The sequence below is a fragment of the Melanaphis sacchari genome, unplaced genomic scaffold (genome assembly GCF_002803265.2).
Source record: "Melanaphis sacchari strain LSU unplaced genomic scaffold, SCAv2.0 Contig51_pilon_pilon, whole genome shotgun sequence".
In the NCBI taxonomy this organism is placed as follows: Eukaryota; Metazoa; Arthropoda; class Insecta; order Hemiptera; family Aphididae; genus Melanaphis; species Melanaphis sacchari.
In genome coordinates this window covers 446,152-518,240 of record NW_020271353.1, presented here as the reverse complement: position 1 = coordinate 518,240, position 72,089 = coordinate 446,152, and the positions used below count along the sequence as shown (strand labels likewise).

The 72,089-nt window shown below is 27.2% G+C and overlaps 4 protein-coding genes and 3 pseudogenes across 5 annotated transcripts in view; 3 read left to right on the top strand and 4 right to left on the bottom strand.

Annotated features, from left to right (window-relative positions):
• Positions 1 to 9,541, bottom strand: part of LOC112599477 (putative uncharacterized protein DDB_G0282133) — a 14,858-nt gene extending 5,317 nt beyond the window's left edge. Inside the window, exons 1-8 of the mRNA XM_025346394.1 lie at positions 9,464 to 9,541; positions 9,216 to 9,353; positions 9,015 to 9,134; positions 4,387 to 4,482; positions 4,252 to 4,327; positions 4,069 to 4,192; positions 3,670 to 3,972; positions 621 to 817 (exon numbers count right to left, since the gene is read on the bottom strand). Coding sequence (XP_025202179.1) covers positions 621 to 817; positions 3,670 to 3,972; positions 4,069 to 4,192; positions 4,252 to 4,292 — 665 coding nt within the window. The 5' untranslated portion in view covers positions 4,293 to 4,327; positions 4,387 to 4,482; positions 9,015 to 9,134; positions 9,216 to 9,353; positions 9,464 to 9,541. The remainder of the gene's footprint in view (positions 1 to 620; positions 818 to 3,669; positions 3,973 to 4,068; positions 4,193 to 4,251; positions 4,328 to 4,386; positions 4,483 to 9,014; positions 9,135 to 9,215; positions 9,354 to 9,463) is intronic.
• Positions 9,542 to 19,249: 9,708 nt separating this feature from the next.
• Positions 19,250 to 31,919, top strand: LOC112599451 (annotated as a pseudogene).
• Positions 28,671 to 34,420, top strand: LOC112599478. 2 transcript variants are annotated; one of them, XM_025346396.1, is made up of 4 exons: positions 28,671 to 28,905; positions 29,363 to 29,736; positions 33,153 to 33,931; positions 34,337 to 34,420. In XM_025346396.1, the coding sequence occupies exon 3, from the start codon at positions 33,170 to 33,172 to the stop codon at positions 33,887 to 33,889; it is 720 nt and encodes a 239-aa protein (XP_025202181.1). In that variant the 5' UTR covers positions 28,671 to 28,905; positions 29,363 to 29,736; positions 33,153 to 33,169; the 3' UTR covers positions 33,890 to 33,931; positions 34,337 to 34,420. The 2 variants fall into 2 exon arrangements, with proteins under 2 accessions (XP_025202181.1, XP_025202180.1); XM_025346395.1 differs by lacking the exon at positions 28,671 to 28,905 and having other exon boundaries at positions 29,118 to 29,736.
• Positions 34,421 to 41,730: 7,310 nt separating this feature from the next.
• Positions 41,731 to 43,028, bottom strand: LOC112599488 (annotated as a pseudogene).
• A 6,777-nt stretch (positions 43,029 to 49,805) lies between these two features.
• Positions 49,806 to 50,915, bottom strand: LOC112599450. The gene has a single exon (XM_025346367.1). The coding sequence runs from the start codon at positions 50,913 to 50,915 to the stop codon at positions 49,806 to 49,808; it is 1,110 nt and encodes a 369-aa protein (XP_025202152.1).
• A 3,461-nt stretch (positions 50,916 to 54,376) lies between these two features.
• LOC112599449 lies at positions 54,377 to 55,228 on the bottom strand (annotated as a pseudogene).
• A 6,715-nt stretch (positions 55,229 to 61,943) lies between these two features.
• Positions 61,944 to 63,069, top strand: LOC112599448 (F-box only protein 6-like). The gene is made up of 4 exons (XM_025346365.1): positions 61,944 to 62,268; positions 62,368 to 62,629; positions 62,695 to 62,827; positions 62,911 to 63,069. Exons 1-4 carry the CDS (start codon positions 61,944 to 61,946, stop codon positions 63,067 to 63,069), a joined length of 879 nt encoding a protein of 292 aa, XP_025202150.1.
• Positions 63,070 to 72,089: the final 9,020 nt, after the last annotated feature.

Genomic DNA, 72,089 nt, shown 5'->3' with positions numbered 1-72,089 from the left:
ACTAAATATAAATACATAGCATTTCTATTAAACTAATAATATATTTAAGTATTATTTGTAGTCTATTAATTATCATTTAATGAATAAAAATAAGTTTAGGCAGTTTAATGCCAAATCTAACTTAACCACATTGACCAGTATGTGGAATTAAACACAATATTAGAACAAAAAATTGGCAACTTTTTAATTTGTATAGAGATTTCTGACAATTATAATTTTTTTTTTTTTTTTGCACCTTTCATTGCTTATACTGATATTAATTAGATTTATTCATAAACACATCACATTACCATTATAGCATCGTACATTTTTGAAAACATTGAATACAAATTGAATGTCATAGAATTTTATAATTTAATTTGTTGTAATACTTAATTTATTTTTAGCAAATACTGTTAAAATAAAATTAATAACGATATTGGTGGATATATCGAGGATCAATAATAAAAATAGTGATATAGAAGAACCTGACAGAAAAACAACTAATGAAGACAAGTTCTCACATGATACATGTGAAAACTTACAGATAAGTTAAGCAGGAAATGAAAAACAGATATAGAATATTTAGCAAAACATTTTCAGAGAAATCTTGATAAGTATTTTGTTACAATTTCACTTACTTTTTTTCATCAGATATTGATAGATATTGACAATGAACATTATCCAGATCTGTTGATAAATAGTTTTTACGTTTTTGCTTATTGAAGGTTTCAGAAAATTTTTGTTCACAGTCAAATGATGCATAATCACCAAAACAATTTAAACCATTTAAATAGCCATTCTTCATTTTATTTATAGCTATCTCAGCATCTGAAATCTAAAATAAAATATATAAAAAAAGGTTTTTTTTTAATTCTTAAAAATAATATTTATAAAATTATATTTACTCTAAACAGATTTGAGAAAATAAATAAATAAGTAGTTAAGATGTTTTTTATGATAAGAAATAATTAAGTGAATGAATAGGTTGTTAAAAATCTAAACATCATTAACTAAAATAAGTGATAAAAAAGAACAAACTGATATATTTTTTTTTGTTTTTTAAATATCTGTCAAATCACTACAATAATATATTATACCTACTACACTAGTATATTATTAAAGCCTAATCGTTATTTTCAAAATATATTTTTAAATCAATTAATACTTTGGAAATAATAACCTAGTTTAGTAGGTACTTTTTAAATAGCATAATGTGGATGAATGAGTGCATAAAAGAACACTATAAAATGTGAAATAAAAGCTATACTACTGAGTAAAATAAACTGTGTAACAAGTGGCCATAGCTTTATATGTTATATAAGGATATATTTTCAATTTATTTTTTCATTCGCCAGGAGCAATTGGTCGCTAAATATATGGGTGAAAATTGATTTAATGTTTCAAATATATGCATTAAAATTATAAACTTTATTCGATCTAGTGCAATAAATACGAGTATTTTTAAAGTCATATGTGATGAAATGGGTTAAGATTACACTAGTTTGCTATTACATACACATTTCAGATGGTTATCATGAGGAAAAGTCTTAACTCCTTTATTTGACCTTAAAACCAAAGTGAAAATATTTTTGAAAGATAAAAAATTACCCTGATTATTTTGAAAATAATTTATGGTTAGCAAATCTTGCTGATCTTTCAGATATATTTTCTATTCTCAACGCCTAAATTTGAGTTTACTGAGGCCATATACTAATATTTTTACATCAAATAAAATAGAAGCATTTCTTAACAAAATCGAACTTTGGGAAAAGAGTACAAAACCTTAAGTTTGATGTTTCCATTTTTTTTCGATATATGGAAGAAAATATAATAAATGAAAATTAAATAAATAGAATGCAAAATATCATTGTAACTCATTTATTAAAATTAAAAGAAAAATTTCCTAAATATTTTGATCTAATACATTTGTTCAAACAATTTATGGGTTATTAATCCATTTATTAAATCTGAAAAAAATAAATTATCATCAATCATCATTTAATGAAGAAAAATGAATTGAATTGTACTTAGACAAAGGGTTGGAACACATTTTTAATAGCAATAAAAACATAAGTAAATTATAGATCAAAATTCAAAATGAATATTCTGCATCAGCAAAAGAAGCTTTAAAAAAGTTAATTCCTTTTTCAACGACATACTTATGTAAAGTAGGATTTTCTAAAATGACTACAATTAAAACTAAATTGAAAAATCGGCTGGATATATAGCCAACAATAAGAATAAGTCTAACTAAATCTGTTTATTCAAGGATTGACAAAATTATTTCAAATCAACAACAGCAAAAGAATAATTAAATTAAAAAAATATTCAAATGTACATAATATACCTTTTTTTGTAAAAATTTTTAATGCTTACATTATAAAAGGGTCATTAGACATCTTGGTGATATTATATAGGGGGTTGTGAAATCAAAAAGATTGAGAACCGCTGTTCTAAAATACTTTAAAGTTTAAATTTATTACATTAAAATGTACAATAAAACTACCGAAAAAATATTTTAAAATGCTCATTTATACTATATAATATGCTACATATACAAACACAAGAAATTAAAACTATATCAATTTATGATTATTAACCATTAACCTGTTATCATGGATATAATTTTATCATATAAAATTCTACTTTTGCTTATACTTCTAAGAAGTTAATTATGATTAATAACAACTGAAAGTTATTTATAGTACTTGAAATTCTATTAACTAAATACTATATCAAAAGTTCACTTTTCCAAACAAAAACTTAGTATATCTAATTCTTTGTTTAATTTTGTATTGATAACATTTCAATAAAACAGATTAAAGTATAGTGATTTAAGACTTTTATGAAACAGCAATAGAAATTGCTAGGAAATAAGTTATACAACAACCATTTCAAGAAAAACAATTGCAAAAAGTAAAAAAGCCATGTGACAAAAATTCTCTAAGTAGGGTTTCTTTTTTTATTTCAATAAAATGTTTTAAAATCAAGGTATTTTGTATATTTAACAACATAAATCTTAAATATATTTAAATATTAATTAAAAGTGGTTCGATGCTTAGAATCATTTTTAATTGTTTGGTTATTACAAAATTATGAAGACAAATGGTTTTTTATGAAAAATAAGGTATAAATTAAGTGTACAATTATAGTTAAAATACCATATTTTATACAAGATATAAAATATATTAATTTGTTATCATTTTTTTTCTTTTTATTTAACATTTATTTATATATATGTTTACACATGTATAAACGTATGCTTTGATTATTGAATCCATTATTTTGATTTTTTTACAATTTAGTCTGGACATCAACCAAACAATAACAAAGATGAAATAAATGTTGTGACATTTTAATTTTGCATTGCAGTATCTAGGTTGCCTCTATTAACTAATTATTAATATAGTTATATTACTAAAAAAAGCTCATTGATATATATTTTTTTTGAATCATAATTTTAAAAATATATGATTAAACCTTTTTAATGTAGTAAAGAAAATAATAAGTAGCACACTATGCTTGTATATGTTTTTTCATTCAAAAATATAAATACTATAATAGAGAAAATATTGTCTTGTATTAGGTTTTTAAACTATGATTATATTTTAAGTGTTTTTTTTTTTTTTTTTTTTTTAGTCAAATATATACAAAAAATAATAAATAATTAATGGAATCAAATCTTACCTCTTTAAAATATATTAAAGCCCGTTCATTTATATGATCAATTGAACATGATATAATTGGACCGCAATCAGCTAAATAAGACAGTATAAAATTATTTTGTATTAAACCTTTAAGACCAGTGACCAAAACACATTTTGATGGATGGGATTTTCCAAAACCCAAACTTATATGACAATCTTCCATAATTACAGCATTCATTTTAAGCATAGCAAGGACTACACTGCTGGGATCAAAATATTGAATGGATGCATATATTCTTAGTGAGAAATCACTAATATAATTTTTCTGTTTAATACTAATGCTCTGAAATCAAAAATCAATATTTTAGTATAAATAAGCAATGCTCTAAATGTAAAATAGTATAATATACAAGTAATAACATGCTTGAAAATTACGTACAATAATATCTCCAAATTCTTCAAAATATTTATGTAGTGTAGTATAACTTATATTTTCATTTAAGTTACCGATGTAAAGAGTTCTTGATAATTTAGTAAAAATATCAGTTTTGTCTTTATTTAATCTATAATAAATTTTTTTTTTGTTTAAATACATTTATATTTCTAAAAAATTATTTCTTACCTATCCATCTCCATTTTGACTGCTGTATCTTTTTCCTTCATTCAAATGATCATCAAACAATCATTAAGCCCAGTATCTAAAGTTTATGTTTCATATTAACACAAAAACTGTTTTAAGCTTATAAAAATAACTTACCACAAATACAATTTGAATCGAAGTTGGCTGTTTTTCCTTTAACACATAGTAAATATACACCCAGTAGCAAGTAATCAAGTGCTTCTTCTACTCAGGCTACTATGTTTAAAAAAATTAATAAAAGAAAAACAAATTAGAGATATTGCATAATTTATTAATAGTTAGTAATTATAGTTATTCTATACATTTACACAAAAATAATGTCTTTGTTGATGTTTAAATTTTAAATTCCTTCAATGACTCTTAATTGTTCAATAATATATGTAAACAGAGTAATTCTTTAATCAAACAACTCTTATTATTTCAAAATCTATAAATGTTTTTAAAAATAATTTTTTTAAGTACTTTTTATTACTATAATTTTTAAAATATTTTTATTCTTTTATATGACAACATAATCTGAAGCCAGGGCTGGGAAAGTTATTCAATAAACAATAACCAGATACAAGTTATAAGTTACTCAAAAATATTGTATCTAAATACAAGTAATTATTTACTTTAAAAAATTGTTCCCAAATACAAAATACAAGTTATGTATTTAGGTTACATAAAAGATACAAATTACATTGTTGTGGGCTACAAAACTTGATTATATATGTTATAACACATTGCGATAGTGCATTGTGCGTGTAGAGGTCGAGTGAAATGTATCATTGAGGTCACCCGTTTGCAATAAAATTTGCGCTGAGACATGTTGGCAATTATGAGTAAATTGCATCCTAGAGATTGTTCTTCAAAAATTACAAGTATCAAAAACGATTCCAAGGATATTTACGAAATGCAAGGCCGTGAGCTAGAATAACAAGGAACTTATTTTATATATAAGGGAGCCCAGAGAGCAACAATGTCAGATGTACCATAGCCATTAAGACCTGAGCAACTTCAGTCACTTAGCCGCTATATTACGATTTCACATATTATACTTTAGTTTATACTAAATAAATATAATTATTATTTTAAATGATTACAATTATTCACTCAAAACACCTAAAAACTTGATTGCTGGAAGTGCGCATACAACATCAAAAATAACAAAAATAAAATATATCATTTCAATTTTAAATCATTATTTTTATTATTTTAATGACTAAATTATTTAAGAATAAAAATAGTATAAAAAATAATAAGTATCTTGAAATAAATTATAAAATGTTAATTGCTCAGGTACACAATGTTAAAAAACAACATAATTGAACTATAAAATTTATGTTATGTAAAATGTTTACATTAAATATTATGGTTATAATTTCTTTTTAAAAACACAAATTTTTCAAAATTATTAGATAAACAAAACCTTGTAGAGGATATTATAAAACTAGAAAATGAAAATAAATCTTTCGTCTGGCACAGAAAAATACCCATCTGTAGTGTACTTAACAAATAGCTTTGATTATAGAATATTTATTTAAAGAAACCAAAGATTTATTTTTATCATTTAAATATTGCAATAATTCTAAGTATACTTTATTTTTATAACTATCTATTGATGGCCCTTTTCCTGTTCCTGAAGATGGGAACATAAGAAAGTTATCCTTCTTCTGATATATTAAAACAATTTAATTTATCTAATTTTTCATACTGCTCAATAAGCAGTTAGCTCACTTAACTATCAATACATAGATTTTGAATATGAATTTTAATAGACTCATCCAAATTATTAGGGATCCATCTAAATTTAAATATAGGATAAAAAAATGTGGCTAAAATAGCATAAATTACATCACATTAAAGATTAAAAAATGAGCTAAATCTGTTTTCTAATTTAGAAATCATTGGATCAATACAGTTTGAAAGATATTGAAAATGTTTTTTTTTCAATAATTTCAGTCAAGATTTTAATGAAAACAAGATGAGAAAAAGTTGACTGTAATAACAATTATTTTCAGACAGTAAATAATCTGATGATTGAGAAATAGGTTTCAATAAGTTTAAAACTTCTAATAACTTATTTTATCTTAATGTGTAAGGTATCCCTTAATTTTATTTATGAAATGTTTGAATTGTGTACATTCTCCCTAATTATCATATTGTACAAAATGTAAAAATAATCTAAAGTTAAAATAAGAAAAAAATTACAGTATTAAAAGTAACTTGTATCTTTTAATCACAAGTTACCATCAAAAATGTATTTAAATACAAAATACAAGTTACAAACGTAATTCAGTTACGCATCTCAGTTGCTGCCAGCCCTATTTGAAGCAGAAAATGAAATAAATAATGTATATTGAGTTAATATTTTCATATTTAAATGCTTGAATTGCATAAAATAATAACATAAAACAAATTTAACTTCATATATTTGATTAGAAACATACAAATCTAACAAATTAAGTTGAATTAATTCAAATAATCAAATATTTTACTATTCCATCCATTAGTCAATTTCTGAAATTTAATGAAAACCATGCCTATCTATTATGAATAGACTTATTATTATTATTTTTTTTAGAAATATAAAAATGTTAAAAATTGTTCACGATTTTATAATTTTACGATTGATATCAAGTTATTTATTTAATTTTAATATAAAACATGAAGTTTAATTCAGAGCTTTTAAACATTTACTATAACATAAGATAGAAAAATATTAAAAAATTAAACAAAATCAATAAACAAAAAAATGAAAATATCATTAAATAAAATTAAAAATAATATTTGTCCTATTTTTTTAAAATTTAAACAACTTATCTAACTTATCTATTACATATTTAAAATTTATGAAGTTAATGTTTATTAACAATACTTAATATTTCCAAAATATTTTATCGTTGTATTTTTCTTTTTATTAAATATACTTAAAAGTAAATTTCTGAATTTCAACTAATTCTAATGTTTAAGTTCAATTTGATTGTTGATTATAATTTTATTAACTTAAACAAAAATTAACATAATATTAAACTGATAAATAAAATAAAATTGAAAAGTATAATAACATTAATCATTAGTATTTTATAATGTATGTCTAGGTTTAATTATTAATTTCATATTAAATAAAATACGAAAAGTATTCAGTAATTTTTATTTATTTAAATACTTGATAGATTTTAAAATCAAACATAATCATTTAGACCAATTGGATAAGTAAATAAAAAAGATTAGTGTTTAAATATTAATAATACGAAAGTAATAATAAGTTAAATTATATGAGATCTCTATTGAACCTTGATTAGTTTGAAAAAATAGTAAAGCTTATACATTTCTTCTCTATTTATTATATCATCAAAAATGTAAATAAATATTATGTAAAGTGTACATAAATAGATAGTGAATTTTTTTGGTTTTGTTTATCTAACGTCTTTGTACAGAACATTTTTAGTGGATAGGAAGTATTATCGTAACAAATTTACTATTTACAAATATAAAAATTGTTTAAAAAAAAAATTAGAATTATGCGTACTGTATACAAAAATATAAATAAAATTAGTATTCATTCAAAATTATTAGCTTTACAGTTAATTTACTTTATAGTAAATAAACTCTATAAACTTTCACAATTTTTATAAGTTAAATTTATCAAGTATATCATATTTAAAATTGAAAACTAAAATTAAGAACTAATTAGTAATAGAAAACCTTAATATTTTAAAGATTTTCAAGATATATTCAATTAGATTATAGGTGTAAGAAAAAAAACATAATGCAATAAAATTAGACCTTCATTAATAAAATTATCAAGATTATCTCAATGTTCCAACTTACCAGGAAAAATACATTGTTTTTAAACAATTCTAGGTAACCAAAAAATTGTAAAAAAAATATTGTGCAGAAAAGTAATATTATTACTTAGTTAATGGAAAAAAATGTAAATAGCTAATTTACTTGGACTGGATTTGAAATGGGTTAAAATGAATCGTTTTTCATACAAGAATTAAAGGCTAGTTTCTTACGAAGTACAAATATAAGGTATAGCCAAAACATCAAATCTTCGTACAATTAAATTATTTAAATACAATGCAATATAAAAGAACTGTTTGATAACTGCAAAATCAAATGCAAATCTACATAAAAACTTAAAAATTTAAACAGTCATTGTACTTGCTCGATTGACTTCACTATGGTAGATTCTACGTCCAAATAATTGCTAACTGATATCCACTAATCTCATGCCAAATTATGTCAAAAACATTTCAATTAAACCAAAAATTAAATATTTTCATAATGCAATATATACTGGTAACTAATTTTTAAATGGTCTATTATTTTTTTATAAACTAATACAAATGTGCATTATATAAGCTAAACTAGTAATAATATTCTGTATTATACAAAATAAATAGAAAAATTGAGTCAAGTGGTACTAAAATAACAGCATGGCATTGAACTGTTGGTCATTGCATTAGATAGTAGTCAATATAACGGAAAAGTATTAACAATTTGAAATAATTTTGATAAAAAGCTTCTTTGCCAAGTAAAAAAAAATATTAAGATGTTACCATATTATACCATGATATATTTTATCATTGTAACTGAATATTGCAAAATTATTTTAGATTTAAAAAAAATAAAGGTCATCAATATACAAAAACAATAACATATTTATGTAATAATTAAAGGATTCTGATCATTACCTAGATAAGAATAAAGTATACTACACTGATAATATTGGATTTATAGTTAAAATGTAGTACCTGTTGTAAACCTTGGCGTTGGTAAAAATGACTAATTTTATTCAATTTGATCTTATTATGCCAGTTGAATTCCAGTTAATTAAACTTTAATCATTAAAGTTTGGTCCAAGGTGGTATTCACTAGAACACAAATAAACAGTACAGAAATAAGATTTCTATTACAAAAATAAAATAGTAATATATCAAAATCAGTTATTTTACCAGAGAGTCGCTAGACGTTGTTTAGTTCGTGTTTCAGATGCTAAGATAAAATAGATAGTCTGCTTAGTAAGACGCTTTTAAATCATGAAACAATGACAAATAACAATGGCCGTAGGGGTTCTGCTAGAAGAGGCATTACTGTAAAACAAACACAAATGTTAATAAAACCGATAAAGGCAGCGCTTGAAAAGCTGTGATATGAAATATCACCTGTTGCTTTTTTATCAAAACAAAAACATACTACTCACACGATAAATGTCTAAACTATTTACTGTAACGAGCTTATGAAAAAGGTCGTAGAAAGTTGAGTAAATAAAATGTTTAAATGGTAAAAAACTATTTGATAACAAATAGATAGGTACTTAACATATGCACCGACGCAATAATGAACGCAAGTAACGCTAGTCGCTACAAATTAAAAACTGTAGCCTAGCGGTGACATCGGGGAGATTTAACTGCGCAGCTGGTGCCACCCGCCCGGTGATCGGTTAAAAACGAATGTACCCGAACGTACCCGAGAGGCAATAACGTAAAGAATCAATAGTAAATGCCCTTGTATAATACGTTGCTGTTGTTATACTGTTTTCAGTCGCTCGGTAATCTTTAAACGAAGGGTCAAAAATCACTCGCACTGAAAATACATAGTAAATATATTTGTTTTCCTATAGACAGCGGAAAAAAGATCCCATATTTAGATACCATAGAATAATAACATATATTTTGTCGTTCCAAAATAATTTTTAAAAGTACATATTTGTATACAATATGTATAATGAGTAATGACATTGTTCGTCTTGGTGAAAGGGACTTCGATAGATTATATCATCGAAAATCTCATAAATTATTTATCAAATTATACTATGTAATATATAGATTATAGAATGGGTCTGTTTAATGTCGAAACATTTATCATTCTAATGAAATCGTTCATGTTTTGTACAATGCTCATGAACATATCAAAGTTATATTAGGTATGTCGACAAAAATCAGTGTATAACTAAAATGTAACGACAGACAAGTCACTTATACAAATTCACATTAAATTGCTATACATTTTTAGTACATTTCAACAAGAAATTTACCAGATATATGTAATAACAATCTTGTAGCGAACGGCTGTAAGACCGCACTCACAAGATCATACTGATAGGTGGGGGGGGGGGGGTCAAACCACTCCCTTTCCACACCTCACCAACCGTTCCCATCCCGAAATTTTATCGCACTATGCTAACTTAACATCCGTATTATTAATTATTATTAATATAATAGCATTAAAACTCAAACAATTTCAATATAGGGCTATTAGGAAATTGTGTGGCGTAGTGTTAAACGCAGCCATTGAATAGTGCTAATGATCATAGTTGCCAAAGCATAATTAAAACAAAAAAAATTGCGATATAAATAATATAATATTAATACAGTGTAGATTAAATTTCCAAATCAATATTTATCTTCCAACAAAATGGAGGTAGGGATCTATATTAAAAAGCCTTTAACAATAGTAGTCTTGATAATTTTTATTACCTACATTCTAAAGTATCTAATCTAATTGTATTTAAGACATAGGTTATAATAAGGACATTTTTTTCTCTAAAAAGAACTATTTATAAAACGCTATCGTTGAAGTTAGACTAGGTAACCGGTTAAGCATTATTTAGTGTACATGGAAATATTCATGTCGATCCTAAGAAAGAAGAAAAAAAATAGATTTTTGTGCCGTAAAATTGAATTTTGTTTTGTACTATGCCTTTTTTTAATAATTATTAATAAATCTTATTAATTTATGTGTGGGTGCTTAAAATATTTATGTTAAATTGTTTTGAAACATTAATAAATTGTTCGTTATTTTATAAATCACTTACTATGATTTGTATACCCCCACCCCCCCGAAGTTTTTTGGTACGACCTTGCGTTCTTGTAATACAAATTGTTTTGATGTAACTATATTTATCTGCAGATACCATACTAGCAGACTGTTTGGACTGTAGTGTAAAAAGGAGGATTCTAAAGACACCACCACCACCCACTACCCTCCTCTCGTATGCCATCACTTCACCACACCACTACTATCCATTACCTCACAGCCCATCACCACCCACTACCTCGCAGCCTACCACCATTCACTACCCCTCAGCCCACAGCCTGATCCTGTCGCCGCCGCCACTACCGGGGCATGCATGGGAGAGGTGAATAGTTGGTTGTGTGCGTAGTGGGTGGTGGTGGTGGTTTCAGAATCTCCCTTTTTACACTATTGACGTGTACACGAGAATTATGCGACAAGTCGAACGTCTATTGTATTATTGCAGGGGCTTCTCAAAGTAGCGTTCTAAGTGTATAGAACGGTAACCTTGGTTTTGACCGATTATAAAATATAATCAAATTGTAATAATTATTAGCTTATAGACAAAGCGTACTCACTTTTATATTTAAAAACATTGCAATTATTATAGTTAAAGGTGACTGCTCCCTTCGTCATCCCCTCATTTTAAGGGGCCTGATTCTTAGCGATGATATAGCACTGCGATTAGCAGGTTACAAGACAATTAACACTTAACAAGTGCACAGCACAAACTATTAAATATGTGAAATATTACAATTTAAAAATGCTCACAACTCACTGTTATATTAAAATTAACTAAATTAAACGCGAATTGCTCTACGTAAATATATTATTCGTGTTATTCGTTGTAGACGGAGTCTTCCGTAGAGTTTAATATATAATATTATTAATATAATACCCAGTAACATTCACACTCCGTTAGGTTTTTAGACTTATTAGTTATTTATAAGATATTTTGTAGTCTGTATCTACGCATGTGGTAATTGAAATCGAAATTGGGCGTTTACTTTCGGACGGGTAAGTGTAGGGTGTAACTGTCGAGGGTCGAACGATCGATAGGGCGTTTATACAGCAGGTGCGGAGTTGGGTAGCATTTGCGTCAATCAATAACATCTGCCCGGGCTACACAATATTTTTATATAAAATAATATGGTATAAAATATTATGTTTATTATTTTGGTTGCTGCGCAAGTACCAGAGAGTTGTATATTTTCGCGACACGTCGATCGGCAACATATATTCTCGGAAGACGAGTTAGAAGAGAAATATGTCATTTCATAAAATATGACTTGCTAATAAATCTATAATAGTCACATTTTAGTGAAAATGTTAGTTCTGAACTTGTAATATGAATCTGAGTCAGTGACATTGAGCATGAATGGATAGTAACACACACCTCCCTTCGTCCAAACGAAACTGCCATTTTTAAATCATCATCTCCCTTTTTAAAAATACTACACACTAATACACTCAAGCGATATTAAAACATGTGTTTCATCAGGCAAAAATTATCAGCGTTTCGTATAATAATTTTTAAGACTACTTTTATCGGCTAAATTATAGCGAAGTTACCATATTTTTTTGAACTATATTAAAAATAATATTTTAGATTCTAAGTAAAGTAATGAATATATTGATTTCACACTAATACGTGCTTTTTTATTAATTTTTTTTTTATCTGTAACACATTCAACACAGTGATCAATTCGATACCCACTGTTCAGAAAAGTAGTACATATGTATTTGCCTACATTTTTTTTTTTTTTTTACAACCATTATTAAATTGGTTTCATTATATCAGTATACTTTTCTAGAAATAAAATTGTATTGTTATAGAAAAATTAGGTAAGCAATATAAGTGCAATGTATTCCGTTGTCTTCTACAACAGCGGTTCTCAAACTTTTTCAGTCTCGGAGCCTTTTTTTAAGGAGAAGTTTCTCGTGGAGCCCTAAGAAATATTTAACGTTAATTTGCATTTGCCTGTGTTCTATGAATCATAATTTACACGAACTGTATACATACGGACAATAATGAACGGAGCCTCTGGGAAACCATTGAGGAGCCTCAAGGGCTCCGCGGAGCACAGTTTGAGAACCGCTGTTCTACAATATTATATTGGTAATAATTCCAGTATACTTAATAGGGGATCGTGCTCGACAACAATACTACTTTACCGCATCACCACCCACCCCTCTCGTCTACACCATCATCCTTTAATATGATTATTGTATTATTATGCAAAAATAAATGTTGTTCTCACTCATACATATTTTGATGCAACGTTGTGGTGTATTCAATGCAGTCTACCCGCGTCGGTGGCTATTGTGACAGCAGGTACCAATGACTCGAAATAAGATGAAACATCTGACTTAACCAAATATATTTTATTTTTATTTTTGAGATAAAAGTATAGAAAACAAATAACGGTATTAAATTTAAACATTTAATTTTATTAACATATTATTAAGTATTACAAAATTAATATAGGTGCCTAGATACTTATTAGTTATTTTACCTTACCTAACCCATGGTATTTATTACATAATGACATTTAAAATTAGGTAAAATTAAAAAGTAGTTTATTACTTTCAGTTTTTTGTTAACGCATTACATGTAATACTTAAGTTCATAACTATATACTAAATTTATAATTTATAAGAAGGTTTCTGCAATATTCTAAAATTACTTAAGTTTATAACATTAACAAAACAAAATTATGAAACATCTTTGTCAATACTTGACTACATTACAAATGATCAGTCCCTCTCCTCTTCCCCCACCTAAAAAATCTAAATACATACCAAACTATTAACACAAGAGCTGGTTTTATCACACCATTTGATTAAACAAACAATTTTATTTTCTATTTTTTATAGATTCCTGTATATTAACTTGTACGATAGATAATCATAATATTACTTAACATTCAATTTTCATTAAACGAGCGCTACACCCGCATTTGTTATTTCCGTATTACAAACGTACATCATAGTAAATAAATTATCCATTAGTACTCCGTTTTTAATGATATTAAAGCGAATTTACCTAATATAAAATATAAAGAAAAGATAATATTATCTAAGGAATATCAATAAAAGTTTCCGAGCTGCCCTTCATAATAATTTTACCTATATGTCTTATAAAAAGTTACTCTTATAACTAATTGCATAACTAATTACGGAGTAAAATGGATTAACGTGAACGTAAAAATTGCTATGCTGTACTTTGTAATATGGGGTCAACATATAAAGAAGTGACGACGTCCTCTTAAAAAATAATTATTTACAATAATTGTCGAACGTTATAAACACTTTAATACTTTAAGTTTTCATAAAAATTGTATAAAGTAGTATTAGATTAAGTAATCTTTTTATTTCTAAATTACATTATAGCTTAAAACTTATGAAGAATTTTGTATTACAATTCCTTATGGAATGTAAATATAATACAAAATTCCTTTTTTATTGTATATAAATTAAATTATAATTAAAAATGCCTAGAAAACCCTCACTGAATTACTTACATATATCTAAAATGTTCCTCAACCTCTTTACATTAATAATAATCTATTTAAGTAATATACAAAAATTCAACGATTTCATCAAAAAATAGTTCATATTTAACCTATCGTATTAACGTATTACTAATAACTAATAAGTAATAAGTAATAACACTAATAACTAAGGTTCGAAAGTTATTGCATTTACATATTTATTTATTTATTTTTTTTTTTAAGCTATAGATTAATTGCTAAGTAAGTTTGAAATTAATTTTATGACACAAAAAAAAATTTAAAAGTTTATTGTGCATACTTTTGCTTATTTAGTGATTTTGTAATTTTAAAAGTATATTTTTCAATTTTATCAATTTTCAGATAATATTTGTTGATTAATGATATTATTTGTAATACAATTTGAAAATTTACAATAAAAAAAATTACTTTATAATGTAGATAGGTATATTTTATTTTGAGAGTTTTCACTAGGGATTATTGTATCGTGTTTTTCGAATCCTTATTTGACATAAAATTTTTTGTTTTTATTAATAAATATTTAGTATAAATTATAAAATTAATTAAATTTTAACAAAATATTTGTTTTATAAAAATTGTAAGTAAAAAAAATAATAAGTTCATATATTTTGTATTAGTATGCGCGTATAAATGCATACATATTTATTACTTTTCAAGTTCCGAACCTTACTTATAACTTATAACTAGGGCTCGGAAGTTGATGCATTTTACATTTTTTTTTGAAACTTTTTAGACGATGCTCTCCTGGCAACAAATATGTTTCATAAGCATGTGAATCTAAATAACTAATTTTTATTTTGCATTTTTTTGCATTTTTTGGTGTTTATTACTTTTTAGGTCATTTTTCCATATTTTTAGTTATTTTTACTGATTTCACACTAGTTAATTTCTTATCGTTTCTTGTTTACCATTATACCGATAACTTAAACCACAGACATTTATAAAACAAATATTTTTTAATTTTTAATTTTTGTATTTTAAGGACATTTTTGTCATTTTTATGTCATATTTTGAATTTTATAGTAAAATAGAGTAAAATATTTAAAAAAAATATATTTTTATTAATATAAAACTAATATTTGTAATTTTTTTAGGACATATTTTGCTATTTTTATGGTCATTTTTTATTGTTTTTAAGGTCATCAACTTCCGAGCCCTACTTATAACTTATAGCCTATAATAGGTAGTAATATAAATATGCCATAAAATATCATCCTTTAAAATAAAGAATGAGACAGTTTCTGTATAGATTCCTTTTTATGCAATTATTTATTATTAATTTCATATTTAACATATTATTCATTACGATGAATTACTTAATGATAAGATATACATAAGAACTCGTTGTATAAAGCAATCTACTTCACTAATTTAAAATTTTTATTGAAAATCTATACTTTTAATTTATTTAAAATTGTTTTTTATTAACAAAATATTTATACATTAGTATGTTTACAAATAATTGTGTAGGTGTATATTTAAATATTTAAAGTATTTGATATAAGATATTATTGTAAATTTAATTTTCTATAATTACTGATTATATCTAACCAAACTTTTTTTATTAAATTATATTAAAATAATTCGACATGATTGTGTTTTTTTACTAAAATAGATATTATACTGTTAGTAATCGGATAAAATTTCTGAAAATAAATTAGAATTTGTCACAAAGTTAACATGTAAATAACTTTTCCACTTTTAGATTTTGAGTGGAGCGATGAATGTATAGATTTTCAATGATATTGAAAGTGTCTAATTTTTAAAGAATGTAGACAACATTTATAAAAGATAGAAATAATGTTCGGTTATCAACTTCAAAACCTTTTATGGAAGGAAATTAATTTAATTTTAGAAGTATTACCAAATAATTAAAAGTTAAACAATTAAATGTATAGTATTTATTTTACTATTATGACACATTTATGTAATAGATTGCATTTATTACACTAATATTTTAAAATATTATAAATTATAATACTGCTTATTACCTATACATGTAAATCAAAAATTATTGTTACTTAGCATTTAAATCAATGCTAACTTATGTTTACGTAAAACAGTACCTAATATCAAAATTTATAAAAGACATCTTCATAAACTCCTAATAAATTTATTAACAATATGTTTACCATATTACTGATAGTTTTAGATTTAATTGTAGGAAAATAGGAAATATTAATGTTAAATGATACATAACATATTTATAGGTACTAATATCATTTTAATGTTAGTACTATAGAAAATAATAGTCAAATATCAAGTATTAACTATCACTCAATACTGCTGTAGAATTAATGTTAGCTTGCAACTATACAATATAAGTTGTTTTTCTGTTTTAGGAATTTCAAATGATAAAAAACGAATAGTCAGTCTGAAAAATAATACTGCATCTGTAAAAAGTACCGAAGAAGTATCAAAATATTAAAAGAATTACAACAAATTAGAAAATGGAAATATCAAGATACTAAAAAATGAAAAATTATTTTTATGTCATAGTTGAAACTTGTTAAAATTGCAACAGCTTAAAAAATATAAAATAAGAATAATTGATAAACAAACATTTTAAACAATCTATCTGTATAATCTAACAAACAGTATAAAATGCTAATTTTTATTTTATTTTATTTTATTTTTTTATGCAGATTTAAATAATTAATATTATACAATTCAAAATGTAATATGCTTTTAAAAAAAGATCATTTAGATTTTTTATAGTGTAATGTGCTTTTATATGTTTTTTTTGTAATTGCTAAGTTTATAATTTATTTATTTATTTATTTACTTTAGTCTTGTAGAAAAAATATTACAAATTGAAAAAATTATTAAAAAAAGTTGAAAATTTAATCTTCACTCTTACACATTCATCCATAAAGTAATCACTAAGCAGTAAGTAATTGTAAAATATTTTCATTATCTGTGTAAAAATGAGAATCTATTAATTTTTCAAATTTACCTATTTATCAATTTTTGGTATATAATATGTTAATCTTATAAGATTTGTATCTGTAATAAAAAAAGTAGAATCTGATATTTATTATGATTCATTTATTGAATTAGTTGTATTTTATGCTAAATACAGTCACATGTCCAAGTAACGATAATGATTTGTTCGTAATGTCATATTTAAGCTGAGTTGCATTCTCAAGTATTTATATTTTTGGGGAGGTACATAAATTATTTTATAGGTGAAAGCGCAACCCCTCACCTCCATAATAATAGTAAAATATACATTAAATTAATATGCTTCATATTTAACAAAAGAAATTTATTTTTATTGATATATTTATAAATAATATTATTTACAAAGTGAAATCTATTTTTTTAAATTTTTGTTTAATAACATCAAAGACTTAATCAGTACCAATATTTACATCTTTATAAAATACTAATAATGTTCATTGGATAAGACAATTCTATGAATTTAATAAAATTAAGTCAGATAATGACATAATGTTTATCATATTTCGAAAGTTAATGATAAATATTGAGAAAAATAGACTGAGTATACTGTATACAATCGTAAAGCACCTATGACTGCTTAGTATATTATGTATTATTTACTTTCAATTTTAACAGCTATATTCTCTGTTCAGTAGTAACAATTTTAACATCAAGGTAATGATAACATTTAACAAATTTTTTTCAAACGATTCATAATTATTATCACGGGAAAATAAATATTGAAAATCTGAACAACACATATAATGAAAAATTAAACTTCCATAGAAATGTATGTTAAATAATTATTTATTAATTACTACTAAATATAAGTTATTTATAATATCACTAAAGAAAAAAATAATATAACAAAACAAACCTATAATCTATTTGGCTATATAAAAAAGAAAAGATTATAATGGATCTATCCCACCCACTCGTGAATAAGCTAGTGTCTATACTTCAGTATCTCTATTAAACATATTTTCTCTACGTAATTGTTAGTTAATGTAATTTTTTTCAGAAACTTCTTATTGCTTAAAATCTAATTAATATTAGTACATAATTATGTAGCATATAGTACTTTTCTGATTTGAGTCAAATCGATTCAAAAAAATCGGTAAATACAAATAGTGTAGTAAAAATAAGTGTTATGATTAAAAAAATCATGTTGTGCGCATGCATGCAAAAAAAGTATTAAAATTTGAAAATCTTACAAAATATGTATTTCAACAGATACTTACTAGGTTCTTTCGAAATACTCATTTCAACATAGCCGAGCCAAAATATTATTTGAAATCGTTATCACCGTAGAAGTAGGTGTCCACTAAGGTCGAACACAAAGAGAGTCCAACCACATAATCCAATATTTTTCCAATGTTCATTCCTGTAAAGGATTTCCACTTAACTATATTTTATTATGATAAATTATAATTAATTGAAATCTTAACTTTAACGTTGGTAGCTCTGATATACAAATAATACTTCGTTGCAGCTTTAGCTTACTGAAACGAAAAAAAAATGTATTACATTTATTATTATTAAGTTGGCTGTGGTGCTTTTCCAGGGTTCATCCGGGATAATCAATAACTAGGGCGGCGCTCGCCTTAATACTAGCTGTAACGTTCTGGACGTTATTTTACGTGTCACAGATCAACAGGCAACACCTACGTGAATACGTTTTTGATTGCACACCTAATATACTATAATTTTATATAATATCTACGATTTTATTAAGCAAAAAGTGCAACACAACAAAAGTATCTACACCGTTTTAACTGTTTCTCGTCTTGTACAGCTTGTGGCTATTAAATATTTCAATCAATTCGATACTGTCTTGCAATATTTTAAGGTAAGTGATGAGCCAGACGTTTATATAAAATACATTTTGTTACCTACCAATAAAATTATGATTTAACAATTTACAATCACATATGAGCGAAAAAATTTTTCGAGATGATTGGACTATGAAGGGATACATTTGTGTTACTCCATTTATAATATTTTTTTTGGAAAATAGGATTTATAAATTCTAAAATTAGTTTTACAATTTTTGCAAATTATTTTCAAAATATTAATAATAAGCACCTTTTATATTGGTATAAGTTTATTATTATTATTATATTCAAGTATTTCAAGTTTTTTTTTTTTCTTTATAATAATTGTCCACTAATCAATTATTTATAATATACATTGAAATACAATAATACAATTGGAAAGAACACTCATATTTGAACTATAATTATTTATTATTCATATTGTGTTATATTAGGTTCAGAAACAATGGCTGAAAAATGCAGTGAAGAATATCCATATGACAACGCTGACGATTCTTCTGAAACCGAAACACCTTCCAACAATACAGCTACTGAAAATGGCGATGATGCTTCAGGTACCATTTGTACCACTTCATCTAGTTCTGAAATTATGCCAGAATTGTTTTTATCATTCGATGAAGAGTTTTTTGAACTTGATACGCTTCAACCACCATTTTCAATACGTCGTGATTTATGTATGAAAAATATTGTTAGTAAATTTTTTGATGAAATTATTCGTGATGACAAAAGCCCTGATAATGAAAATGTAGTTGAAAATGTAGTTGAAAATGTAGTTGAAAATGATCATGATAATCTCGTCGATATTAATATCGATGTAAATAATGAACCCAATCTTGATAATGCTTTAGACTACGGTAACTGTCAACACAATGCGCCAGAAATGCAATTGAATACAATAAACGCATCTATAATTCAACCTAGATATTCTGGTTTCATCTTGTTTGAAAATATTTTCGAATTTCCAAATGTATTTTATTCAAGCAATTCGTTTAATGATACGTCATTATTAGATTCACATATTTATCCATCGAACCTTGATGTTAGTGTGATTAAGCAAGGTCAAGAATATATTGATTTTATGTCTATTTTCACAAATTTGGAATTTTGTAGACCATTTCTCGAAAAAGTATTCTCACATTTAACTTATAGAGATATTGCATCAATGGTCAAAGTGTCTAAAACTTGGCGTAAAGCGGTTTCAACATCTGTAACTGCTCAAAAAAAGTTGGAAAAAGTTTTTATACACGCGATATTATATTTTTGTCATAGGAATGCAAATGTAACAGACGAATACAAACAATTATACAATAATATTTTAATACATTTTAAAAATCAAATTCAGTTTAAAAAATAAGATTTTTATAACATAAAAAATTGTACAACACCCAGTTAAAATAAAAGTAGATTGCTAATAGAAAATGTATTATAAATGCACTATTATATATTTATCATTGACCGTAGTGATTATAAATAATTATTACAAAATTATTTAAATTAATACTACTATGTAGATAATTCAGAGAACAGAACATGTGGTTTTCATTTTTTCTTTAAGTTGTACTTTAATTCTTCAAATATAAATTAGATAAGTATTTTAAAAATATTTGTAGGTATAATAAGTACCTAGGTACAAAATAAATTAATACTCTTATCACTAGCCGCTACTAAATCTTAAGTACCTACATAAACTAAAATAACAAACATTAATTTTATATGTATATACATAATTTATTACATCTAAATTATATTAATTACAATGAGTATTAAGGACCTTTTTAGTGTGTGTTTTTTAATGTAATATTTACTTAGTCATTAATAAAAGTAGAATTATTATATCTATTACAAACGTCGACTGCCGACTTATATTTATTAAAATGTAGACGTGCTTTTGATGTAAATAAACTTAATTCTTAATTCATATGCGATAAACTTCCACTATAGTTAATGAAAATCTATTGCTGTATTTAATTGGTCAAAGCCAAATTAAATTATTAATAACACTGAATTACCAAGTATATACACGAGCAGCTGAGCTAAATATGTTTAATATAAAAATAAACCATTAAATACAATTTTTTATTAAACACATATTACCTATACACTTATAATTATATGAAATTATCATTTTATAATTGTCTAATTATATTTTTTAAATTCAAATACATTTATATTCGTCCATTTAATAATTTAAATGACTCAATTAATAATAATTAATAAAGCCTTTTACATAACAGACAACTATATTTAATTTTATCGCCTAAACTAGGTAATTAAACAGAACGCAAATGTTATTAATTTTAATACGATCAATATGGCTTGGAAATTGTATATTGTTCTGTATGCACATTGTAAAATGCGTATTACATATTTTTTCTTTTTTAACCTGTATATTTCAATTAATATTAAATATAAAACTCAAAATTATCAACGAGGGTATTTATCGTAATTTCAAAAATACTAAAAAAATATTTTTAGCTCAAGATGTCAAAATACTAACCAGTTAAAATTGTTTTTTCAGTTATAAACAGTTTTTATGTATATTTTTATTTTATTAATTTACTAACAACATCTGATATAATTTTATTATGAAATTTAGAATAATTTTTCGCATATGTTGCAATTTTTTCGTGCATATTTTGCTTTTATTAGCTTCTACAACTTCCGAGCCTTAATAATCAATATTAAAATTAGCATTTATCATTGTTCATAATACCTAAATAACATTAATAAAATAAATTGATTTCTCAATTAAGTAATCATTGTTATATTTCAAATATTGAACTTTTATGAAATTATTATCCAACTTTCGTGTTCAATCAGAATAAATGGTATTATAATAAATTTAACATAAATTCCTATCTTAATAATAATTAGACAATTTTAGAATTATAATCCTATACCTACAATAATCACTTGATTTATTGATTATCTTACTTGTACCTAATTATACAATCGATGTTGATACAAATTTACCCGAGCATTTATCTTTGTTAATTAATCGTAAGTCATAAATTATTTACTACCTAGGTATTAAGTGACATATTTATTTACGTGTTACAATAAAATATATATAATATATACAATTATAAAATTAATGTAGAACATTGGTTGTAGTGAAGTAGTATTGACTAGTTATTGTAAGACACTTATACTTGTGGTTTGAAAATTTAGTTTATAGGTACTCTCTATATAATATGTTTTATGATGTGTACTTATCTATAATAAATTTATATCTGTATTTATTCAACTAATCTTTGAGCGTTGTGTTTTATTATTTAAAATTATGTATTCATGTAAATAGGTACTGTAGTACACTTACGATAATTATTTCTGAAGTATTTACTAATAATTAATAAACCAAAACACATACAAGTATAATGCAATCACTTAATTTATATGTTTATTCTATAACTAGCGGTCAAAAGCGTAATTTGGAGTTACTCCCAATCCCAATACATACAAAGACTTCTTTAGTTCACTTCTGTAGTGGCACTATATATTTGTAACAAAAATATAATAATTATTCATTTCATAAAAGTAAATAATTATTTAAAATAAAACGCATTTTAGATGAGTATTTTTTTTCAGCTCATCAGTGAAATTTAAACCTACTTCAGCAGCCACGGTCCGTAGTAGTAGATGCTTCTGTAAGCTAAATATTATAATACGGCGCAGTTTATTAGCTATATACATTATGTAATATTTTTGATAATTATTTGTTATCGGATAAATCGGTCTGTATTCAAATATAATATACTCCATTTTACAAGAGAGACATTGCCTATTTCCGACAGTGATCAGTCCACGGTCGAACAAGATGCTGTGTAAACGCTCGTTCTCCGTAATGCGAATCGAATTAAAACGTAACTTAATCGACCAAGTTTAAGGACGTTAACCCGCTGGCAGTGCTTTTAATTTGTCACGGGCAACGCTGCACGGCGCTCTATTATCTATAGCAGGTGTCGGCAATTAAATTCTATGGAGGTCCAGAAAATCAAAAAAAAAAAAAAAATTGAGGGCCAGTAAAAACTAAAAACTCAGATATTATAGTTAATAATTGTTGTGTTATCGCAACTATTATTGTAAATAGTAATAAACTATAAGCACCATCGTAATCTCTAAATACATCATAAAATAGATAAAATACATATTATGTGTGGAAAATCAGCATTATTAAAAAAATAAATATTTTTTGTGGTCCAATTATTTTTCCTTCGCGGGCCGCCTATTGCCGACCACTGATCTATAGCTTACATTATTATCATGTTATAAACGCGTAAAGATTGTCTTCGCCTTCAAAGTTCAAAGCGCTCTACGCGTTCTCGTGACCGTCTGGCGTCTATAGAGAACGTGCATTACTTGGTAGCTGTCATAAGTTTTTTCTAAAACGATCATTATTTATCATAATCGTAGCGCCGGTCACGGCTATAGATGACACCAGGTCGGACTACGCCCATCGGTCCGCCACGGGACGTGTAGACGATGAATTTCAAACTTTCATCATCCACACACGACGTGATGTCGATCGGAACGGATCGCCGCCAAAACGGCTAGAAACTCCAGCACTAGCGCTTGGGCGTGACGGGGCGACTACTTTTTTTAACGTTATAACGCATAGAAATGTTGCGCCGCGATAATTGCGTACAATTAAATATTATCAAAGTCGTTGACGCGTCAACCGAGCGCTGGTGTCGGCTGAAATTTCCAACACATCGATTACGTTCGCCATCATGAATAATTTATTATGTTTTCTGTATTATCGATTACGGCGGTCGTCGAGACTCGTCGGGCGGTGTTCAACCTGTATTAGCCACTATTACTATAACGTCTATAACCATGGTAACGTGGCGCTGATCGACGGCGCGCGCGCGTGCGAGCGACGGGCTGTGTGGTGTGTTGTAATATTGGTAAATGTTGTAATCGTACGGTCAACCGAGTTTTCGGTCATCGATTATAGGGGGCGCCACCAGTCGGTTACCGGCGTGCAGGCGGCCCGTCGGCGTGCGCGAGATCCAGGGCGCGCAAGGGCGGCGACTCGCGAGAACGGCCCACGGGCTAAACACAAAACCACACTTGCCGACGCCTTCTCCACATTGATCGTTTTCGGTGGCAGGCCCGGAGCCCACCACGCCCCACCCCACAGACGGCGACATCGGGCGGCGAACAACCGTACATCATCGTGTTATCCGTGTTCGCGCTGTTCGTTCTCCCGTCGCCACCGCCGACGCCGACGCCGTCATCACCACCATCACCTTCACTCCCACCACCACTACACTACCGGTCTCCCCGAGCCTTACCATTTTTAACCTGCGACCGGTCGCCGAGCCGTACGTTTTCTACCCACGACGACGACGACGCCGCCGCCGACGACTGCGCAGTGCGCACTTTACCATAATATATTATTTCGGGAACGAACGACAACAACATTAATAATAATAATAATAATAATATTATAATCAATATACGTTCGCAACTCTTTGACAGCGTCGATATGAATAATATAGAATGCAGCACATGGTGGACGGACGGAATTTCAACGCGAAAAATGACATCTTTTCTTTTATAATCGAAATAATGTTTCCACCAACATCGTGACCTCGGAATCTGACGATTTTTATCTTTTTGGTTAATTTTATTTATTGCCAAGTAGAACATAATTTATTTACACGAATCAACGGTTGAAACTAAAAATTTAACATGTAGCATGCTTCTTAGTTTTATGATTTTCTGTGCAAATTCCATGACTGACTTAGAGTAAATTTCAATATTCATGACATTAATTGAAAAAATGTCTTTAAATTTTCTTTTTAAAAATTAAAAGATAGAAATTTAAATCGTCTTCTTTTTCACCAGTTTATGCTTAAGCTTATCATTATTGAAATATTTAGTTAAGTACCAATAAATATACCAGTGGGTAAAGGACAACTAATTATTATCATTTTTAATATCTATTAGAAATATTAACATTATGCAAAATTAATAACATTAACACTTATCTTAAATATACATATATATATATATAAATAAAATATCTACTTTAAAATAATATTTTATAAAAAAAAAAATGAATAACTCGTTAAATATAATAAAAGCTTGTACGATTGTTGAAACAATAAAAAAATTAAGATAATTTGGTGGGCAGAATATATAAATGTTTGTAAAATAGAAGTTCTGCTGTGGTTTTTTTATTTTTGAGAATCACGAACCAAAAAAATATATGATATGTTAGCATAATTACTAATATTTACATCTTACACTATAAATTAATAACTGAAAAATGATCTACTTAGGATAGGTAATTTTAGTTTTTTATGTATATTTTATACACTATAATATTATAAATTTGATTGAACAACAAATAATCAGCTAGACTATTCATCATTGTCCTAGTCACAATGATAACAAGTACATTTTTTCCAAAGTCAAAATCACTTTTTTTTTTAATAATTTACATTATTTAAAGAAGTTTGGTATATAGTATATATTTCACAGTTCACACATTTACTATATTATTTTAGTTTTGTACACACAAATTTCTTTATTTTTGTGATTTATAATTTGTTTTACATTTGACATATGTGGTATTGATACTTGATAATATTGCACAAGAACATTTTTAATTGCCTGGAATAGGTTCTCTCCAACATTATTAACTCCAACATTTTATTTTAAATATCAAGACGTATATAAAATAATTCTTATTAGTTATTAGTATATTACTGTGTATATTGACAGCTAAAAATTCAAAAGTATAAAGCAAAATATTTTATTATTAAAGAAGAACAAAATCGAAGTTTCAATAACATATTATGTTCTTAATTTTGACATTAGGGTTGTTAATTTATTTTATATTTTTGTTTCATATACTCATAATTTAGCATTTAAATACTATTTATTCAAAAAATTTTATTTAATTTTGTAATTGTTAAATTTAAATTTTACAAAACATTAAATATAACACTTTATATACATGCATCTATGTTAGGTAACATAGATGCATATTTAAAAGCTTACATTTAAAAATCAACCTTTTCTGACTTATTTTTTCAAAATTCTATCCATGAATTTAGGTAACTCTCTGCGTAGTGCTTTAATACTATTTATTTCTAGTATATGGGTTTAAAACTTAACAGGGAGTAAGATATCATTACAATTCATGAAACGAAATTCATTAAAAATTATTATTTTACATAAAAAAGCATATTTTGGGGATTGAGAATATTCAACACAGAGAATATTTAAGAATATTATGTTTATTTTTAAAGATTTTATTTTCGTAATATCGGTATAATGAACATATTTCACGTATATCGGCATTTTGATAATATCGATCATTAAATATAATATTCACTATACGAGTTATTTTTATATACTTTTACGTTCTAATAAAAATTAATCACCACTAGATGTTTCTTATCGATGGCGATAAATACATCTCACATTGATTATTTCGTTAGTTATTACAGTGCGTATTGATATTGGAGTGCAATATATATTTATACATATTTTTTATATTTATGAATATTAATAATATACTATGAATATACTATAAAGTATATAAAGTAATTTATTTTACTATATTGATGCACGGTAGGTTTATTTACTTTTTGCAAACAATTTAGCATTTATTAAATTAATATTTAAATTTTAATTATTATGTAATTATATATATATAAATGTATTTATATCATAGTATATTATTGTTAACAAAATTAACTATTGAGTTAATACTACTTTAGCTTTAGCGTAAAATAGTATGAATAGGTTCATAACATAAATAGGTAGGTAATATTTAAATCAATTTAAATATTTTAAGAAAGTCATTGCATAAAACAGGATAAATGGACTTAAACTTTATTACATATCTGATTTTGTTCAGTGAAAATAAATAGTTAATAATTAATCGCGAATAATTTGAACGGTAAAAATAAACTGGATAATATATATAAAAAGATTAGATACGATTAGATTAAGTACTCGAAACTTTAGATCAAACTCGGGCGACCTTAATCGTAATTCCGATTGGTACAAGTTTGATAATATTTAAGAGAATAATATTCATACACTATAGACCAGCGGTTCTCAAACTTTTTTTTCGCGTACCATTTAAGTATATTATCAATCAGTCGCGTACCACTGATGATTAAAAATCCTACTACCATGTGGCGTTCCGCGTACCACAATGTAGTCTTTCGCGTACCACTAGTGGTACGCATACCACAGTTTGAGAACCGCTGCTATAGATAATTTTAAAATCACATGTAAAAATGTATTGCTGTTTTTTCCATTTGTATCAGTCAACATGAAATTGCAAAAGAGTGTACCTAAATTTATAACATTTTTATTGTTTCAATGTTTTCTTAAGATTTTCTTATTTTGATTATACGTATTATTTTCTACTGTTTATAATAAGTCGATTAATAATTTATTTCGGTTTTAAATCTACAATCAAACCATAGGAAAATCTGCAACTACCCATTTATATTTCTAATTATAACTATGTAAAATGTATACATTTTTTCCTATCTGAAATAATACAAATTGACCGCTATATTCAATATCGTTATACTAGCTAAAATAACTAATCGCGATTTAAATTTTTTCTAAGTGACTGAACAAAGTGTCCTACTATCATTAAGCAGTGTTGGAACTAATGAAACTACATAATATATTGAGACCCGGGAATATAATTTCTTTAGAGGCCCTATTGCATTTATAATCTAATTTACTAAACATTGGGCTGTTAATTAATATACAACAGGTAGTAACCAGATAAGGTAATGGTTATAATTTTAAATTATAATTATTACACTAAATAGTATAAATTGTTCAGGATAAAATATTTTATAATTAACTAATAGTTTTGCTTAGGTATTTATAAAATTTAGAGACACGAAGATTACCTAAAAACAATTTTGTCAAATTTAATGATTGGATTATTCTTCTTTATCTCTTTTTCTCACTGTTGCTACAGTTACATGTATACAATTATAGAATGTCTATGTAGGTACTGGCGTAACTAAGGTCTAGGATTTAGTAACTTTATCGTAGGTACTTTATTATGGGCGTTCGAAAAAAATGTTATAAATTGAATATCTACCTATAATCATTGCCCATTGGTATCAGTGCTATGATATCTATATAACTATGTATTTTATATATATATATGATTAAACGAATTGTCATAAGGTCTATGCTTTCGTTAAAGCTTAAAACTTGAAGTCATTATAGTTTTATTACAACGAATTTTAGTCTAATCGTTGAAAACACAACGCGGCATTAAAGAGTAAAATTGATAATTCTAAGAGGTTCGTTTATGATCATAATAGCTATCATTTTATTTGAAAGAAATTGTCGACTACGTGCGCATTGCGACAAGAGCTTACCACCTTTTTCCACAAAATTTGAAAATAAATATTAAGTAGAGATATCAAATTATTATAAAGAGTAATAACTATAAGTTATAACGCTATTAACGACCGAATAACCACGAAATATGAATGTTAAAACAATCAAGTATAATAATTAATAATTAACAGGTATGTACAAAAGATTACACCTATATAATATTATGTTTTCAGCACATTTCATAATATATTAGGTATAGACGTATAATACATAATGCTACCTATATAGTATAAAAATATGGGTAAACATAAACAGTAGAAAATATTTATAGATTGAAATGTCGGCGTCCTCATTAGCAAGAGTGAAGAGGGTAAAGGGGTTATGTCTTTCCAATTGACATCGTTAATCACGTTCTTCTTCTTAGCTCGTTGATAGAGCCAGGGTATTACTAATGATTTATTCCGTGAATCTTGTGTACGTAGATATTTGAATTTCCTCTTATTCGATGTTCCAGTTTACCGAATTAATATAATATTATTATTAACCCACCGAGTTCGTTATCACTTATCATTTAGCACGACCGATGACAAAAATAATATAATATTTAACGGCTTATCGTTTTCTGTCTTTTGTGCTTTGCGTTTTTAGTCGATCGCTGTCGTTTTTTGTCTACGTCGGCAGTTATATAGTTGTATAATAATTATTTACGTGACCACAAATGGCGTTAAAAAACAAGCCGCAAATTAACAGATAACATATACATATCTCTATGGCTTCATCAATTTTACAATTTTTTGTGTGATTGTTTTACCGACAAGTGACAACGCGACTAGCTGGAAGTCAGTTACGACGTCACGTTGGTCGCCCAGTCGCAACGATCATCCAAAAGGTCATCCTTTGCGACGGCTTTGTCGAGTATTCTATCCGCGGTTAACAAGACCACTACGCGTCTCTTCATCGTTCATTACAAAGGAGGCTTCGAACGAAAATTCGCCGTCCATACACGAATTGGCGTTGTAAAGGTATGTAAAAAACACTTTATATTACATTTTAATAATATTTTAAATAGTTACGACCGTGACATGTCACAAGCTGTTACGTGTGCACGTGCTGCCTGTCTGTAAGTACGGTAATTAATAATTATTGCATCGAATGGATTTATTTCAGTTAGATTTTATTACGTTTTCAAATACGCTGAGTTTTTGATAGTTCGATGGCTATGAGCTTATATTGATTTTGCATTTTATTCGTTCGTTTCTCATGTCCTCTTATACGTCTTGTCATTAACTGTCGGCATGGCATTCCGACTTTTAACGATAAATTCAATAATACAAATATCATGGTCATTTGTATAATAAACTATAAAGTTTATCCTGTGTACTTAAAAGTGTTTTTGACGATAATATCAGACAGATGTCGGACACGTATTCATGAAGCGAGGGGAATAGGTTTTGACCCCGCCACCCCTCCCTTAAAAATTATTTTTACTTTAATATTTTAATTTATTGTGTGTGCTTGTTTAATTTATATTGACTATAATTTATGACCCTCTCCCCTCACTAGAAATATTTTTAAAATATGCTTGGTTAGTTTTTTAGTAAGCCTAATTGTCAAAAATGTCTTTAATTAAATCATTCCTTTTTTATTTTTTTTTTATTAAATTAAATATCTGTTAGCAAAAGAAATACAAATATATTTATTTGTTTATAAATATTTATTGTTAAATATTAATGATCTCATTAATATAGACTAAATAATAATAATATTATCTTGTTATATCAATAGGATGCTTAAAAAACAATACAATATTTTATAGAGAAAATTTAAAATGTTTATATCACATTTTAATTTAAGAATTTTCTAATATTGTTAATCATCAAATATACTTTCAAAAATTATATTAGTAAGAATTATACTTTTTAAACTAAAAATGCACTTAATATGTAAAAGTATAAAATGTTGATGTTTTTTTTTTCATAGTGTTTTGAAATTAATTTCCATATTAATTGGCAATAATTCTTATAGCTCATAAGAAACATTGAAATGAAACCATTTTCAATCCTTATTTATCATATTATCACTCGATTTGCTTAAATTATACCAAATTTTATGGATTCAAAAAATATGTATAATAAACTTATAATGTTTACAATTTCAAAAAAAAAAAAGCAACTCGTATCAACTTATTTAAAAATAGATCATATAACAGCAATTAATCAATAGCTTTAGAAATTCTTAATAATAATCAATTTTTACATATGAATTAGTACCTGTGCATGATAAAATTTTTTTAATTTAATCTTAGTTTATTATATTATTTGATTGATTTTGTTTATTTAACTTTTAAAGTTATTTTAAAGTTTAGTTTTTAATGAAATACTTAAAGATTTACTTATTAAATAAAATTACTAAGTATTTAGTATATATTATTACTTAAAAAAATTGTGTTATAATTTTAATAAAAAACAAATTTTGTATTTTTAATTAATTAAATTTTTGTTATGTGACCTACAAACTTTTAATATGATAATTACTTATTATGATGTAGCTAGAAATATAGGAATGTATTCTTACATTCTACACTTACTTTTACTGGTATTTATGTAACTTCATTATAAATAATATAAAAAAAAATTTAAAACTTGAAAAATTAAGTTTACTGAAAATGTTTAATGTTGCTGAAAGTTCATCTATGAATATGATTTGTATGTATTTTTTACCAAATTAATTAGGTAAAGCTAAGTTGTTACAGTGTATTCTTTAGTTAAATTATTAAGTTTATTAGGCAATTTACTTACTAAAAAGTTCTTTAATTAATGACTACCTTGTGAAAAATCCCTATTTAATTTAGGAAATGTATATGTGAAATTTCAATAATTAATAATATATTACATAATGATGATAACAATATAAATTTTTTTTATTCATTAAATTTCAATTGTTTCAACAAAATCTTTATTTTTATAATAGTTTTTTTTCTTTTGTTTATAAATTACATAATTAGATAATAGAGTAATAAAATAAATTATTTTAACTTAGCTATATGTATTTATATTATGAATTATTATCTTAGGGTCATTGTTCTAATAATATCGATGATGATGATGTAGATTCTGGAGGTAACCAGACATCTTGTGGGAGATGTGACTTTAGTTTGTGGTTTTTGGTTTTTTCTCAATTTCAAAAGAAAGGCTCTTTCTATTGAACTTAGTTTTGGGTGAAATTTTTGAAATTGTTCTTTGATTCATGTGGTTAGGTGTATGGTATTTCAGTGTTGTGGAATTGTGTGTTTTGGCTTTTGGAGCAATTCTCAGAAATTTGTTTTATATCATTTGTAATTTTTTTATTTTTGTTTGAGATGCAGCTGTCCATATTAGGCATGCATATGTTATTAATGGTTTGTATATGAGAGTGAGCATTTAATCTGAAGTGTAGAGCTATAATTTATTAGGGGGTATAAGATTTTTAACTATGTATAAGCTTGGTTTAATTTTTTATTTATATGCATTTTCCAAATTAATTTTTCATTTAGGTGAATTCCGAGATATTTTATTGAAAAATGCTTTAAAATACTTTTCTGTATATCTTATATTGTCTCTTATATATTAAATACAACTAAACTAAAAATTAGTTAGATAAATAATTAAGCTACAACTTTTTAGTTTTTATATTTATCTACAAATATTATCAAGTACATCTATAGGTATTATAAGTTGAATAATACAATGTTGAACCAAGAGCTCAAATAGTTTAAAATTTGAAAACTATATGAGTTGCTAGAAACTGAAAGTTCATGATTCAAGTTCTTGTAAAGTATTATGTTGTATCTTTATATTTTTAATTGCAATTTTTCTAATTTTTAATTTAAAGTAAAATAATTTGAATTATATAAAATATACTAAAATGGTGCATTAAAATATAATTATTGATTACATTTATAAGTACCTCTTAATATTTATATAAATTATTTAAGTATATTTTATTTTTTTATTAATCTTATTTAAGCCCGACAATTAAGGCTATTAGCTGTGGATAGTAACAGTAGGTGTTTTTTGTTTTGTGTAAGGTTTGTTTGTAAGATTTTGGTTAGTGAGGTTGGAACATGTGTATGTATGTGTGTGCGTCATGGATACGTTACTAAGAACTCGGGTGGTCACCTATCCGAGAGCTAGCAACACCGGCCGATGCTTGACCTCGGAACATATTAGTGACTGAGGTCAACCACCATGCTACACCAGGCCACAAATATATTTGAGTATTAACTTGATTAATTATAATTACTTTTTAAAAATCAGTGAAATCTATTATTCTAACCATTTATTTACATTGTTAGTATTAGATTATACAAAGTATAAGATATATGAACATAGGATAGAATTAATGTATCATTATTCTTATTCTTATTCTTATTATATTATTATTTTTTATATTTTTTTAGATATCACAAAACAAAAAATGTCTAATACCATTTATGAAGAATCTCTTTGTGTTGACAAGTCTTTCATATCCACTTCAACATCTTATAGATTCATACATACAACTAGTTCCAAATTTTATAATGATTCATCTTTGGTGCCAATTTTTTGTAATCGTTCATCAACAAATCTTGGTGTTCGTAAAGTTTCTTCATCCATTCATAAATTAGACTATGGCGTTTTTAAATTAAAAGACAGTTCAAATGTAAAAGATCCAGTTGCTTTTTGTGCCCCATTAATATCTTTAAATCAAGAACCTTCAAAAAAATTAAGTTTAATTTCTTGTTTCCGAATGCAAATGAATCAATCAAATTCTTATCCTAAATATGATTTTAAATTTTCGAAAAGTAAAAATCTTAATTTATACAAAAGTATTTATCATAAACGTATTAATTTAGAAGGTCAGATAAAAGTAGATTTTATGTATTATTTATCAAAGCGTTATAATTTTGTTCCTGTAACTGAGAAAATATTTTCATTTATGTATGGAAAAGACATTTTGGCAATGTCTATGGTATCTAAAGCTTGGCATAATGCAATAAAATATTCACCTTCAGCTAAACAAAAGAAAAAAATGTATGTAACATACATGCAATCTGAAAAAGAAAATCATGGACACGTTGAACAAAGACGATTCTATTTAAAAAGTAGAAGAGTCTTAAGTGATATTAGTAATATCATGCGTTTTCCTTTAAAATAAAATGGATATTCAAGAGTATAAACAAATTAATATTTCAATAAGGCAAGTAAAATTATAACAAATAGCTTAAGCATGTAAGAAATAGAAAGCACTTAAAAATTAAATTTTATAATAGAAAATATTAGTTTTTATTTTTATTATATCATAATAATTCATATTTTAAAGTAAAAATCAAAATGTTATTACAACAGTTTATATTTCAAACCTTAATGTTAATATAAGTTAGATTTTTTTGACAAATGAAATTATTTGAAAAGACATTAAATTGTAGTCTCTAAACAGTTTTTTTTTTTTTAAACAATATTAATTTTTTTAAATAATATTTAAACAGTATTAAATGTATTAGTTGTGCTATAATATAAGTAATTTCCTAAAAAGTAAAGTTGATTAATAAATTATTACTTATTTTTATATATGTTTAACAATTTAATATTTACTCAATTTCAGGTTCCTCACAAGTTTTCACAAGTGAACAATTGTCATTAGTATGTAATTCTATTACCAAAATTTCTCTATTAGTGCTTATAATATACACCTCTAAACATTTTTTTGTATAAAATGTATCATTTTATGCTAATATTGAATAATATTAATATCATGTTGTGTAATAATATTTTATGGATATTATGCATTGTCTTATTTTTAGTTATCTATAAAAAAATTTCTTGTATACATGTTATTGTATTTTCTATTATGTATTTACTACAATTTGTTAAAATATTTACATTCATATATTTTTGAAAATTTAAAGTTATCTTATTCTATTAAAATTTTTCTACTTATCTCATGGATTTTGTTCAATAGTTCTTGTTCATAAATTAACTGTATTACTTTGTTTAATTTAGTTTTTTTCTAATCTCATAATTTGATAAATTTAAAACTTATTTATATTCAACTAAATGTAAGATTATGTTTATGAGTTAAAAATCTTAATAAGTAATTAATTATTTTTACTACATTCTGGTTTTTTCATCAGAATTTAGTAATTCAAACATTTAAGTACCTACTATTCTTGTGCCTATAATAAACTCTGTAAAACTGAATATAGGTAATAATAAACCACTTCTTTCTTTTCAATTTTACTAGTTTTAGAGAATCCCAATTATTTGTGATAAAATAAAAATTAATTTTGTGTTATAAAAAATACTAGTTTTATTATCTGATTCTTTCCTAGAAAAATAAACAAAATATTAAGACTGTGTAATATTCAGGTTTTAGTGTACTTCAGTTCATAAGGTGAACAGTTGGTGTCCATATTCCTTGCTTTGTTTAATAACCCGAAGTAAGTACTATTCTTAATATATTATCTTCAAAGTAGCTATCTATTCAATTTTTATTTTTAATATGTTTTGTGAAAGTAATTTTAGTAGCTGTGTATGAAAGTGGTACTTAAAAAAAAGTAAAATATCAATGTAAAACAAAAAAATAATCCTTATTTAGAAATGTAGTTATACTTTCATTTAAACTATAAACTACTTAGCCCAAGTATTTTATATAATTATAACTTAAGTGAATATGGACAAAGTAATTAAAAAAATTAATTGTGTAATAAGAATATAAAATTATTAGTAGTTAACAAATAACACTGAAAATTACTATAAAAAATAAGAATATCAATTCGGTTTAAAAGAAACTAGTGCATCTCTTTTTTTGCTTACTGTCTTATGTCCCTAGTCATACTTATAGTAAAACTTCAATTTTTTTTTTACAGAACAGGTAACTAAAACTTTTTTCAATAATATATCATGAATGAGAAAATAAAAGATAGAAATAATTCTACTAATTATCACTAAGAGATTGTTGAGAACAAAATATGTTTCTTAAGAAAAATGAATTTATTTATCAAAAAGTTTAATTTTTGGATCTCAGTACAGCATTTATATTATGTAATTCAATACTGGCAAATTTCTAAGTATGTGCTTGCAAACTTTTAAAATTTGTGTGTAATTTTTAGTAGGTAGGTAAGTGATAATTATTCTTTATTAATTTAAGTAATTGTAGATAAAGTTAAAGAGATAGTACACAGACTACACATCACCAAGCTGTAGTAACTAAATGACTCTGTAAATAGAGAATAATTTAGGTTTTAATTTCAGTATATTTATGAAATTAAATTATTGTCTTTAAACGTCTTATGATTGTTTTTGGTATATTAAATTTTAATTAATTTGTAATAATGTTGTATTTTGTTTACCTTTTATTTAAAAAAAAACTAAATATTAAGCACAATAATACAAATTAAATTATAATGTACTTTTATAATAGTAGTATACTACCTTTATTTTCTAAGATATTGAAGACATTAATTTCATATTAAATAAAAGTGCATATTTTTTGATTATTCATTACACTATTACCAGTATCATGATTTATTTCAGTTATTTTGTTTTCTTGGTCTTTAATTTTTGTGTTACAGTAATTTCTATTTTTAGAATATAGTAAATCATCTATTTATCTACAGCTAGTACCAATCAGTTACATTCATTTTTTGTCAAAATAGAAAAAAAATACTATCTTTGTACAAATAATTCAGTAAATAATTGTGTTGACTTTTATTTATTTAACTAGGCTAGATAGCTTGAAGGAAGGGAGCCTCCATTGACACTTTTTCCAATATGAACTCAATTTTGCTTGTATTAGGTAATGATAAAATCACATGGGCATTTTTGTTTGAAGCGATGGGGAGAGTTGTCAGGTAGTTTGATAGATGCTAGGTTGATACATTCTTAAAAAAAATAGGTATTAACTTATTGACTATGAGGTTAAATATACCCTATAACTATAGGGTAATTATTATTTAAATTGCACATTAAATTTATATGTTGTTGGATATGACTTATTTATTATAATTATAGAACCATTATTGTATAAATATATTTCCTAGTTCTTTAAATGATAATTTTATTATGTTTAAGTTATTATGTATTTTATTATTTCATTAAAAAATATCTTCAGTTCATTAACACTTTTTTTAATATTTAAATAACAATTATTTACAATAAATATATTTAATAAAAATATTATTAAAATATTTAAAGTTTATCATCACCTATTGGATTAATAAAAATTACCTAGTATTTTTTATATGTCATGTTTTAATTTTCTTAATATTTACACTTTTTTTAAAGTATATATAGACATTTGAAATTTGAATATATTTTATAAATGATGATAAATGTTTTACCGAGTTAAAATTATTGAAAATTTAATATCTTTATTGAAAAAATTCTAAAAATATAAAGGATCAATTTTTTATTTGCACTTGAAGTTAAAATTTGTCACGTATTTTGTAACAAAAATGTATAAAATATTCCATTTTTATGATGAAAATTTAAGAATTTAAAACAATAGTTCTTATAAGTAATTGAAATTAATTTTTAATTAAAAAATCTAAAATAATGTACAATTATTTTTTATAAATATTTATAGTTCAAGTTTGGATTGAATTATGTATTTTAATGACGAATAAAGATTTTAATTATTTTTTTAGAATTTAAAAACATTATTTTTAGGAACATAATGTTTTGAAAACTTTAATAAACGCAACGAAATTTTCAAAATATGAAGTTATCTAACTTTAAGATTTTATCTATTCTATTTATACTATCAGCTTTGGTAATTTTCGGTAAATTTAACGAGTGATAGATCATTGATAATAAATCAATTATGTTATTTTGATTTATGCTTTGATTGTGGTGTTACTCATTTAAAACACTATACAACTTTAATTTAATTGCAAGAAAATATGGAACTAATTAGAATTTAGAGTTATTGATATTGTTATTTATGTTATCGATATTTGATGAATGTGATTTAGTTTAGGTAGGTGCCTACCTAGTCATTAGTTTCATAGTAGGTGTAAAACAAAACTAACGTATCATCGAGTACATTTAACTGAACATTGTGTAAATTATTTTAAGCATTTAATCAATCAATATTAGTACTCTAAAAACTATAAACTTTACTCCGAGATATTTGTACGTCCCGCGATCTCTCTTCGAAACACTGGCGCACAAGTCACGAAACCTAGGAGAAAAAAAATTCCCAATAACAATAAGAATGCAAAAACTCGATAAGCACACTTTATTATAAGCACAATACACGGTATTTATATTGACAATATACAGATAGACAGTAAGACATAAAAAATAAAATATAGTCGTTAATAGTCTTTGCTCAAGTCGTCTACGTATTCGCGCGCTTACGGTTATTGGCAATTACACCACGTCGGCGGCACATGCTAACCGTGGTCCGCAGCGCTCAAGCGTGCTCAATTGGTTTTCGGTGGTTTGAGATCTTTCGTCTTCTTCCTAGACTTACTACAGAGCTTGCCGAAAAACGACTTGGACTTGGGTTTGCCGACGTTTGCCGCCTCCGCCGGTGTCGTCGCGTTTTCCGTCTCCGGTGCATGCTGCGATACGGATGTCGTCGGACCGACGACAGGCTGGTCTCGTCCCGACGGACCGGCGACGGGCTGGTCCCGTTCCGGTGGACTTGCGACTTCGGACGTTGTGCAGTCCGCTGCGGTCGTCGTTCCGCAACAGAACGCCGCTTCGTCGTCGTTGCCGACTTCGCCGCCGCCGCCGTTTTCTGTAACCGTTACCACGAACAGACGGTCGACGATCCGTTTGTAAATGCACGCGTGTCCAGCGGTTAGGTCCGAGGCTTTGTCGTCGTGACACCGGTCGCCGAAATACTCGCGAAACAACCACCGCTTGCAGTCCTCGCACAACGTGCTCGAGCTGTTACACCGACCGTCGTTACCTAGATTGGGGTCGACGTCGTCGTTGTTGTCGTTGTCGTTGTCGTCGTAGTCACCGTTATCGTCGCAGTCACCTTCTCGGACGACCGTCCTCTTTGTGTCGGCCTCGGGTCCGCCGCCGCCGCCCTCCTTCGGCACTCTTGCGACCACACCGTCGTCCTCCTCAGGGACAGGCACCGCGGCCGGTATCCGGCGGTCCATCGCCGGAGGGATCGCCGCGATCGCATCGTTACCCGCCACCGTGACCTCCGAGGCCCCTCCGCCGTACGCCACCGTTACCTCCGAGGCCCCTTCGCTATTGGCCATCGGTGGTCGATCGACCATCGAAATCCACAGGGATCCCCAGCGTAAGCCCACGGTGTAAAGTCGGCCGCCTGCTACGTACGTGCCCAGTTTGATGGCCCCTGGCATAAACCGTTTCGTCCGGTCTCGCTTACGACCGCCACCATCGCCGCCTGTATCGGCGGCAGTCCTGTCGTTCGTCGCCTTGCTGTACGGCGGCGGTCTCCTGTTCGGATTCACCACGTAGATCTGTTGTTCCAGCACGCCCCTGGCCAACAGCTCGTCCTTTAACATCACTGCCTGCTTCACCGGCACCACCAGCACGTAATTCAATTTCAAACTCGCTTCCAGGCCGCCGATCCCCGTGCAACTGCAGTCCATCGCAGTCGTGTGCAAGAAGTTTGCGCGGACAGATCGGCACCGCAATCGCGTGTCGTTGTCGGTCCGCGGAGTTTATAATGCATGGGTGTTACTTATCAAGCGTGTGAGTTGTTGACGCCGTTTCCATAGTGAGCTGCACTACGCGACCACCGTGTGTGTATTAAGTATAATAATATTGTGTAATATGGTTTTGATGATATTATATCGTATATTATTTCCGCGTTCTCAGTGCGCGATCGGTTCAAATCGAAAATCGGTGACAATTTATTTTACCGTCGTAATCTAGATTATGTATTGGTAATTAGCAGGTGACCGTTCAAACTGCCGCTTTTTCACGGTCGTAACCTGTTCGCGCAAGCGCATAGCATACGAACATAATCAGGAACTTTTCGGCGGGCTCTTGTTCCGTCATCGCGACTTAGTCGAGAACGCTGCGCTCGTTGACCACTGACCAGTCAATCAGTAATCATCATCAGCGCGTGAAGTGTCAACGTTGTGTCCGTATTGACGACCCTCTAGGGTTTTATTTAAATATTATATAGTGTCGACGTCGTGTCATGGTAAGTGTTGAATTATTATTATTTATCATATTATTATAATCGTCATTGCAGCCGATATAATATATATGTTTATACCATATATATATACAGCAAGCATTGCACCGTCATCAGTTTCAGTAGCCGTAGCTGATAATTATATATTATATATCTAACGAGCATACGAGTCATTGCCCGTTTCTACAAGCTGTTCATATGAGTTGCCGCCGCCGACGATGTTATCATCCATCAGACATTGATAAACTGTACGTATACTAATTTTATTGTATCATTATATTATTATAGTTTTAATATATAGGTAATAAATGTGCTGGCGAAGAGACGTCTTATCAGTCGCCACATTTTCATATAATATATTATAATAAATTACGGTGTCCGTTATTTTTGAAGTCTTAAAATTCGAAAAGTGCCGCCCGAGAATTTTTTCCTATGGGTTAAAAATAAGATCTACATTTTATTTAAATTACATGATTTTTAAAGTGCGCTCTAAACTCAAAGTTTAGAGAAAATATAAAAATGTTTAATTTTTTATATATTATCGCGCAAGTTTTGATTTTTTAAAATTTATCAGGAAATGTTTTGTAGAATTTGTTATTTACTAAAAAAAAATAAATTTAATATATCTAATACATTTTTTGCACAGTTAATATATTTTTGTCGAAACCAAAAAAACTAGAAGAAAGTCACATTTTACGAAAAATGCCTGTTTTTATTTTTTTCGCAATTACCTATTTCTTTAAATATTAAAGATACAAAAAAATTATAAATTACTAAATTGATCCAATTTATTTTTATTATAGTAATGTAATTATAAAATTTTACGTTGAGCTAACTCATTTTAATTAAATTGAGAAAAATAACTAATTTTTCTGAAAAACCAATTATATAATATGAAAAAATTATGTTAATATAGTAATATTACCGGGAAAAGTTCGTTTATTTAAGTTAAAAAATATTTTAAGTATTTTGTTTTATTTTGATTTTAACATGGTCATTGAAATAAAAATGATATAGATTAAAAAAACCTTTTTTTTTTATATTGGCAATGTAATAATTACATTGATGATATCTATTTAATTAATGTAATTATTACATTAATTAAATAGATATCATGTAGTGTTATTTATAATTATTATAATAATTACGTTCTAATAGTGCAATGTTCAGACGTTCAGTACGTCAGTATTTGCTGTTTACCTCATTATAAATGTTATATTAGTTTTAAATAATTATTACTTACTTATATTAAAGTATTCATAATGTCATCTCTTCGACAAGAAAATTATCTTATTGGGCATCATAAGCATCAAATAAGAGGTAGTAAACTAGCATCAAATGAAGGTTGTTAATGGGGTTTTGTTTTATAACGTGCAAATTGTTGATTTTAACTGAGACATCATATCAAATTAAGTTATTAATCAAGTATAAAAACCAGGGTTAGGTTGGTTAGGTAAATATATTTATTCACATCAATAAATAATAATTATCAAATTATGATTTATACCTAATATCATTAGCAAAGGTTTTTTTGTTTAGGTATAATATTATCCAGTTTCGTTAAATTCAAAATATCGTAATATGTATATATAAATATATATTTATTAAATCTAATAATACACTAATATTGTATATATATTTATGTATGTATAATAAATCATTAAAAAAAAAAACTTGATGCTGACCGAGTAGAACACTATAACTAAAAACTTTTTGAAATAAAAATTTAATTTTAAGTCTATTTCATATACTATATAATCTACACACACATATATATATAAGTCAATTGTCGAGACTAATTGTATATAACAAAATTTCAATAAAAAAAATAAATAAAATTTCAGCTCGAACTTCAGGCACCTAATCTGTAGTGACCGTTGTGGACCTAACCTTAAGGTAGCTTCGCGGCGAAGTAGTAGGTACGTGCGTTCGTTCAACGAGCACGAATTCTGATGTGAACATTTTAAACACTTAAAGCGGCATTGGTGCAAGTCCGGACGTTCCGCAGGCATCCGTTTCGGGGAACATATTTGAGGCATTTAATGTTTCTTACTGTGGTCCGGCATGGTGTCACACGACAGTCGGTCTTCGAGGTCGCATTTGTGGTACGCCAGACTGAACAGCTGTAACACGCGAATCGTTGGTTTCAACTGCAGGCACCTGTAGTGACCGTTGTGGGCGGCGGTGTGGCAGATTCGCGCGTCCCACGGGCATTCATTGCGGCGTACCTACGTATTTCAATACTATAATGTGGCTTTACTTTGCGGTGAAGTACTAGGTGCGTTTGTTCCACGTGCACACATCCTGGCGCAAGTGTTTTAAGCGGTGTAGCCGGCGAACGTCTCCTTGTTCCACGGGGACGCATTCTGATGTGCAGATTTTAAACACATAACGTGTCCACTTGACGCGGCGTTGGTGCACGTCTGGACGTCCAACAGGCATCCGTTTCGGGGAACATATTGAGGCATTTAATGTTTCTATTCTGAGCGGCCGCGGTTGCAGTGCTCGTCCTTGCGCATCATAGACACGAATTCTGACGTCCGTGTTTCAATAATCTATAGTGGCCGTTGACCGCGGCGTTAATGCATGTGCTGACGTCCCACGGGCACCTGTTTCGGCGAGCATATTTGAGGCATTTAATGTTCTTGTTCTGAGCGGCGGCTGTCGCAGTGCTCGTACTTTCGCACCATAGGCACACGTTCAGACGTGCGTAATTCAGTAATATATATATAGTGGTCGTTGACCGCGGTGTTGGTGCACGTGCGGACGTCCCACGAGCATACGTGAGGCACCTCATGTTTTCGTTTTGGGCAGCTACGTTGTGGCGCGTAATCCAGGTACGCCAGTCGGTTGTGGCGTGCGGCTTCCGCGATCGTTCTGACGTCCACTTTTCAGTGTGCCGAGTTGGCTAGCGATACCGTGAAGCCGCGTATTGGACAGCTATTCGCTTTCAAACGTTCCAAGTTATCGCTCCTTCCGGCCACCTCGGTGACCCGCCAGTTCAACAGCATGCCGATTATGTGCAACTGCCGCAAACAGTCGGCTTGCTCGTTCCGAGCGGTCAGTGAGCACACGTCCGGTTGCAGACCGATCGACTGCAGCTTTTTGCCCGGCGTGAGCAGATAGTTGCGACTTGCAACACTCTTACAAGTCGACCGTTAGTGAGTACTGACTAATTTGTAATTTTATCTAGGTATTCAGATATTATTATTGATATAATTTTTATAATAATCTACTTATCTACAAATATATTATACAATATAATATATAAATTATAAATACATATAACAAGCGCAGGTACGTCTACTTTAACTAAGATAAGACGATAACAAACGTAGTCAACGACCCGGCACCAGAAATCGATTAGACAAATTACAGAAGTCGTTTATTTATAGCATAATTCTACAAAATTCTATGTAAACTATGATTATTACTATTATAATCATGAATATACCATGTCCTAGTCCATCCTAATAATATAGATACATTATTCAATGCTACCGCTTTTAATTTTATATTTTAAAATATAATATTATTCGATTTAACATAGAAAAAATATGCGCATAATGTTTAATATTTGTATTACAAAAGTTATGTGCCGTCACCATTAATTTTCCTCCTTGGAGCAAAAGCTGCTCTTGCACTGATGTTAATCTGGCTCTGTGTGTATGATGCGTTTCAATTTAAAATTAGTAATCCCTGTTCGTTTTACCATTTTTGTCTGAAGTGTGCCTCGAAAAATAATCGTTTTAAATCAAAGCAACAAATTCTTCTAAACTATATTAAGTTTTATTATATTTGTGAAAAAACGATTTTTTTTTTTTGCACAGATCTATTGCACATTTTATTAATTATTGAGTAATTGATATTGATACGCACATGTGGGTCGGTGATTATAAATTTGTTGAAGTAACATCAGCATGTTATGGATAAATATAGATTTTATTTGTATACGATTATAGATCTCTCGATCACCAAATATATATATATAGTGTATTTGATATTATTAAAATTGCATTAAGATTGTATTATACTATGCCTATATCTGTTTCAGCGAAAGATCGTTTTCGGTCTTAGAAAGAGTCAGGAACTATTTGTGGTTTACTCTTTCAAAAGAAAAATCAAATTCATTTGCTAGTCTTAATACAATATTAAGAAAATGTTTTGCTTACATTTATGTTATGGAATAAATGTATAGACCAATTCGTTAAACAAAAATCAAGAAAAACATTTTTATAAAAATATTATAAATAACAAACATAAAATAATTTACTTACATAATAAATCCCAGTATTTTATATAATTATTTAAATTAATTAATTCAATTTTAATTTGAATATTTGAATCATGTTTACAACATTTTTACTTATTTTAATAAATGTATTTATATTTTTATCGTAATATTTATATTGTTTATTAGTTTATATAGTAATATTAAAAACACTGTTAACATATTATTCTGTTATATTTCTTACATCTTTTAATTAATACTAAATTAGTTATAGTAAAACAATTTTAAGTTTATAAAAAAATAGTTCTGCATTTTAGGTAGGTTTGTCCCGGAGCGCAAAATGCCTTAATTCGGCCCTGGCTACGCAATAATAACGCCTTTAAAACGCATTGAAAATAGGTATTTATCTATAAAGGCGCGTCTCTACTGGATTTGGCTTTGTCGTTTATGAATACATAATTTAAAATTGTAAATACTATTATTGAATTATCTAAATTTAGTATTTTAATTTATCCATAGTAATTGTAACGAAGACAAAGATAAAAACAGCGACGCTACGAAAATAACTATATTTTGTGTATAAATTATATTTAAAAAATAAAAAACTTATAAAATATAATATTACGTTATTAGTTATTAATTTTTCGTATTTTTAGTTTCTATATATAACTAAATTTTGATGAATATTGTATAATTTATTATATTTTTTAAGTTCTATTGATAATATTATCAATAGAACTTATTTTATTTCATATATGAAATAAAATGTTGATAACTGAAAATACGGTGCTGAATAGTTTTTTTTTAATTCGCATTCAATAATATTGTATGTATTTCACTGTTTCAACGTCTTGCATTATATATTTGTGTTTATTATTTATACATGGTTAATTGTTATTATAATTTCGTTCTTCAGAATATTGAAAATTAAGTTGTGCGGAGTCTTAGCTCGCAACTATCTATTTATACTTTTTAAGTTTTAACGTACACAAAATGATTATTATTTAATAAAAATGAACAAAAAAAGAAAGCATAGGGGAAGAGCTGACAAATATCGATAAAAAAAAAAAAAAAAAAAAAAATGCTATTGATCGAAGCTGTGAAATGCCAAAGAATTACCGACATATTCAAATTTACAATAAGTTACTAAATAATTTAATACATTGCAAAAAAACTTAATAGATTAACTGGATTATCAAGTAAATATATTATAAAATTAAATTATTAAATACCAAATATTGGACTCTATATATCGAACTATGCCCTACAGTAAATAAATAAAACAATTACCATTTAATTTGTAATTAATTAAAATATAGACTAAAAATAATGAAATAATGCATAATATTTACAGATATTCCAGAATAAATATTTATCTTATTAACTAGTTGGTTAATTTTTTTAATTAACCTAATAACTTAGAATCCATATTTCCATAAGTATCTACTTGTATTTAAAACTGTTCTCAATACAGAATTAGTTAAATCACTATAGCTAGTGCCTAACAAAAAGAAATAAAATGCAATATAAATAGTATATTATTGATATTATATCAAAAATATTGAATTTTGCACTAGGTATAACTTTAAGTTTATGTGTAACCTAGGTGGTAACTAAAAATTTATTAATAAATTTCTTTTTAATTGAGTTAAGCTTATACTTTTTTTCCACATTGACTTTAAAGTTTAAAGTTAGTTATATTGTTTATTTACTACTATATTATATCCAGCTTAACATTCTTAATATTGAGTTAACTTAACAAAAAAAAGTTAATTTTTTCATTTTATTTTTACATTTATATAGTTATTTTATAATTTTTTTTATATTATCTGTATGTGGTCATTATACTCATGTCTACAGTATTTGATTAATTTATTTTCCTAATGTAGACCCAAGTATCAAAATAATAATTTACAATTATATTTATAAAACTCATATATTATGGCTATTATTATAGAATTCAGTTATTTATACAAAGAATTTCTTTGTTGTAAATATTTAGTTTTAACATAATTTGAACTTTAAAAGTTCGAATATCCATTAAATAAAATTGTACCTTTACACTTCTTATATTTTTATTTCGGTAATGCCTTCTTATGAGGAATTTTGTATTACATTTTCAAACATTAACCATAATTTTTTTTTTTTTTTTCTGAACTTAAAACGCTTTTAAAAAAGATATATTTATATATTTTTAATATTTTGAAATTACCCGAAGAATAAATTATGCAAGATCTTGTTTTAAAATAACCAACAACAAATATTTGATAATAAATAGTTATTATACCTGATACAACGTAATATCGTTGTATGATGTCGGATGCTTTGAATATATATTTAATGCATAATTTATAGGTTCGAGAATATTGTATTCAGGTTTAATTAATTAAATCTTATTATAAATTCTTAGAACCACGTAACTATTATAAAATATTATTTTAAAAACAAAATTTAAAATAAGAAAATATTAGTGATTAAAATAAAATTAGTTAAAAAAAAAAAAGTATTTTTAAATATATTTATCACAAAGTACTTTTTTTTATTATTATTTATTAGAACACATTATAATCTATAAGTTTTTTTTAAAAATAAACACGTTTAATAATTTTTTTAATTTTAAACACTTTAAAAATATTTAAATACGCCTTAAAGAAACAATAGTTTGATATTCAGATAATTCTGAGAAATTTTTAAGTTCTCAAAATCTACACGAATGTAAGGCTAGGATCACACTATGCGTTTTGTCGGTTCCCGACCAACCGGAGCCGAACCGCAACACTTTAAAATAAAATAGATTTAAATATAAAACGCATTATCAGGGCCAGACTAGACCGATTTGCGGAACCGATTAAAAACCGTCGGGAAGCGACCGCAACGTGTTGCGGCCCAACCGTCCGATTGCGTTTCGGGATGTAAAGCACAACACATGCAATGCAATTTGTCCGATCACATTTGTGCGGATTATCGGTAACCGAAATTGAAAATTTTATGAATAATTAATAATCATTTTTAAATTTAAATAATTAAAAAACTTAAAATATATTTGTAATATACATATATATATATATATATATATATTATATTTTATTTATATTATAGATGTATATTATTATTTATTAGCATAATTAGTTGATACACGTTTTAAATAAAAACAAATAATTCTAATTACACAACCTTTTTATTATTTTTTTACTTATAATACTAGATACATTTCGTTTAAATAAAAAATCAGTTTAAAATTTAAATTTAAATTAAAAACGATTTTCGGGCTTTTTAATATCATTTGTATGTATTCGGTTACCGATAAAACGCACAGTATGATCGATCGTCCCGATTGCGGTTAATCGGGATAGTATTTTTCGGTTGCCGACAAAACGCATAGTGTGATCCACGCATTTTTATATTACTAGCAACAATGTTTTATCCAGGATTCCGTAAACAAGTTTTGTCAGTTGTACAAAGGTATAATAATTAGCATGAAATGTCAAAGCAATAATATAGTAACTTTACTTATCAGTTACCACAATATTTTATTCAAGTCACTAGTCAGTTCAGAGTTGTAGACCACGGCCATATCTATAATATGTTATTTCATCCTTATTAAACTGCTTCATAAAGTATTCAAAATAACTGAATACAGAACTTATGGACATATACCAATGAAAATAAATCAACAACGACACTCAAGTATAAAAAAAAATTATAAATATATTACAAATAAATCTAATACAGTGGAAACCGTTTATAATGACATTCAAAGAACTAGCCAAAATTGGTCATAATAACCGATAGTCATTATAACCAAAATGACAAAAATTAAATTAAAAACTCTTTTATATACATGCAATGAACAAAATATTTTATTACAATAACACAGCGGTTCTCAAACTTTTTTGTTCGCGGAGCCCATATATTCCTAAAAAAAATTACGGAGCCCCAAAGATCAGAAATGTCTATATGAGACAACAAAAATTCATAAATAAATTATGCAATTATAATTAACAATTGTAAATGATTTGCTTTTTATTTTTATTTTCTGTAAAATACGAATATATACGATCCATTTGAATTTTTATTCACAAAAAAAATTGTTAACAATAAAAACAATTGATGGTAAAATAGGAAACACGTAATACGAAATACACACCGAAATAACAATATTTGCGTCAGCGGCCGATGAATAACGAGTAATGACTGAAGAATCAAGAAATTATTAGAACTTCGTAGAATGTAGATTGTACTATTGTAGATAAGTAATCTAAATAATTATAGTACAACATGTCAAATGAACAAAAAACCCGACTTTTATCTAATCTCATTTTGACAATGACACAAAATATGACATATGTGGATTTATAAATATTTTAAAGTTTTAAACGTTTAAAATAATTCATATTGGTACGGTCTAAATAATATTGATTATAAAAATAAAAATTTAACTAAGAAATATAATAATAATTTAATAATTTAAATTTAATAAATACAAATATTCTCAGGGAGCCACGGAGCCCCTAGACTACTCTCGCGGAGCCCTAGGGCTCCGCGGAGCACAGTTTGAGAACCGCTGCAATAACATTTTTAATGTGTTATTAATGTTATTATATTATATTTATGTATATAAATCGTAAATTTAATTCATATAGAAAAAAAATAATAATACAATTTTTTAACATTTAATTATTATGTATTTTAAAATTAAATTTACTGTGTATTAAAAAAATCCGTAATCTTAGTTTGAATTTTATTCGTATAAAAATCATTCTCTATTTTTTTTTCTAGTTTTTCAAAATTTATTGTTGAACTTACATTATTTAAAACCATATAATTTGATAATATTTTTATTGCATTGAACACACAAAATAAATAAATGCATTACATTTAAAAGTGGTGGAAACTCTAGATCTAGAATCTAAATTAAATTATACACCGTAATCTCGCCGATAAATTAGATAAGTTACAATCCCAGCCCTTTTTATAATATATATTTTATCAAATAGCCTATAAAGATATACGTTATTGATTTACAATATACGTTATTCTACGTCAGCGGTTCCCAATCTTTTTGAGACTATTACCCAAAAGTCAGGTTAGATATTCACAAATACCCCCGACCCCAAAAAAAAGTTGAGTAAAAAAAAACAAAATATATACTATGATGATAATTATAATTTATTTAATTTTTGCAAACAAAGAAAATAAGAGTTCTCAAAACTATTAATACTTTTAACAACAATATTATATTATTACAATTTCATTTACAGTCATAATACACATGAGTAAATGAATAATAAGTACTTAAAATACAAATAAATAGTTTAACTTTTACCCTCCAAAAAATCGTGTTTTTACCCACTAGGGGGTAATTACCCCCAGGTTGGGAACCGCTGTTCTACGTATATATAGGTTTTCTTACTTTTCGCTATTAGTGTTTTCGCTGTTAAAATTTTTCGCGGTTTTCACATAGACTCTGTTATAAAACCTTCGATTAAATTAATAAAGTTATCATAGATAAAACCCTTTTCCAATAAAATCAAAAATAACCGTCATAACATCCGTATAGTCATTATACAGATGTCATTATAATCGATACAAATTAGTACATACAATATAGAAGTTTTGCCGGGACTTGCAATCTAAGGTCATTACACCCGGTATGGCGGTATGTCATTACAACCGGTGTCATTACAAACGGTTTCTATTGTAAATTCATGCAAAGAATCTGTTGCGCCGGATATTACGTAATTCTCGCCAACTCAGCCATCTCGGCCAATAGCAACCGTTTTTGATCGCGTAACGGAAACACTTATTATTACCGCTGATGGCCGCCATTAAGGTCGTTTGAACGTCCCACTCGCACCCGTTCTGGTGCGCGAACTTCAGGCACTTGTAGTGACCGTGGTGCGCGGCGGTGTAGGTGGTGTTCGAGTCCCACGGGCATCCATTGCGGTGTGCGAATTTCAAGCACTTGATGTGGCCGTTCTGCGCGGCGAAGTAGCACGTGCGCGCGTCCCAAGGGCACCCCTTACGCTGCAAGTATTTCAAACACCTCAAGTGGCCGTTTTTCGCGGCCGCGGCGCACGTCCTCTCGTCCCACGGGCACGCGTTCATATGTGCGTATTTCAGTATCATGTAGTGGCCGCCGGCCGCGGCCCTGGTGCACGTGCGGGCGTCCCACGGGCACCCGTTTCGGCGAGCGTAATGGAGGCTCCTAATGTCTCCGCTCTCGGCTGCCGCGGCGCACGTCGACTCGTCCCACGGGCAGCCGCGTCGTCGCGCGTAGACCATGTACGCCAGGTGGCCGTGGCGCGCGGCCTCCGTGGTCGTCCTGGCGGTCCACTCGAAGCCCAACCGCCGCAAGTACTTCAGCACTCGGAGGTCGCCGTAGCGCGCGGTTATCGCGCACAGGTTGCGCGGGAACACGAAGTTGTGTCGCCTGGCGTACTCGAGCGTGTCGAGATGGCCGGCGCAGCCCGAGGCCACCCACACCGAGACGTCGAGTATCGGACAGCCGTTCGCGTGCGCGTACTGCAAACATTCCACGCTGCCGCTCCAGGCGGCCGCCTCGGCGGTCCGCCAATTCCACCGCACGCCGATTGCGCGCAACTGCCGCAGACAGTCGACGTGCCCGTTAATGGCGGCCTCGCGGCACAGATCCAGGCCGCGGCTCGGCCGCCGCCTGTTGCCGGTCGTCGTTAACAGGTAATCGCAACACTTCAGCAAGTCGGCCGGCTGCTTGTAGCCCGGTATACTGTCGTACCACAGCCGGTCTTCGGGACTGCACTTGTGGTACGCCATCTTCAGCAGACTGAACGCCATCGCGGCGGTGTCGGGGTGCTCCTCGGATGATAAAAAAATGTCGGGTGCGCGCGAAGAGTCAGTCGTGTTCGCTTGGTGCGGCGTCGATTAGCGAAGACGACGGCCAAAGCGTAGAGCAGTTATACTGCAACTGAAAAAAAAAAAAAAAAAAAAAATATGTAAACGCGTAAGTATAACGTTGTATCGTTAAAACCGTACGCGTGTATACATTATTCGGATATCGTGCGAGTTGTGACTGGCCGTCTGTAGCCGCAGCCCGCACCCGCGAAAATATCGCACGTCCGCGAACTTGACCCATCTACTTTAGCCTAACCTGAACCAATACCAAAATTTAGCAAATGGTTAGCAAATATCAGCAGATCATTTTTGTTTTTTGGAAGTTGTAGCGCTTTTTTAAAAAGGTGGGTCAAGTTCAGTTAGTCCACCCACTTTGTCCGATCGTCTCAAAACTAGCACGAGTGTTAGCAAATAATAGCAAATCGAAGTTCTATTTTTAGCGAATTTTTTTATAAGTTTCTCAGCCCCATTCGCTGTCCTCTTGTAGGTAATAGGTACTCAACACGAGTAATTCCGGTTCTTCCAGCTAACACATAACACAGTGTTTTCATTTTTAATTGTATTTTTGTTATATTAATTATAATAAAAATAAACTCTTTAACACCCTTTACCATTTGTGTATGAACAATGAATAATAATTTATTGTATGCAGACATCGATTTAAATGTAAATAATTCTCATAAACCTCTGTAATAATTGGCAAAGGTGGGCAAGTTAATGAAATATTTAACTCAAGTTTAGTTAAGTTAAAAGAGCATTAGATCGATAAGTTAACATTTAATATTGAAAAAAATACTAACTTAACTCAGTTTAAAAAAAGTTAATCTATTTGATTTTGAATAGTATGTATATCATATAAAGAAAACTACCTATGTCTTTCTAGTTTACTAAATTATAAAAAACAATTTCATTTAATTTTTATCATAATGCACATTGTACAGAGTAAATACCCTTTTACGCTACATGATATATTATTTATTAATTTAAACTATACACATCTCAAAGTAATAATTTAATAAATATTATTTTTTTATGTGATATAGCAATTAAAGGTCATAAAACTTTAAAACAATACAATTTATAATTCATAATTTTATTAAAAAAATTTCTAATATCAACTGCAAAAAGCTAAGTTATTTCAACTGTCAATTAAACTCTTTAAGTTCATAAGTTGATTAGAAAATAAACTAATTAGTTAATGCCCACCTTTGATAATTGGAATAGGTCATAATTTATAATATAATTAAAATTTGTTTTTATTTTTTGATCAATAAAGTAAACACATTTATAAAAAGTATTTTTTTTAATTAATAAGTTATAATCTGTGGGTTTTCTTACTACTCTTAACAATAAATTTAAACTGTATCTATATAAACTACAAAACTTAAAGTGTAATAATACTTTATAAAATGTATTTAAAACCGTGGTAAAAGACCTATTATATTCATAGATAATAAAGATGATATAGATTGTATTTATTTATTTATTTATTATAACTGATAAAATTCGTTAGTTTATATAGAATTGATAATGATATTATTGAATTTATGAGATAGTCAAAGAATATTTTTCCGATTTCTGGTCAGTATATGAATCACTTATATCTATTTCGACTATATTTTTATGTTTAATCAATTATAGATATACCTAGAGTATACGTTTTTTCAGTTTATAAAACACCGAACATAAGTGGAATATTCATAAATAATTACTTTGGTGGATTTGAATAATATAATTTATAATACAAATAAAATATTGGTACTTTTCCGTTATCCCGATTACCGGCTAATGCTGCGACTATACGGCCGGTCTAATTCCGTTTGAAATTACAACTTATACGATGGAGATTCATTCGATAATGTATTGAATGATATTTCGGAAAATTGGCCACCAAAACTAGAATTTTAGACTTTAATATTTTAGAATTATTTAATTCTCCACATTTATGATTTTTATCTATAAATATTATATAATTGTCATATGTATGTTATGTGTAATAATAAACGTTATACACTTATACCTACTATAATATTAATTATATTTATGTAGATGAAAAATTCATGTTGGTCGACACTTTAAAATGGTAATTGAGATAACGGAATTGAAATTCGTGGTAGTCGGGATAACGGAAAAGTACCAAAATATAATTTATTATTTAAAATTCTATAGTTATTAACTAAAAAAAAAACCAATACTGTAATATTACTAGCGGACACCCCCTTTGAAAAATTCTGGTTGTGCCACCGTTGCAAATACTACACATAATAATGTTGTTGAATAGTCAAACTGATTAAGATCACAATTTAATTGGCTTTTTTTTTTTAAAGTTTCTGCGAACTATTTTTGAGTGTTTAAATATTCATAGTGTGTTTAAATGGCTGTTTTTTATTTGGTTGATCTCTGTGCTGCACTCGTACGAAATAAATTATTTCTTTATATGTGCCATGTGGTGGTGTTGGTGATTAAATGGTTCGCGTATTATCCCTGGAATATTCGGGAGATGGTAAACTGCGACAAAATTTAACTTTTTTTAAAAATCGATATGTAAACTACGGCAAAAAAAAAATTTAATATTATACAATCTACGACAAAACCGATAAGATACATAATACAAACTGCAGCAATTTATTTTATATACTTATACACGTTTATCGTTTCATTAGGTGTAATACGTATTACGTGTTATGACAGCTATTAGTATCTCTTAGAGTATTAGGCGTAAAAATAAAGAAAAACCAATTTTTAAAATTAAAAAATATATTATTATTAAAAATTAGATCGTAATGATTGTATAATCAAAAAACCAATTTTAAAATTAAAAAATATTATTATATTAAAAATTATTTAAAAAAATCGTATAATCAAAAAAAAAAAAAAATAATAAATAAATAAATAATAATACAATAGGTATCTAATTAAAATTTTGTTGTTTATTCTTAAAACATACTATTTTCAAAAATTCATATCTTGAAATTTGTCCATCTTCTTTCATTTGTCGCTTTATTTCTTTCTTGTATTAACCCTTTTTCTACACTTTTAATTTTTATATATGTGTCAACTTGAATATCTTGTAGAGCATCTATAAATGTATATAATGATGGACGATAATGATAAAAATACACGTTAAATTTTGAATGAAAAGATTCACATACATTATTTATTATAACCTCTGATTTTGATGCCCACAAAGAAGGAGGGAATATGCCTTGCATATAATTTTCAGTTAAGTAATCGCAAAATTGTACTATTTGATTATTAGATGGCATATCTGAAATTAAATCAAAAACAAACGAATCTTCGACTTCATTAGGTTCAAGGAACGGAAGACCAAAAACATAATTTAAAAATTTTCCTTCATCTGTGTCTCCTTCAATATAAACTTTAGATAGACCCAAATTTTGTAATTATCTAAACCACGCTTGGCCGAGATGAAAATTACAACCACGAATAATACTGGTTGACCATATACTGTAAACCGCTTCGTGTATTCCAATTTCGAAGTCAATTACAAACATACTTGAACCAAGTATAAATCCTTCGGTCAAACATGCATCACGTAACTTTTTAAATAAATGTTCATAAGTCGATGTACGTTTATTAGGAAGCAATGCATATACCAGAGACGTATAAATACCATTTTGAAAACCATGCAGTACAAAAAACTGATAAAAAAATGTAGTACAGAACTAGAATGTTCCGTCCATAAAAACTTTTTCCATAGAACATAAGTTAAATACATATTTAAATACAATTATATTTGTTTCCTTATCATTAATTAGCAAAAAGTTTTCATTTTTGTTAGTCATAATATACATATTTATTAGAACTTCATGTATTTCATTAATATCTTCGGGAAGTGGTAGGTGATATTTGGTTTTTTTATTATATAAATTTCTACGAATATATAAAATATCATTAGTCAGTAATTGTGTATCGTTTTCTAAACTACGAAGTTCTTTTCTTATTATTTTAGATGGCATTTCATTTATATTGCTTTCAGATATTTTTCGTTTGATACTATTACTTACTATTTGACGTTCAATTATAGAATCTAATTCATAACTATGATCCAAAACTGATTTTTCTTGCAATAGAGTTTTTTCCTTATTGAAGACCAATTTGGCCTTGTATGTTTTTTTAGTGCATTCCCATGTTTTATTACCACTTATTTTAGGTTCATATTTAAATTTGAATTTAAAATCGTTTAACACTGTTAATACTTTGCCATTCTGGCTAAACATTGTTGTAAATTCCATGACGTTGAATAAATATTAAGCTCTTAATTACTTCTATTAACAATTTAACATCTAACACTTGTAAATAGGTACTAACTAGTATTATCAAAAGTAAAGGAATCGATAATACCGATATGTTTCGTTAAAACTTAAAAATACATTTGGATTTACCTTACCAATTTTTACGCAAGACGCAACATCACACAATTACTTTAACTATATACGTATATAGGTACACATAGGTAGGTAGATATAGTATACATAGAAAGTATGTAAAATAAATTGCCGCAGTTTGTATGATGTATCTTAACGGTTTTGTGGCAGATTATATAATCTTAATTTTTTTTTTGCCGCAGTTTACATACAGCCGAATATTCAATAGGCAACTGACATAACACTTTTGGTCGTGTACTACGGCTGAAGTGCAAGTTTGGTGGAGTAGTAAACGACAATTATTGAAAAACGTGTGTGGTGACGGTAAACACGGTACGCGTGTGAATGTCATTGCTTTCAAGTTTCAACTAGGTACATAAAATATTTTATTCTGACGAGAAATAATTTATTTAAATTTACCCTAAGAAAATTATACTTAATCATAGAATATACAGTATAGTCTTATATATATATACAAAAAAATAGTTTAAATGATTATACCATAGGTGCCAGAGTTTAAAAAACTTAATGGGTGCCCGGCCTTAGTATCAATGCACAATTCAACTTTCTAAAATTTTAATTTTGGCTCTCCAAATTACGCCTATTGGTGTCATTATTTTACTACTTAACTAAAAATGTTTGCATTTTCTTATGGATTTTAATAGTATATATAAATATTAAAATATTAAATAATACAATATAATAATATTAACAATGTTGTATACTGAAAAATGCAATTTCATCATTGATTCATAAATGTAACTTTTAAGATTAAAATTCTTAAAAATAATAATCTTATTTCAATGATTACAGTTTACAGACTATTATCAGTAATGTAAATAATAATTTTGTAATTTTCCTTATTGACCATAGTAAGTTGAATACCTGAGTTGTAATTATTTACCAAGATATAGGTTTGTGATTATCAAAATCGTATTATCTTATATTTTCTTATGAATACAATTTCTTTTCGTTTACTACATTTTGAAATTTAAATTTTTATCACAGCTAGAATTTTATTGCAATAGTCGTTTTCTAAAATTCTTGAAACTTGGATATTAGAATATAAATACACGTTACAAATATTCAATATTCTAATGGGTGCCTATCCACCCCAAATAATTGTAATGGGTGCCTTAGCCCCCGGGCACCCGTCTACATGGTGCCTATGTTTATACATGTTACATATTAAAACATCTTGATTTTTTCGGTGGGGAGTCGCCTTCTACCCAACAAAAAATAAATAAACAAGGATTGTCGTAACAGAAAGGTTGGGAAACACTGGCATTCAATAGTGTTATCTATACGATTTCAATATTGAAAATGTATTTAAATGTCTTGATGTGTTTATTATACACTATTAATATATACTATGAACAACTATTTCTATTAATTTATTTAAAGAAGCGACTGTCGAATACATGTACACATTTTTAAAGTGTATATGTATATAGGATCTAAAGAAGATAAAATAAGAAATCCTAACTTGTTTTCAAAATCTATACATTGCATAATAAAATCAATCGGTAAGCTAGTATGCAAATATATCTTTTATAAAAAAAAAAAAAAACAAGTTGTTTCAAATCTTCTTACGGACGAGTAAAAATTCGTAATGTTTCCAAAAATGAAGTCTCCGAGAATAAACTCAGTCACACGAATGCCCAAGTAAAAAATTACCATCAGACTACACAGTTTTTAAATATTCAAATATCGTATAAATAATAATAGTTTTTCAAATAGATAAAAATATATGTCAGTAAAAACTGAAAAACTCCACGATCGAGCACCTAAGTTAAAAGAGATATATTTTATCGAAAATTCGTCTCGATCCATGTGTTACATGCAGTATAATATTATTATTATAGCTTATTATACGATAAAACTCACATAAGTACGGATTTTTAATGCTTGATGTTCGTTTACACACGCACACTGTCTGGTGAATAAAAAATTTTTCATAAACCACGTTCAGAGCTGTAGGACGAGACCGTCAGTGGACACAGCGTTGAGTGAAATGGAGACCGATGCGCCGATGCGCCACGCAGCGTAATACTCGAATTTCGGTTACAAAGAAGGGTAGTTCGCTTGGAATGTACCATCGTTGGTAGGGCAGATGTTTACTACTGCTGCAGAGGAATTGGTGTAAACATTTCTATTATATTCTTTTCTGTCCTTGAAATTATTTAACTGAAAAAAAAAATATTAAATCGAAATTTATTATTGTTATAAAAACTTTAATAATATTAGGATATGGGTAGGGTCGGACTTTTTATTACGTTATATATAATTTTTTAATAATTTTCGTTAACGTAATTTATAACCGGCTCATGACGCCATAATAATTTTTTTATAAATTTGGAATTTACTAATTTGTAACGGTCATTACAGTACTGAGTATGCTATAAATTATGATTTTCTGCCGTCTTACACACGTACGGTATTAAATTTTCGTTCACCAGTTTCAATAGTGTGATTTTAGTTTTGATATTACAGTAAATTGACTTATTGTCAAACTTTTTGGCAAGAATATAATTTGTATTCTCTTGTTGGTTTTTTACGATATTTTAATTTTTAAGTGAATTATGAGCATTTTAAAATATTTATATTTTTCAAACCAACACATGCGGGTGCATGCTTAAGCCAATGATATTATAATGGCTGTGAATAACATGTCTTAGAATGATGAATATTTTTTGGAGTGAAATTTGAATAATATAACGAACGAAAACCCAGGCCGTCTCAATTCGGATTTGACGTTTATTCGTAGTTTGGGACCCACTAGTATGTAATATATTTTCAATATAATACTGGCCGAATCAGTGAAATATTCAACGAACGACGGAATGTACTTATGTACCATGTACATGACTAACATTGTGACAGTGAATAAAAGGTTCGATAGGCCAAATGTGTGAGACCTACTGTGATCACCGATAAAAGAAAATAATAAAATGAAATGGGTGTGGGGCGTACACTATACAGCCGTAACTTGTATCCCGACCGGGGTCATAAATATGCGTTTTGAGTAACCCGAACACAAACGTGTTTTATTCACACCAAGGAAAAAATAAAACTTATAATACCATTTTAAAGTAAAATTGTGATTGAAACATGAACTATACAATGTAGGTATATTATATTTGGTTGTAAACTCGTATGGACTCAAAAATAAATTTACATAAGTCGAAAGGGGCACATAGGTACATAGTTATAATGTTTTAAATATTTTTTTTTTTTTTTCATAGTATTATTTCGGCTTTTTTAAAACATTTCTATGGAAACAAAATCATATGGTAGTTTTTTCTATGATTTTTACTTTTTTTAAATTAGTTAATTTATGAAAAGGTTATAAAATTCTACGATTTATTTTTATTTACTGTGGAATTACACAGATATCGTTCTTATCGAACCGAATAATCGATATCTCGAGTTTGACTATTATATTTATTAATTTATTATATTATTATATTATTAAGTCGATGTGGTACCACAGCCGTTTGCTATTGGAACAAGATATCATTTTATAATGTTAAATAAAAATAAAAATCAATTCATTTTCTCAAATTTGGTAACGAAATATTTTCTTTTCTTTTTAATTATTTGAGCCATCCTTATAAGAGTCACCTATAAAATCAACTGAATAACTCGATTAGCCGATTAAGTATTTTAGTAAAAAGAGTTGCAAGATACGAAAATTATGCAAGGCAATATAAATAAAAAAAAGATAGCTTATTACAACGCCATTATGATAATTATGGTATTTAATTTTTATAAGTTACAATAAAAATACGTAGTCTAAGACTTGTCTTGTAATTTAATACATTTTTTTTTATTATTTATTTAATAATTCCAATAATCCTACAATTTACTCCGACTTTAAATTTAAATTATACAAGTATGGTACTTGTATAATTGAAATTTAAGGCACCTACCCGACCAATGGTAGTTACCTGTTTCACCAATTTTCCTGTTATAATCAATGTATAAAAAATTTATTGTGAAACAATTAAATTTTTATTTTTTCTTATAGGTATTTAAATTTACCACAGGTTGTATAAAGTATTCATAGTTCACATAATAATGTATACCTAACTTACATTTTTTTAATACAAATTATTGTAGTTATTACTGTATTTTTTAATATTAAACATTATCGTATATATCTACCAATTGCCAAAGGAACTCAACTTAGGTGGCGCACTTTTCTAAGGAAGCGGGGAATTTTTAAAAAGCTCGAAACACGAAAATGTTATTTTTACTCTTTTATTTTTTATTTAGAATTAATTTATGTACCACGTATTCCTACATTATATACGTTTATTATGGATCAGCTTCTTACCACTTAATTAGCACTAATGACTTTCACCAAAACTGATAAATCAGTTAAATATAATAATAATTTTTAAATGTATCAATTATAAATATATACTATTATATATTGTTAATTTATAATAAAAATGTATATTTATCTTTTCATTGTTTAGCGGCGTAATAAATAATAGACAAATTAATTATTTGTGCCACCATGCAAACCAAGACTGAATGTCTTCTACATACTACCGACACTACCGTGGTTCTTTTATCATAGTTTTTAGAACCTCTGTAATATCTTTAGAAAATAATATAATTATTTTCAAATTATGAATAAAATAGCTTGAACGAGTTTTTTTGTTTCATTCACAATATAAATGTCACAACCAATAATATGGTACTGATACGGTAGAACTTTAATTTTATTGTTAAAATTATTTCGGCCAGTCTAAATTTATGTTACTTGAATCATGGAATTACCTGACTTTTAAGTTTGATAATAAGTCATAATACTCTAATATTTAAAATAAATACATACAATTGGAACTGCTAAATGTATATTATAGGTTATTGGTATGGTATGCATTAGTAAGAGGGAGACAATACGTGTTGGTAAAACGTCCTCTAAATATATTCGATGAAAACAAATCTAATATTTCAATTAAATACTAAATTATTCAATTTTTAGACTTGCCATGAATAGGTATGTTAATAAAGGGTAGTTCTTCAAAAATATGAATTATTATTATTTATTATCACTTACCTATATTTCTAATAATGAAGAACAGATAACAAATAATTTATTATTTTATATAATATGTTGTATGTGAGTATGTTTTTTGATAAATTGTGGCCGTTAAGGGTTTTCGACGATCGGACTTATCGTTTCGATATGAACCGATTGTCGCTCGCATTTGTATTATGTAGGTACTATAATGTTTATATGTTTCGTGTGTGTACGCTATGCGGTCAAACAAACCACGAGCAAACATGTCTATAGTACTTCTGATTTTATTTGAATATCTCTATCTATATGTAATATTGCTAAGATGTCAAGCATTTCTTGGCCCATTGTCGATCGTAGTTAAGTTATAATCCTTTTTAAAGAACTGAATGACCTTTCAGTACTTGTTGATGTGATAGGTGTGAAATTAAGAATTGTTAAATGGAAATAAGATATTACTACGATTGATGAAACATAGAATTCATTTGAAAAAAATTATTTTGCATAAAAAATCATATTTTAGGAGTTGAAGAATATTTGACGCGTTAGAGAATATTTAAGAATATTTTTATTTTTGAAGATTTTATTTTCGTAGTATCGGCATAATGAACATATTTTACATATATCGGAATTTTGATAATATTGATCATTTAAAGGACGTCGCACCTATTTGTGTTGTCTTCGTCTTACGATATTGTAAATGTTCATTCACCAGTAAAGTGTGTTTTTAGTTTTGACATTAGAGTAAATTGACCTATTATCAATTTTTTATTCAAGAAAATCATCCATGTTCTCTCGTTGGTTTTTCACAATATTTTAATTTTTAAGTAATTTATGATCATTTTCAAGTATTTATATTTTTCATACTCATAACTCACTTAAAAATTAAAATATCGTAAAAAACCAACGAGAGAACACAGATAATGTTCTTAACTAAAAATATGATAATAGGTTAATTCACTCTAACATCAAAACTAAAAGCACACTATTGAAACTGTAGTGAACGAAAATTTACAGTGTCGTACGTGTATAAGACGGAGACAACACGTCATGCTGGTGCGACGTCCTCTAAATACAATATTCATTATTCACTATATGAGTTATTTTTATTCCTTCTAGGTTCTAATAATTAATGTTAATCACTAGATATTTCTTATCGATGGCGATAATACATTGATCATTTTGTTAGTTAATATATATATATATATTATTATTATATATTTAGTCTATGGTAGCATAGTAGACATATAAAACAACTAGATAGCGGACTGCACGATAAAATTGAAGTCAGCGGCCATATTATGCCAACAGGGCAATATTTACAAAATAACTCAATAGATAAGATAGCTAATATTGATAATAATACAAAACTATTAAAACTAATAGTAATAATAACGAATAATATAAAATAATAATATTAATATTTGTTATATTAATAACGAATTTATTTGCAGTTTCGTTTAAATCGTTGGAATAAATTAAAAATTGTTTGCGATTGATATCAGCATCGTCAGCATTATATTGTTATAGATCATCAAATTTATAACGATGGAAGTATTAAATAATCATCAACAATATTTTGATTTAATACCAAATGAAATGATTATAAAAACACTTATCCTCATCGACGCAGATACACTTTTCAATTGCAGACTTGTGTGTAAAAGATGGCACGAACTAATAAACGCATATGTATTTCAAGAAAAAGCAGCACGAGAAAACAAGTACGTGAATAATGGTCGAGGATACCATAGTTTCTCACAAATCCCTTCAAATGATATTAAAAAATTAGAATTACCGTGGTATGTGTTTTATGTAATTATCAAATACGATCCATTCAATAGAAATTTGGTGAAAAACCACTGCGGACAAGGTAATTAATAAATAAATTGTAAATCAGATTTAAACCTATTTCTAATTAGAATTTAAAATAATTCATACAATGTTATCATGCTTTTTAAATTTAACACAGAAAAATGGAAGTATTGGAGATATTATACAAATCTGTCATCAACTTTGGATGATGAACTTGATGTGAATAATTTGTCAAGTATTATAGAAATACCAAAGAATGAACATATATTTAATGATCCAGATTTTGATGGGCATACACGTTGTTTTATCATAGATTATCAGTATATAAGTACACTTTATCAAAAAATTACATTCAAAGATTATGGTTTAAATGATCTTATAATGAAAATTCTTAGACCTAAAATTTCATTTAGTGCATGGTATTGATACTCATATACTTAAAATATTTTTATCATATAAAATAATAAAATAAAACGCTTTGCAGGTTTTATAAAAGATTTTGTCAAAACAACAACCCTTATAAGTTACATGCCACTTTTCACAGTAAAACAAATGAAGTTATAGGTAAATGTGAACATTTCGATGAAAATCCACAAAGAATATTTAGGTGGACTAAAGTATGTAATTTGATTAATATACCTAATTTAATATTTTTCTATACAATTCTCTAACAAAACAATCATTAAATATTAATTTTAAGGCTTCGATTCTGTATAACACCCAGGGTGATGAAAGTTTCTTGAATCTACATCATTCCTTGTTGGACATCAAAGATCAAAATAGTTTGTGTGGTATTCATGTGTCCTGCTCTGTAGTAAAAATTTTACTACCAATAAAATATAAAAATACTAATTCTTAGATGCATATCTAATTAAAATGTGTGTATACATGTATATATTATATTTAAATTAAAAGTAAAGAAAAAAAAATACATCTCCAAAAATATAATTTTGTAACAATAATGTTATTTTCTATAATTAAGAAGAAGCAGGGCTCGTAAGTTAATGCACTAAAAATTGTATAAATAGGCATGCAATAATGTACTAAAATTTTGAAAATATGCATTAAAGTATGCACATATATATATTATAATATATATATATTTTTATAATTGTATTACTATTGTGTTGCGTGCCAATATCAGATCCAAGTTCAGGATGTTATTTTAAATGAAAATTACAACTTTTAAGAACAATAATGTGTTTATTACGAATAAATAAAGTTCATTTCACTGATACAAAAAGTGGCCGAGTGTCATGAAGGTGCTCAGATCTCTGTGGCTTTGGTACATCTGCCGTTGTGGCTCTCTGGGCTTCCTTATAAATGATTTTGATTCCTTGTTATGACAATTCGAAGCACCGCAGGTATCCTTTTACTTGTCATTGTGAAAGAGTATTCACATTCAATAATACATTATAATATTACATTCTAATAGTTATGCGAAAATATATTATTGAAAAGTAGATAACTACACCCAAAAATGCATTCTAATCCTAATGTAACAAGATTCATAATAATATGTATCTACTATCTGTAGATGATCTGTCATGACCATTAATAATATGTCAAACTCCCTGACACATGTTAATCGTGTCATGGTCATGCTAATATATACTTATATTTAACAATATATCTCGTAGCCCATAACAATAATTGTTATAAAACAGATTTGTAACTCACTTAGCATGTTTTTTCAGTTACATTGAAAAACATGCGAATGCATTAACTTACAAGCTCTGTTGATAAGGAATATTAATTAAAAATTGTGTTTTTATTACTAATAATTTGAATTTTAAAATAAAATAAAATATAAGACTGTAGATCATAAGTTTCTTTTATTATTACAAATATGTTTTCAGTTACTTATATAATACATAGAATTAAACTAAAGACAATTGATTATTTTTCACTAATGTATCATATTTATATTTATTTTTATAAGTATTGGTTTTTTGTCAGCTATAGAAATATTATACTTAGTAATATTATTATATTATTTTATTATTATTTATGTGCATCACATAATTGTTGTTTAATGTATGTAGTATGTTGTTCGTAAGATGTTATTTGTGTGCAATGATTTATCATTAAAGTCAAATACATCCATGACAATAATCTACTCAATGACACGATGAAGCTTCAATGTAGCAAAAAAACTTCTTCAATATTATTTTATTTATACAAAATGTATTTTAAAATTGAATTTTGTAGTGTTTTAACTTATATCAGGTGTTTTTTAAGTGTTGTGAATTCTTATTTTTGTGTTCAATTTCTAAACTTGTTCAAAAGCTCAAAATGCTATAAAACAACTATTATTACAATAAATATGTAGCTATTTTATAAAATACAAGTACATTAAAGATACAATATAAGCATACCAGCTAACCTATAATTATCAAAATCTTAGTATTTTTTTTAAATTTTAATATTGATTCATAGCAATACCATTAGTTGTTAATTATTATATATTTATAATAAGTATACAAGATGAAACAATACATGTGATAGTTTACCTTGATAATTAGAACTGTTCGATAATCTAATAAAAGGTATTTTTTAACCTTATCATTAAATTAATTAAATGTATTTAAAAAAAATGAAAATAAACAAAGAAAAAGTTAGAAATGTCTGCAATTTAATTTGTTGGCCTGTAAATAAATTATGTAGTATATGGTGTATCTACCTAACCCGAATACTTCAGAGTATAAAAAATATATTTATTCTATGTATAATTATGAGATATTAATAAATTCAAAAACAAAATAAAATAATTTTAATTGAATAAAATGTGATAACAAAGAAAACCAAAAATGTGAAAATAAGAATAATGCAAACATTTTGAACGACTTTTTGGAACCAGCTAGTCACAGAGTTATATTAAGTAGGTAAATTTAACACTGTTTATTATCTTAACTATAGACAATAAACATTGGTTTAGATTCTAAACCACCTAATTTACTATTTTATTTTCTAATATTAATATTAATAGATAGGTAATATAAAATATATCAAAGATTAATTGTATAAAAACATAGATATAATATATGTTAACAAAAAATTGTTTGCTAAACAACAGCCAATTCATACATACCCAATACCTATTATTCATATAAATTAAATTCATATATAAAAAAAATATTGAATCATATATTTGGAGATATCTTAGGATTAAATTGATTGACTGAAGCTTTACACTAAAATCATTTTACATTTGAACACACAATATATGATTTATAGTATATTAAGTAAAAAATTATATTACTCTAGTCAAATTAATTATGTTAAACTTATGACCTATCATATAAAACAATGAAACGTAGGTATATACTATATAGTATACCTAAATTATGTCATATTATTTTTAAAATTGTAAGGTTTGTTCATAATATGTCTTAAAGTTGTGTTGTTTATAAGAAGAGCTAAGATTTATTTGCATCAGCATAATTTTTTTACTTATAATTACTTTTGTTTATGATATCCAGAATCAGAGTCGTGTTGAAGCAAATAGTGGTCGTTTTACTATGCATATTTTGGCATTTTAATGCAAAATTATTATTTCAATAATTAATGCATAATATACATGGTGTGTGGTATATTTTAGAAAGTGATAGAAGAAAATAAAATATTTTCTATTCAAAAAATGCCTACCTAGGTATTTAATTTATTATGAAGTAAGAATATTTAGAAATGTAATCTATATCTTAACGTAATCTTCATATTATACTTGTACAAATTATGACAGTAATGATATTTAAGATTTTTCAATTACAGTAAGTATCTAATCTAACCTAATCAGCAAAAGTAGTATGTGTTTTAACAGAACCGTCATTCATTATATATTTGTGAAAGCATTTCATACTTGCATGATAATCAAATTGATTTGAACTTATGTCCTTAAAAATGCAAAAACACAAAAGATTAGTGAAAAATGTTGATAGTATGTTATTAAAGTAATAGTAAATAGTAACTTTCTTAATACAGTTCTTAAAATTGACGGAAAAAAATTATTTTTTAATATGTAGTAGTACCAAAATGTATCATATTTTTTGCATTTTTTATTACATATAAAAACTAGCCTTAATTATAAGCAAACATGCTTAGGTATATATTTAACAATGTGACTACTGCATAAAATGATGAATCCCCCTAACAAATTATAGTAAATTTAAATATTTATAAAATGTATATGTTGAATTTTTAATCTTTAATGTATAATTTTTGATAAATTAATTATTTATGTATATAGTATATACCTATATAAAATATAAATACAGTTTTGTTTTCTTTGGTAACACATAAATGCTTATAATTATTAATATTGTTAATAAAGTTAAACATTAGAATAGTTATGCTTACACAACTTAGTTGGATGCTTAAGTATAATAATTAAATATGTTATATTATGTAAACAACAGAAACAAAAATAATAAGTAATCAAATAGGTAGTAAATATAAATATTTAATTTTTGTTTAATAGATTATTTCATTATCTTATACATTATGACTAATATTTATCACACAAAAAATATTTTAAATTCGTGAATCTTATTGTATGTACTTAACAATAATATTACCAAACAAAAAAAGAAAGTATTTTATTAAAAATTATTAATTATTTTTTTACAAATTTCTCAATGAGACATGATTAGCAATATTTTGTGAAATCATTAAGATTGGTTTATAAAATTACGAATAGTTTTTATTTAAATGCAAGATTTGACATTATGATTGTATAATTTTAAAAGATTGCATAGAGATTATTATAAAAGGATGTGACCCATTATCTCATATATATCAAAAAATGGGCAAATTTGGGTAATAGTTTTTTTTTTAGGTATAGTATTTAAGTCTTTGTTTTGGACACATTAAACTCATTGTTTTATTATTGTATTAGTAATGGTGGCTATTGTACAGTAAAATACCGTGTTCCACATCTACATCATACATGTAACTCTTCTTAAACTGTTTACTATTGTTGTATAAAACAATTTATTTAATTTTAAATGTGTAGGATTGTTGTTTTTATTTTACAGATAATTCCAACTATTTTTAAATAATAGAAAATCAAAACTATTTAAATTATACAAACTCTTGAAATCATTATCAATATAACATGTTGGATTTTTCAACTTTGAAAGTGAAAAGTTTTTTGATTAATTTGGATATAAAAATAAATGTTACTAAATGTTTTGTATTGAAAATGTTTAACAGTAATAATAATAAAACTTGTAACAGTGTGTTTATTAATATTGTCTGTTTATAAAATACGTATAAGTAACAATTTATCAAAATTTAAAATTTAAAAACATTTTATTAAGATTATGTTAAAAATGCATCCAATAATGATTAAATACGTAAGGAGAACATTAATTTATAAACTTACTAATTCATAGTAGGTTTGAGATAGGTATTTTCCTATATTTTTATGTGAGTTGTGTGAGTGTACAGTTTGTAAAAACTTGGGTCTCTTTTTCTATAAAATTTAAATTTGATACCCACTGGTACATGATAATTTAGATATTATATAACATATAGGTAACAATTTGTATTCAAAACCCATTGTGTTCAATTAATCATTTTTTAAATGAATACTACATAAAAAAATATGATAATCATATGCGTTCAATAACAGGCACATGCAAAATATTGAAATGAAAAAAATAATCTAACCCAACCTGACCAAAAATTCCATGCTAGCTTATTAATAGTTGGATACCTATACCCCTATTCTGTGGTATTAGAAACTCTACTGACTTTATCAAATCAAAGAACGTTATAGCAAATTAGGAGTAATAAAGGTACCTCCCTCCTACTACAGTTAGAAACCTGTGATTGATTTCATATTTTAATGCATTTCTTAAAAGTCTAAATAGTAAATTATGCTACACGGTATTAAAATGACGACGGTATGCATAAAATGAAATACACTAGAATTAACATTAAACATTTACTCAGAACAGCACCAGGTGTAGAGTTATATTAACTTGGAATAGATGCTGAATAATTGATTATATTATCCACTAGTTTATAGTTGAATACCATCAGTATTCATTCAATATTGTCTAATAAAATAAACTGAGTTCTACGTTATTTGTATGCTTAAAAATACACACACGTTAAATGTGACCTGTGCACTGTGTGAACGATTAACTAAAAATAAAAATGTATGAGTAAATAAAAAATAATTTCTCTGAATTAATTGGTTAGCCTCTCCTTGTTCATCAACGTTTCTAAATTATAAATTTTATGACTGAAAAATATTCTGCTTTGTAATGATGGATAAGAGATATCACATGACTAGGAATTAGTATAATAAGCACCTAAGGGTTGAACTAGTCTCAATATCTATTTAATCTATGGTTGTTACGACTATTGTTGTTGTTTGTCACGGTGCATAATGATATTTGAGTGTAATATAATATTATTGCTTACATATTTTATTTCCAATCGTAATACTGACATACCAAAAACTTTCTTTTTTTTTAATTACAAAGGAATATTTTGCACTTTTAAGGACATATAAACATCATATTTTAAGGATTTAAAGAGAACATAAAATATATCTAAATATCTGACCTTTAGTTTTAAATAAGTAGGTATCGATAAGATATTCCTATCATTCCATTGTCACCCCTATTTTATCAGTTTGAATGTAAATAATGATCTTAACAGTAGGTTGTATTATTCTTATTTACTGAACTTTTCATTTATATGATACCTACCCATAGTTAGTTGTCTATGCGACTGTGCAATTTCCCTGAATTTGCCTTTGATGTTACTATTAACAATATTTTAATACATAGAGTTGTTTCATTAGGTATTTTATTTTCATTTGTGTATTTTTCTAATAATCTTTTGAATTCGTTATTCGATAATTTATGTAGAGGGATATCTGACAAAGCAAATTTTAAGTTTTTATATAAATATTGATTAAAATAATTATTTCCCCCTGTATTTGTAACTAACTGTTGTAATACCTTTTTTATTTTTATTTATTTATATTTATAAAGACATGCGGTAGAAATCACTACAACAAGCATCGCTTAGAATAAGATAGATACTGCTTAAACAAGCAAAATATAATATATCTATTTTGGCGACAAAAATACATACAATAATAAAAACAACTTAGGTACTGTGCTTGATTAACGCGAAGTTTTTAAGTAGTTACGGAGTGTGGTCAATATAATTAATCGTTATCGATGGCAAATCCTACTTATTTTAGTTTCGTGAGAAACGCCATTAATTAAACTAATTGTATCGGACTTTATAGCATAAAATATATGACTTTAGATGTGTCTAACCCATATAAACTGAAAAATAAGATCTTATTATTTAAAGAATAAAAATTTGTCACTGAATAGAATTCGATTTTAAATTTAATTATCTTTTTATAGAAAAACACTTAGAAACTATAATATATTGCTAAGATATGCTCTAGAAAGCTTAATAATACGTAAATATCCTTTAATCCTTAAAAACGTTAAAAATGACACAAAAAAAAAAAAAAAAAATTATGAATATTTGTTTAGAATTAGTTAAAATACATTTTAAAAAAAAAGAAAAAGAAAAGTAATAATAGTAAAAATTACTCTAAATTATTACATTGTACTATTAAAGCATATTTTATATTGTCAAAAGTAAAAATGACAGCCAGTTATTGCCTTATTCTATCGAATCTTTATCTTTATCTAACCCGTTTACAATTTGTGTAAAATATAAATTTGATGTAGGTACTTATATACCTACAGTCTGTAAAACAAAAATTATGTGTATAAAGATATTAATTGACAAAATCTAATTATAAACATAAGAAATTGAACTAAAAAAGAAAATAGGACCCAAAAATGACAAAAAATGACTTAAATATTAAAAAAAAGCCAAAAAATGCAGAATAAAAATTAATTATTTAGATTCACATTTTTATAAAATATATTTATAGCTAGAAGAGTATCGTCTAATAAGTTCCAAAAAAAAAAAAAATGCATTAACTTCCGAACCGTAATATTGAATCATTAAAAAAATAAAAATAAATAAATAATAAATTTTTAATGTTGAAATTTCTAGTGATTATACCTATATCTACAAAATTAATAAAAACTAGTATATAAGTAGTAATCGCTTTACTGTACAGATTATATGATAAGTACTCCTATATAGTCTGCATTGGGAGTTTTTTGTAATTAAGGATATCTAAAATTTAAATTCAATGATAAATCTATGTAAACGATGAAAAATGATTTTGAGCGGAGGTGGTTTAACAATGTTGAAAAAAAATTTTTTGTAATTTTCAATTATTCTGAAAAGTATTTGGAATGTAGAAATATTTTTTTACAGACATAATACTCATGCAGATTATCGATTTATATAATCATAGATGCTGATCGGTGCATACTAGTTGGGTCCCATGATTCAGATTGTTCACTAATTAGGTCCCGTGTAAAATAGCCTACTGTACGAGTTGGGTCCCATAAAAAACATTTTCCTTCCCATTTTTACAGACTTAGGACTGTCTATAATAACATTTATAGTTACTACAAGTATGGTTAAAATGTTTTTTTTTCTAATTTTTTCCTGATTTACAATCGTTCGTCGTCCATTTGATTTTTAATGATTAATAATAAAAAAATAATTTTAATTTAAGGGTTGAAATTTATAAGACACAGTTTTTACAAATTCGTAGCAATTAATTTTTTTTAATATTTTTTCTGTCATTTTTTCTTTTACGAATTTCTTTTTTCCTCTGGACTTTTCATTTTAATATAAACATCTATTTGAATATTTTTAAAAAGTATATAAATTGATATATATTTGGGTGAGCAGAATAAAACATAGAATTGAAGTGTAAGTGAAAGGATTCACATGCGTTTGTAGTTCTTATTGTATTAGGCTTAAATTCAGATCATAATCTTGGAGGGAACTTAGCGTCAGGATGTATATAATTGTTCAATAAATATTCCGTGAATATTTGTAATCGTTCGTCATCTGGTTGAATACTTAATAAATCGTTTGTAAAACAGTTTTCAACTTCGTTTGGCGGTAAGAATGGAAGTCCAAAAAATTTTTTTAGGTATTTACCTAATTTTGTGTTTTTTTTTATAATCGCTACTTAATCTTAGATTCTATTCTAGATCTTTCGCCACCAGTTTTGGCCTAGATGAAATCTACAACCTTTAATATTTATTTGTGGCCAAACTGTTAATATATCTGTGTGAATCGCTACTTCAAAATCAGCATAAACAATTTCAGAAATAAAATTGAAATTTCGTTTATTGCATTCATTTAGAATATGTATAAAAATTTGTGAATAACACTCTTTACTTTTAGAAGGTAGCAAATAAAATATAATAGGATATATAGTGATTGTTGTGAGTAGTATGAATAGTGAACATTTGTGTGAACATTTTACAACAACTTTTAAATGTACCATCTACAAAAATTGTATTAGATTTACATAAAAAGTTTAAATTTTCAGTTGTTGAAAAAATAATTATATTATTTACACTGTCATTAATTAATAAAAAGTCTTCTTTACGATTTGTTTTTATTTTTAAATCGTTTAGTGTTTTATGAATATCACTTAAACTTTTAGGAATACTTGGTTGAATACTTCTTCTAGCATAGTGTATATTTTTTTAAACTAAAGTACAATCGTTATGTGTTAGAGTTTCTATATAATTTTGTAATTCATTATACAATAACTTAGATGGCCCATCACAAGGATTTTCTTGTGATTTTTTTTTAAAAAGTTACTCATTGTCTGCCTGGTTAAAATACTTGCTTTGTCAGGTCCATGGTTGTGTGTGATGTTTTTTTCAATAATTATTTCATTTTCACACTTATAAAAAGATTTGCACGTTCTTTTTATACATCGCCATC

What these genes read in the sequence shown, in the direction of transcription:
- LOC112599478 (XM_025346396.1), top strand. Translation starts at nt 33,170, where the DNA reads ATGTCTAATACCATTTATGAAGAATCTCTTTGTGTTGACAAGTCTTTC.
- LOC112599450 (XM_025346367.1), bottom strand. Translation starts at nt 50,915, where the DNA reads ATGGCGTTCAGTCTGCTGAAGATGGCGTACCACAAGTGCAGTCCCGAA.
- LOC112599448 (XM_025346365.1), top strand. Translation starts at nt 61,944, where the DNA reads ATGGAAGTATTAAATAATCATCAACAATATTTTGATTTAATACCAAAT. An exon ending in AAAATTTCATTTAGTGCATG is followed by an intron (nt 62,630 to 62,694) that starts GTATTGATACTC and finishes AACGCTTTGCAG; the next exon opens with GTTTTATAAAAGATTTTGTC. An exon ending in GAATATTTAGGTGGACTAAA is followed by an intron (nt 62,828 to 62,910) that starts GTATGTAATTTG and finishes ATTAATTTTAAG; the next exon opens with GCTTCGATTCTGTATAACAC.